At 40.8% G+C, this 72089-nt stretch overlaps 1 protein-coding gene and 1 long non-coding RNA gene across 2 annotated transcripts; one reads left to right on the top strand and one right to left on the bottom strand.

Moving 5' to 3' along the window:
• Positions 1-42404: 42404 nt before the first annotated feature.
• On the bottom strand, positions 42405-48683 carry slitrk4 (SLIT and NTRK-like family, member 4). Its single transcript, XM_070962528.1, has 2 exons — positions 47307-48683; positions 42405-46414 (listed from the first exon to the last, which is right to left on the bottom strand). Exon 2 carries the CDS (start codon positions 46370-46372, stop codon positions 43781-43783), a length of 2592 nt encoding a protein of 863 aa, XP_070818629.1. The 5' UTR covers positions 46373-46414; positions 47307-48683; the 3' UTR covers positions 42405-43780.
• A 142-nt stretch (positions 48684-48825) lies between these two features.
• On the top strand, positions 48826-56404 carry LOC139331754 (uncharacterized). Its single transcript, XR_011602194.1, has 3 exons — positions 48826-49487; positions 49778-51197; positions 55577-56404. It is a non-coding gene; the product is annotated as an uncharacterized lncRNA (long non-coding RNA).
• The last annotated feature ends 15685 nt before the right edge of the window (positions 56405-72089 follow it).

The raw sequence follows: 72089 nt of genomic DNA, 5'->3' as shown, positions 1-72089 counted from the left end.
CCTCAGTGTTTGCAAGCTAATTAACCATAACTGCAACAATTACAGTGAGCCCCGAGCAGCAGGGTTATTGAGCTGCTGGTACGGTAACAGGCCTGTGTGAATGTAATCCAATATTTGTTGTCTGAATGTTTAACCACATACAGATCACAGTGGGCCTGGGTGGTGTTGTAAAGAACCCAAATCCAAATTTATGCATGCGTATATTCAATAAACCCTCATACATACACAGATATATAGGTTAAAACCTTCATTTTCACACACATGCAAACAGACAATTTGGGATCAGCTGCACAAGAAAGCAATTCATGGCTTCCTCTCTCTCTGCTTTGGTCTAGCTCTCTCTTTCTCTCTGTCTCATGCAAACACACGCAAACACACACAAACACACACACACACACACACACACACACACACACACACACACACACACACACACACAGCTTAGCTCAGCTAGGATATGAGGTAATAACATAACCAGTCCACATGGCTCTGCTTTCTAAGCAAAGAGAAATATTTCTGACTTAAATGGTGCATGTGTGTGTGTGTGTGTGTGTGTGTGTGTGTGTGTGTGTGTGTGTGTGTGTGTGTGTGTGTGTGTGTGTGTGTGTGTGTGTGTGGTGAACAAGAGGGGGCTCATCCTCATGAGTAACTGTTAATGTGTTGTCTGCCTGTCCGTTCGCCTCAGACTATGTGTGTTTGCCTGTGTATAATATGATATTCTACATTCTCCATGCAAATCCCAGAGAAAAGGCCATGGGTTGCCCGAGTGGCTTGCTGGTACTAAAATGCTGAATTCCATTTAGTGAGCTGTCAACATGTCACTCATAGCAGCAGGATTTCTTGGACTTAACTCAGTGACAGGTCACTTAATCAGTCACTCGCTTGCAAGCATGCATTTTGTTTTCAATAATGTTGCTTCTCAAATGCCACCATGGATTTTGCCAAATGTAAGCTTTTCAGCCACTGAAAACTAAGCTCTTGTCTCGCCAATTGATTTTGTTTCCCCTCCCCTTTAAAATTTTAAGTGGGTTTGTAATGAGTCTGAGGATTACAGAACTTACTCAGCACATTGAAGGCTATGTAAACTTTCCATTCAAGTGAGAAAATGGGGAAAAAATCAGAGTTACAAGCTTCCCATGCATCATCATTAATATATTCATACTCCTTGGCTCTGAGCCAACTGTTACTGCTTCTCCACAGTCAACTGCAAAAAGCAGCACCGCTTTGTTAATAATCTCAGCGCACTTGGCAATGCAATTTGAAACAGCATGGCTTTGCAATAATCTTTAAGAGGCACTTGAGTCCAACTTGTCAACAGAACATAACAGTGCAGTGCAGCATGGGACTTAATATTAAAAACTGGTGAAGTGTCATGCTAAAAGCTGCTGTCTCTACCCCCACTAGTGAAGGCCAGCGTTGAATTCTAGACTAGCACCCAATAACAAGTAATGGGGAGTGGGTTTAGTCATTTCATGGAGCGTTTAACTCACTCGAGGTGTGGACAGAGTCACTGTAATATTAGATTGTCCTCATGCTGAAACAATAAAATTGGTCATGCATCAATCCCTTCCAACACTATGGCTGTCACAAAACTGACTCATCAGAGCATATTGTTTAGTGCATGGTTTAGTCATCTGAAACTATTTGGTTAAGGGTAAAGTTCAGCTTCATGGTTAAAAGAAATCAATTTTGTTTGCTGGTAGGAAACCGGAAAACATACAAAACGTGGTATGTTCAGACATAAAGTGACTGGTTCGAGGCGACTTTTCAACCAGTGTAATTTGCACAATTTGACGGTGAAGCATTAAACGCTTGTGTTCATTCACTCCAAACAGCCAACATGCGGCTGTAGCTCCTAAGAACTGATACATGGACGGTGAACAAGTTCTTTCTGTCATTTCCCTCTAGACTCCTTCCTTTTTCCTCCTGTTTCTGTGCATCAGTGAAGCATATTCACAAGGCCTGAGGGTAGCTAAGCGTGAATATTTTTGCAGTTGAAACAGCAAACATTTTCAACTGGCATGGACACATCTTTGCCATTGTTTTGTCTCATCAGGCCATTGCTTCTAAAATTTGCCCACTGTTATGTCTGAAGGCACTTTAAGGGGTTTTCTGGCTGTGTACAACATCACTCTATAGATGGGATCTTTAGTTTGGCAGTTTCTCTCTCTGGATCATCTTATTTCCTTCAGGGAGACCAAACTTGTCGTATCTAAAATAGTCATTTCTTTCTTTTGTATGATAATATGCTTGATTTTGCACTGTTGAATGTCACTGATGTGGGCAGAATGGCAATGGAGGAGTTGTGTAGGCGTTTGTTTTTGGGGATGCATGCTTGTTTTAGCAGTCGATGCAATACTCTAGATCCTCTATTTATGGCCTATTGTAGTGACAAAATGTTCAGCTGTGCCTTGTTTATTTCTTTCAACACTAACAGTCAGCTTAGGTATCTTGGTTTGTTTGAAGGTTTGCCTCAATAATCATGCTATTCAGCTCAGTGCTTCCCTCTCAATGTGACGTCCTGGAATTAAAAGCCCTAATTAGGATGTGCATAATGAGTAGTTGAGAAATAAATCAGTAAAAAAAAAATGAAAGCTTCCTAGCTACCACAAGGATCTTTTTTTTAAAGACCACAGAAATTGTACAAAAAATGTTCAATTTATTGCTATAAATTGGTGAGCTCTGATGCTACTTTGAGGGCATTGTGTAAATGCAAAGGAACTGTGATTTGCAGCTGTAGACCACCAAACAGATGCAATCAAATCCTGTTGTGCCTCTCACAATCATGCAAAATAAATTCCATCCACCAAGTAATTTGCAGTGTAAATGACATACAGTGTAAAAAAATGTGTTCACACCACACCAGTTGTTGATTTTCTGTGGCCTAACATCTGAATGTATAAGGGATGGATGCGCTGATGCTAATTTTCAGCTATTTTAGGTTCATTTTTCAGGATTTTGGAGCAGTTTTCTTTTTCTTGGGTGAGAAAATGTAGCCTGACCTGGCAGCCTTGCATCCACCTCGATTTGATACAACCGTCGGGACCATTACTGCGTGCCAACACAACATGTCTGTGGCAAAGAATGAGTTTAGACAGCTAATCACACAAGATGCTGCAGGTGTTGTTATCACTTACTTAAGACTGGAGATGTCAAGTACCACATGGTATTTCGGGGAAACACGTCACATCATTTTTAGTCAAAGCTAATTTCAAAACTGTTTTACCAACAAACACTGATAAATTATATTCCTTATAGCAGTGTTTCCCAACCACTGTGCCGCGGCACATAAGTGTGCCGTGAGATATCATTGTGGAAGATTATCCAATTTCACCTGATTGGTGCTCTAAGGCCGGTCCGTGGGCCATTTGGTGCCGAAGAGCCTACAACTGCCAAGAGAAAGAAAGCTGCATTTAAGAGAAAATATCAGCAGTCCTACTTAAAATACGGGTTTATCGCTTCAGGTGATCCTCACACACCATGCCTCGCAAATGAGGCAGTGAAGAGACACAAAAGCAGAGATCCCACTAATTACAACTACATTCAGGGTAATATTGAGTTGTATTTTTGATAATTTGTTTTTATCCGCTTCTATGCCGGTCCGGCAAATTATTGCTTTACATGAAAGCAGTCCGTGGCGCAAAAAAGGTTGGAGCACCAATCAGGTGAAATCCTCCTGTGTGTCTTTCTTCAATTCCTGCAAGAATATCAGCTTTGTGTTCGACTAAACAGGCCCAGGTTTCACACTAAGTAAGTAAGTTAAGTAAATTGAGACTAGATTTTCATTATATTTCAATTTTTGTGACATTGTTGTTTGGTGGTGTGCCTTATTATTTTTCTAATGTAAAATTTGTGCCTTGGCTCAAAAAGGTTGGGAAACACTGTTCTATAGTTACTGCAGAATAAATTCTCATTCCCAACAAAACAAAATGCACATTTGCATGAATACGACCAATCCCAACCTTTCAGCAAACTCGACATATATCTATGTTTATCTTAAAGCATACTAAATACCTGAATTTCTAAACAAGTTGGCTGTTAAAGTTGTTAAGTTGGCTGATAAAACAGAAAATAAAATCTTGTTTCCTATGCAATGAAGGAAGTGTACACTCTATGAAAACATATGGTAGAGGAGACCTCAACATGGATTTTATTCAGCAGCACCTCTTTAATGTTGTCCCTATTAATCTCCATCCCGAGAGGCCTGCTCCAAAACCAGATAAGACTGGGAGGGAGGAAACAACCTCAGCTTACATTGTATCAAGACAGTGGGGAGCAACTAATCACTGTTTTCACACAAAAGCCACACATACACAAAAATATAGACTAAAACAATATTTTTTTCTTTTCATACTCCATAAAATATGCTATAATGGTAATAAACAACTTACATCTGTGTCATACATGTCAGCAGTCATCTTTGCACTGCCACCAAGGCAGACATAGACACATATTAATAGTATTTACACAGTTTCTGAGTTAAGCCAGAAAAGAAACCACAATACAGTGTAAGTTACATGAATGATCATTAATTAGCAATTAACAGATGCATTGGTGGTTCAGTGGTAGAATTCTCGCCTGCCACGCAGGAGGCCCGGGTGGCAGGCCAACGCAACACACCTTTCTCCAATTTCCCTGAGGGGTCCTCCCAAAGGGATCAATAAAGTTCAATCTAATCTAATGAATGTGTCGTGCATGCATCCTGAATAAGAATTAAACAAATTCTAATTAGAACTGTGTATTCAAAAGGGAGCATGTTTGTTTATACAAATGGAACAGAATGTGATCATTTGCTAATTCTTTTTTCTTTTTTTCACAAGCAAGGATGGAATGAGGTTCAGCACTTTGTGAACACATGATTGGATACAGGATGTCGTTACATGGGCTCAGCAACATTTTGTCAAACTGTTGTCTGTAGAAACAGATCACCACACAACATGCACAATGCCATGCTTTCGGGTGAAATTATTCCTCCGCATTTGACCCATCCTGGTCAGTCCTTCCTCCGCTGCAGACCAGGAGCGGTGGGCTGCCAGCTGACAGCGGCGCCCGGGGACCCAGTTCCTCTTTGTCACCATTGGTCAGGTGGTGATCTTCTTGCATGTTTTTAGGGGGTTTTTTATATGGAGGATGCCCCAGGTGAACACTGCGCAGATGGCATGGTGGAGGACACACACCCCAGCGCCCACAGTGCCCCAGGCAGGAATCGAACCTGGGATCTTCTAGCTGTGAGGCGACAGTGATACCAGTGTTCTTGGATTTATTTTTTATGGTGATGGTGCTTTGAAGCGGTACAAGATGATGCATAGTGATTCTGCCCCTTATCATGTGCTATGTGGCCAAAAGTATGTGGACACATGAACAGCGTACGCTGAGACCTTAACATTACAACTGTCTGTGATAATTGTTCCACAAGATTCTGGAATGTGTTTACAGAGATTTGCTGGCATGAAGGCCGGTCACACCAGCATTTAAAACAACAAAAATGTCAGGGGAATATCAGTTCATTTAAATGAAATCACCACAATCAGCAGATCTTTCAAGTTCAGCTGTGGTGAAGTTTGACATGTAGATTTCTGTTGTTGACCAACCGTCTTGACAATGCTGACCCTTGATGGAACAGGGAGGCAGAGGGTCCAAAAGAGAGGAAACTGTTAGTGCCCTTTAGTGGATTTTCTTGTATAAATCTGCTGGAGTATAAACTGCTACTCAAAAGAGATTCCTCTTTTGGTTTTCAGACTTTCTGGTTAGTGAACCAGGAACCCTACCTTGGTTACACACAGTTCATAAGAAAGCTGTCTGGAAGATTTGTTTGTGACTAGCTAGCATATCTGTGATTAGCTTGCCAGCGATAGCAGTTTATCAACTATCCTTGTGAATAGTCATGTTACCAAGCTGTTGCACCACCCACTTCATCAGGATGTATGGATGAACTTTGCTCTGCAACTTTTTGATGTGACCAAGCCTTCAGTGAGGCTGGGCATTGATGTAGGGCAATGCAGGTAGTGTTCAGGTCAGAACTCTGTGTAGGTTACTCAAATTCTCCCACACCAAACTTTGTGCACAGGGATATTGTCATGTTTAATTGATAGTTGGAAGTGCATGACTGTATGAAATATTGTATGCTGTGGCATTACTGTGGCATTAAGATTCATTAACAAGTGTGTCCATCTACTTTGGGCCAAACAGTGTGTGTTGACAGCTTAACTACTCGAGGATACAAGAGAACCTGTGCACATGCATTGAGGCTGAATTTATTCCAATAAGGACTGCTACATTTGTGATGAAAGATAGTTCAACATCTGACAAAACAAAAGCACAAAGCAGCACAACAGATGGGCATAAACTTTAGTTGGCTTGTGGTGTACGAACAGGGAGACGTTTGCAATATTGTTGTAGAAAAACTATATTTCTGTTGATTCTATGTGATATGAGAGGAAAAGGCTGTCATATAGTCTATCTAGGAATTAAGAGACAGTGAAGAAAAGGAGCTGACATAAAGTCTAACAAAGAGAGAGCGGGAGTGAGAGGAATGAGCTGCTCCAGTGAAGATGTTTAGACTACAATGATCTGTCAAAAGCGCTTGCTTGCTTACACTTCAAACTAATTTTCTCATAGTCTGCCTTCTACTCTCTTCCCCTCGTCTGTCTCTTCTGTCAGTACATATCTCTTGTTTATTGTATTTGTCTCTCTGCACCTCTGGCACTTCATATTCCAGCTCTCACCACGAATTCACAGCACAGACAAGTTAAGCAGCCAGCCACTGTGGAGGCAGCATTCATTTTAATCACGGCCCGAGAAAAGCTTTCAACAATGATAACTTTTCTCCGGCCCTTTTAAAAACGTACACTATCAATCCTAGATGGCTGACTCTGTGGCAAAGATTTAATCTGGACGATAGGAAATCCCCCCCAGAGTCACCCATCATACAGGTGAAAACTGACTACAGTTTGGATCAGGCTTACACCAGCTACAGGAGTTTGTCAAATTGCCCTATGAGTAGTCAGTGCTTGCTTGCATGGCTGCCTGTTCATACCAGCCTAATGATAAATGGCAGAATCAGGGGTGGGAATGAAAACTTTTGAAATGGGCTAGCAAATTTAAAGCCCTACAGTCTGTTTGTAATCTTTTCTGTAGTTACTTTGCATCACCTTGTGTCGCAGTATATTGAGTCGCTTACCTGCTGCCATTTTCCTTCATCTGTTCACCTGCTCAGTCAGTACCTTGCCACTCTCACTCCCTTGCCAGCCACGCCCACCTGCCCACTCGCCTGATCGCACACCTGAGATTCATTCCCAATCACTCTAGTATTTGGACTACTCTCCCACACTTGCTTGGTGCCAAGCTGTTCTTTGCTTCCATTCAAGGCTCTCCAGCAATTACTTTTTGGACTGAGCTCTCATTGCCGAACCTGCTTGCCTTTGAGTCTGTTCTCCTGTTCCCTGGTAAATACCTTCTACCTTTCTGACCATGAGTCTTGCCTTACACTTGCTGGATCTTTGCCTGCCTGTGACTATTTGATGTTTGGTTCACCAAGCATTTCAAGAGTATCTGTATTCCATTGAGAAACTATAGTTCAGAGCTCATCATTGAACTTCATTGTTGCTTATCTGTCTCTGCCAAGCCTGCAATTAAAGTTGCAACAAGCTATACCTGTGTTTTGGTGGTATTGCAATCGGGTCCTAAATCCCCTTGTTACACCTTGTATTTATTAGCATTTCTCTTTTTTATTGATTTTGCATCTCTTTTTAGTTATTAAGCATCTTTTTTTTAATCGGTTGCGTCTTTTTGTAGCCATCAAGATTCAAAACAGTTCAGCTTTTTGAATTGTTTTGAATCTCTTTGCGCTCCATTTCCATCTCTATATATAGTAATTTTGGATCTCTATATTGTTTGTGTTGTGTTTTTTTGCATCTCTGTGTGGTTGTTTCCAACAAGAAATGCTAGATGTCCCTGCATACAGAGGCTCTGGACCAGGGGCCTGTACCAAGTAGACCTGGTTAGTAGTCCATCCGTGACACCAACAAGCCAACTAGCTATGAATCTGGTAGTTGAGTTGCCATTGGCTTACCGATCAGATTCCAGGAGTGGGCCATACCACCTGTGGCGACTCCTCTTTCCCTGCCAGTGGTGGCCAGAATTGATCCAAAGTACACTGGTCTAATCCAAGTACTGACACTGGCCTAAAGCATCTCTGAGTACGCCAAACTAGATTTGACTCTCAGCTCAATATTGCCTATTTACACTGCAATAAACTATGCAAGTGCTCATCATATACAGGCCAGAAGTGGCTCACACTTGGTGCTCTGGTGTCAGAATATTCTGCAGTCACATATGTCGACACTCAACCACACTCAGCTGTTATCGTAGATACTTCTCATGGACAGAAGAGGTGGAGGAGAGCAGTCGGGTCATACACTGGAACAGCTTTTTCTATTAATGTTATTGCAATTCTTACCCCAATAGAGGTCAAACAAGTCATAGATTAATTAATACTCCTTTTAGTTCTGCCTATCACTGCGGCGTCCTTGGTGCCACGGCCAGTATGCAGCAGCTCTAATCAGACAGACAGCAGCTCAGCGATGCTGCAGCTGGAGGTCAGAACACGGTTAATCTCTGTCTTACTCGCTTTCTGTCCCTCGATTCCTTCCTGTCTCTGTTCTTCCTCCCCTTCATATCTTTATTTCCCTTCTTCTCTCCTAGTTCTGCTTCTCTTTGTCTCTATCTCCCCCTATCCCTCATTCCTTATCCCTTTTTTCTCTCTGTATTTCCTCAGTTCCTTCTCTGCCTCACCTCGTACGCTCTCCTACCAAAGCCTCTTTCTTTAAACTACATCTCTGAAACTGTCCCAACCGTCAAAATATCGGTTCGCTGGTTCAAATGCTTAAGATGAACTATGTTTATATCGGCTTGACAAGTGACGTCTTCTGGTTGTGTGATTGCTGTTAAACTGCTGCAAATCTTTTAACATGGAGAGTGTCTGCCTTTGACACCAGACACTGCTGTTTGTATTCTATGTCAACAGTTTAGGTTGGTTTCTTTTAGCCATGAACACTATCTTTCCCTAACCTTTTCCAAGAAGTTGCTTAATCTTAAAGGAGTAGTTCAACCTTTTTCAACTTCAGATGAATAACTTTCATGTGAACTTTGTATGATCACATATTACAGCTGCCGTTATCAACCTTGATCGTTTCATGATCTTAACATAGAGATTTGATGGATATTTCAGCCAGCAGTTTAGATCTTTACAAAAAAAATGTTGCCTGACTCATCAAACTGTAAGAACGTGTCCCATTGTTCCTCTAATGATCAATCAGTCCAGCCCTCATGATGCTGATGCTGCAAATAGAAAACACATTTTAAGGATTTTATTTAAAATTACATTATATGTGTAATATATTTCTAAGAAATCTCATGTTCATGCCAATATATAGCCTGCAGAAGAGTTAAAGTTATAAAAGGAAAAATGACAACTCCTGCCTGGACAGAATTGTCTGAATCACTCCCACAGCAGTAACTTTCTCTGCTGCAAATTATTATTTTGTGATCCCGACATCAACTGATGAAATCAGCATAAAGATGAAGTCTGCATAAATCTAGTTTAATGACTATGGCTGTGTGATTGGTAATGTCAACATGTGAAATGAGGGAGCACAAATAAAGTTGGAAACAACAGGAGGTTGTCTTCTTAACACCAGGCAATATAAAGATGAATTATCTGGCAGGTGAGGCAAAAGGTGCACCATTAAATATCAAAAGACACTTTAATTACAGTTGGAAAATGGTTCAAAAGAGGACCACCTGTGTGCACCACACACTCTCATGATAAGCTCCGGTTTTGTCTGCAGTGGTTTTGGTTTCACACACAGGTCTATGTATAAACAAAGCTCTTCGTGGTGGTAATAGCTGGATGCCTGTGAATGATCACATGATGAAGTGTCCATTCGTATCGCTGGATTGCCGTATTATTTAAGTCATCATTGTATGAATCCAAACAGCCACAGTCAGCGTGTTTCATAGAAATCACACATTATTAAAAGAAAAACAGTGTGTGATGCTGAAATTGAGTCTTAGCATCATATGCCCCTCATATTTCACCTCAATATGACAGTTCACATGTTGCTGCAGGCCTGCTTTCTGTTAAAATGCAAAACAAAAATGAAGGTGGGAGCTTCTGTAGCTTCTGAAAAATGATGTTCTCAGTGGGGAGATAACGTTCAGCCATTAATAACTCTTTATAAAGACCCACACATATTCTGCTTCTCAAAAGTAACAAACCTTTATGAACTCTGGCGTACACAAAATTCATCCTTTCAGTTACAATTTTGTTACATTGAACCTCACAAAGATGAAATAAAATGTAAGGATGGAAAAAAGACCCCTGTTGGCTGTTCTCCCAAAACAGTCAACTCTGGAGAATGCTACAGAGACTCTAATGAATGTCAGCCCATTAAACCTCTGTTCTGCCCCTCCTGCTCCCTGTGATCACCATCACTGTGTTTTAATGCAGCCAAACTCACAATATAGTGGTACTCATTTGCATGTTTTTCCATTTCTGGTGTTGGACAACAGAACGAGAAAGGAATTTTATTTCATGACATTGTCTGACAAAGGGAATATAAATATAGGTTAATGACAGCAGATCTTTAATACATGGGCATTTAAAATGAGCGATGCAACCAAGCATTGGAAAAGTCGGACACTTTTAGGGGCTAACTGGATTGTCAAATCACATCATCATATATTCTCGTTTTTCTCCCTTTTTGTAATTACCTTAAATCATTCATATCTGAATAAAATTATAAACAAATTGAGCTAAAAATAAAAAATGTCCTATTTCCCTTCTCATCCATCTCCCACCTCCAGTTTCCTCCGTCGCCTTCCTCATCCATCCATCACACTGAACATCATGCACTCCTCCTGCACTTCCACTAACTCCATCTATACATCTCCTTTTAAAGTGGATGTCATATTGTTACACACGTGTCACTCTGAGGCATTCCTCGGTCTCTCCCCCTTCATTCCTCACCCTCCGTCCTCCCTCACCATCCCTCCTGTCACTCTCCGTCCATGCTCTCTCCCTTCCTGCTGCAGACGTCAATTGAACATCACTGTCAGGCTGTGTTGTGATGCATCCACCCATTCGGAAGAACACACACTCCGCTTTTGGTGTTCCTCCGTACTGAAATTACGCCTCCTCTTCCCTCAGTCTTATTAGTCAGATATCGAGGGTTTGGAGTCTCCTCTCAGGGGGGACGAGTGGCCAATTAAATATTTATGGATCAACATCCATTCAAATGTTTGGCAATGGAGAAAGCCTGTGACCGGAAAACTGACATGACTTGTTTGTGCACAACATGCAGCAGGGGAGGTGCAGAGCTTGTCCTCAGCATGTGTCAGTGTGTGTGTTTGTTGTGTGTGTATGTGTGTGTGTTCGTGTGTGTTTTGTAGTGGCTGTGTTGGCAGATGATGTTATTGTGGTAGGCATATTTTCAGGCTGTGGGCTTTTCTAATAGAATCATGTTCATATTATCTTATTGACCAGCCGAGAGAAATTCTGGTTGCAGCCACAGTTCAAACAAATATAGATCAAAATTCAAGCAAAGCAAAGCAAATTAGGGGTAAAATAAGTTCAAAACAGAGGGGACTTGCAATATAGTATGCAGCACTGGCATCAGCATGTATGAAGTCCAAGTCAATGGAAGCTGAGACAAAAGTCCTGGATCCCCTAAAACTTCCAGTGATATCACTGGAACAAGGTTCAGAAACGTTCCATTAGCTGAGTCTGACCCATGCAGATAACCCAGCTTGAGCAGCCTCAAGAGTTGCTGCAATTTATTTGCATGAATTTGCATTTTGATTCTGCATGACCCTGTGTGACATCCTGACCACCTAGCACAGTGGAAGAAGTGGCAGAATGATTGTTTAATCCAGAGTACAGCGCATGTAAGACAAATAAAAGTGACCCCAGAACTAACCCCCAAAATGCAACACATTCTTCAGACCATGTGGACTACATGATAATCTTAACAGCCATCATGACAAGATAGTTCTTGTGTACTAAGTTAAGACTGTCAGTCCACATTGCATTAAAACATCTGATGGTTTTTGAATACGGATACTTCTCTTAGAGTTCATCTTGGGAAGTGGTTTGACAGAGGACACAGAGTCAGGCAGCCAGCTATTCCCAGATGAGACACTAGCTCCAACAGCAAAATGCAATCCTATTTGTCAGTGATGTAGATGTGAAAAAGAATGACCCTTTTCAAGGTTGCAACTGGACAAAGACTTAAGAAATGTTTTTAGGTTGGTAGGATTGGAATTCTGCCTGTGTGTATTGTATTTTAATGCAGCTACCACAAATAAAGGGCTCCTGCCATCATCTTCATAAATGAATGTGTGATAAGAGGAATTCAGTCTCTGGCCCGAAATTATGCTGAACCTTTCGGCATTTGTCTGTGTTAGGTTATAATAACTTGATTGTATTTCTTTGTTTTTCTGTAGATTTTTTTATTTCTCTGTATTTATAGGAATGTTGAAACTGTCGTTCCAAGCACAAAATATTGACAGCCTCAGTTGTTTTAGCAAGCCTTTTAGATTTAGCCTCCTTATTTATAAAGAGCAAAGGAGGAAAAGGTTGTTAGAGGCAGTTCAAGGTGAGTCAATAAAACTTTGACACGGGACATCGCTGTTCACTTCCTGTTTCCTTCCAACAGTCAATGTTGGTGTCATTTAACCATGACCACAATAATTCCCTTGCCTTAACCACACAATGATTATTGTAACTATGATGACTAAGGTCCACCGAAGCAACTTACTCATTCTAATCCAAACCATGATCTTTCCGCTACACTACTCTGCAAATTTACAACAGTGCACCAAAACTAGACAAATCAACTTCTTTTACTCATCAGTCAGCCAATTATTGCAGAAAAAAAAAAAAATAAATAAATGTAACGATATTTTCTGCTTCTAAGGTACGACAGGCAACTGTTCGTAGAGCCTTGATATTTTATTTCAGTTCTTACCTCGTGGGATTTGTTGCACAATCCTTTGCTGGAACCTTTTTGGGGGGGCTAATACCTTTATTATGCGTAGAGTAGAAAGAAAACAAGAAATGAGAGGGAAGAATGACATCAACAAAGGTCCCCAACAAAGGACTGGATTCCAACTTGGTGTTGAAGGTCATGGTTGACACTATAACCCTGAGGACACTGGGGAACCCTGGGAGTATCGGTGACGTGCAGTGAGGTTCATGACTGGTGAGGCACTGACTCCTCTGTCAGATGTAAAAATATATGGACCCAAAATAGAAGTTTATTTCAATTTTGGCCTTAATTGAACCATTTTTAAAGCTTTTAATTAAGCTTTAATCAATTCCACACTGTTCAACAATACGATAGCAAGAAAAACAAAAGAATATTTAATATAAGGTCAAATTAGATTTTTTTTTTATTTACATTTTTTTTGGCTGATCTCTTTTTTTATTATTCAAATTGAACACTCACTATCGCCCTCTGCATAGGAGAGCACACAGTGACATGCATTGCACCAATGGAGCTCAGCACTGCCACCTATCAGTGCGGCACCGTACTTTCTGCCTCACCCAGAGCATTTTCACTGCACATTCATGGCCGATACAAAGACAGACAGCAATGGGCGTGCGCCAACTGCCTGCGTCAATCAGTGTGTGTGGCACAGCACCATCAGAAGTGAGGCACAGTTCATCGCTGCCTCACCCTGCCCTTCTCCCACGTATTTGAACAGGAAATGCGTAAATTTAGCGATTTTGACGATAGAATGTTGAAATCATCCAGAAAACAAATTTATAGAACAGTCATGAGCTTAAGTCTGAATTTCTAATCTTAATGAATTTATAAACCACAGCAAGTTTTTTTAATTTTTTTATTATATTTTAACAGGTGAGGCACTGCCTCCCCTGGCCGCACTGAGTGGTAGCACAGTTTCTTCACAGTCAGGCACACAGCTGCACACACTATGAGTAACCTAAACCTTAGCAGTCAAAACGACCCAGTGAGACAGGATAATAGTCCAGACTTTAACCTTGTGCTGTGGTGCCTCTTCCCAACTCAGTGTGCTCTCATAAACAGGTTGGAGGCATACTGTGTTGTGATCAGAGGGTCTCTGTGGGGACCCCACAACAGATGCAGGCCCCCGTGATGCACTGCAGCAGAGCTAAAGCATTTTGTTTTGCAGTTTGCAACAGGTGGCCGAGTGATGCTCATTTCACGACTGCGCTTAAAAATACTGCTATGACAGGTTCTGCTTCTCCTTTAAATTGCACACATGATGAAAGGTTACATTATCATGGCAGGTAGAGTCAGTGTTAATGGCACAAAATGTACGCTGTTTTAGTAGAAAAGACTCATAGCTACTGCTATACCAGCGGAACGTTCTAGTTAAGACCTTCGCCCTCTCGATGTTACTTATCAGTCAACTCATTATCTTCATCCAGTCAGACTGGAGATCCAGAGCCACTGAATGCAGACAAAATCCACATTCATGTAGAGGCAGGTGTGACTGAATGGCACCAAACAGGAAGCGCTAAACTCATACAGATGGCTGACATTTATTTGCAACTGTCCAATACTCCTTTGGGACTACATCAGCCAGAACAATCAAACGTAGGGGAATGGTAGGGGAATGCAATTACTCTGCTGTTGTTTTCTCCCACACCAACTCATGCTGCATCTCGCTTTTACTCAAAAGCATCCCAGCACACGAATGTCAGCCTTCTGAATACTGCACATCAATGCTTTTCAAATACGTCCCATGGAGGCCTGAGAGTCTGCTGGTTTTCATTCCAGCCAAGCACTACAACAGCTGGTTCCACTGATTAACATAACCACAACAAAAGCAGAGGAGCTAAAGAGTGAAATGAGCTGCAACAGTGTTTGAGTGGAGTCAAAATCCGCAGATTCTTCATCCTTGATGGCTCATGACAGAAAACTGCTGCTGTAAATGGAACCAACTGACAATGGCTGCTTCGGGAGAAGGAAATAGTCAAGACTGTAACCATGCAACAGAATGAGTCTTCTTGTGTGTTAAAGAAAGAATGATGATTTTAGTTACATAGAATATTGCAGCAATAATTAATGAAATAATGCTGACATTGGGCAGTATCAGTAATGGTGTTCTGTGTACCACTACATACACACTGTACCTCTATTCATAAATACTTTGCATTACACTCACACCCACCCACAGGAATGTGACTCTTTCCTGGACCCCTTCTAAGGCTGGTAAAGTGTTCCATGGTCTTTGAGGTCCTATTCTTGGTCATTTGGTCTCATGTTTTGGTGTCCCTCTGGAACATAGTTGCAGGGTGGAGGGTGAGGGTTGATTCTGTGGGCCTTTCATAGTGGATTAGAGGAATTACTGAGGGAACTATTCAACAACATGACCAAAGAGGTGATTTTAGATTCTTCTGCAGTCCTCCAGTTCTTTAAATAGTTGATTACTTGATGAAAATCTCAAATTTCAACACTTATACCTGGCTCAGACTACACGATTCTAGCCAGATTTTGGGACAATGTTGTCATGGCCGACGAATTACCAGTATCACGGCCGATCGTGAATGACAATCGGGGCATCTGTACTCATGTGTGGTCATGAAATAAGACATGCTGCAATTGTCACATTCATGTGTGTAGTCTTGCCAGCCACCCGACCAAGACACGAGTTTATGGCACTGTGATCGTTACATCTGACATGGAGACCATTGTTTAAGACAAAATATTGTGCAGTCTGAACCAGGCCTTAGCAACCAAAATGCTTCTTGAGCAAGCTGGCCATAGGACAGCATTGATTGGTTGATCAGATTCTTGTATTTCCTAAGTATGGGGATTCAGTCTTGACATTGGGTCCACATATCTGTGGTAAAATATTCTGAATTAAGGTCCACTTCTTAGCTTTTTAAGGACCCTCTGACTGTCCACTGACTTAAAATCAGAGAATCAGAACCCTAGAAAGGGGACAGACACCATCCACATGTGGTGCAGACTGCCATCCTTCACTAGGGAACCACCTCTTATCATGTGAATACAGGCATGTGCTGTGGCTGACATCTCCTTGGCCGTCTAGTTAAATTGTCTTCTTACCCTAACCCTTTAAAAAATACCCCCCACTAAAAACATGCAAGAAGATCACCACCTGACCAATGGTGATGGAAAGGAAGTGGGTCCCCGGGCACCGCTGTCAGATGGCAGCCCACCGCTCCTGGTCTGCGGAGGAACGACATTCCAGGATGGGTCAAATGCAGAGAAATAATTTCACAAAAGCATGGCATGTGCATGTAGTATGTGCATGTCTGTGTGTCGTGATAATAAAAGTATGTCTCTTCTCTCTTCTTCTTCTTATTTAGTCAAACAGAGATGTTTTGTGGAAAACATTTTTAGATATGGTTTTCACTTAGGTATTAAATTGGCACGATTTTTGAACAATTCCAAATAATACCCAGTCTTACACTATAAGTGAGGTTATTGGGCTGTTGTTGGGCTCTTTTAAAGGGATGCAGGAATGTTTTATTCTAATTATAATGTACTTGCCTTTATGTTTACTACAAATGTTTTCCAACCTTGTCGCAGTAAAGTGCTTTATCACTTTTAGTCAGTGAGGTGGCAGCACAGGAGAGGTCTTTAACACACAAAAAGACAAGCAAAGAACCCGGTATGCTAATATTGACACTGAGATTATACTACACACACTGTTTTGCTGCACCAGAGTATTTACATGACTTGAAACAGATCTTAAGCATATCCTTTAGAGTTGAGAAGAGGTGCTCATAAGTAGACAAAATGTTCTTCACTTTTTTCAACTTTTACAATATATATATTGTTTTGTTCGTTTTTTGTAACTGACATTTAGCTCTGAATCACTGAAACATCATAAACATAAATATAAACAAGTACATATTCACACCATTGAAGATATAACATTTCTGAGGTCATCAGATTTCTACAGGATGCTATCCTAACATTTAGTATGAATGCCTGAAGTATGATAGATAGATAGATAGATAGATAGATAGATAGATAGATAGATAGATAGATAGATAGATAGATAGATAGATAGATAGACACAGCTGAAAGGGTTAATTTATTGGAAGCTGCTTTCAACACGTGCTGCAGTGCTGTGATTACCCTCCTCTGCTGCTTCCTGCAGAATATTCAAAGAGGCAGCAGAAACAAAACAGCATGATTTATTGATGATAAGAATTATTGAAAATTTGCTAAAGCAAACGGACCTTTTTGATGCTGCTCAGCAAAATGGATTGTTGATGTGTGACTGGGTGCCAGAGTGTGTCAGTGTGTGTATTTATGCATGTATGTGTGTGTGTGTGTAAGTGTGTGTGTACTGTGCCTGTGAGATGTCGGCAAAAAAGGCTAAATAGGGCAACCCACATGACCCAAAAATACTCACTTCCTCTCTCCAGTTCTGTCTGTTTCCCTTCATCCCTCCCTCCCTGTCTCTCTCTATCTCAAATGGGAACATTGTATGTGGCCTATCTACAGCCCAACAACCTCCTCTGGGCATTATGGCACACAAGCACACACACATACACACATGAACACACACGTGTCACCCAATGCTTTAGGCATACAGCAGACCGGCAGCAACTTTCAAACTGGCTTAGCGTGGCTTACTACGGCTTAGAAAGGCAGATTGGTTACAGAGAGTGTCCCTGAACCAGAGAGGCACTCATCCAGTCCCCAATATGGTCAACATTTCTATCAACAGCTGATAAGCAGCTATGCAAATGACATTAAACACATGCATACACACTGTCCTGTCCACTATGGGCTCACACACTCCAAGTTTAAAGGATGCTGCATTTTCATCCCTGCACCAAATCAGAGTAAATTCAGGCAGCTTCTCAGACCCAAACTCATCAAAACACACCCCTGCTCACTTCTCGTGGGGATCCACCAGCGCTTGCTCCATGACCTATTTAGCCTGGCCTCACTGTGGCCTGGCTGATTTACAGACGTTATCTCCAGTGTTTGTCTCAAGCTGGCTGAGCTGATGATGGTCCAGTCACATTTTCTACAAAGCCAGATTTGGCTAAAGCTATTAACAGGCTCCCATATGAAGCTGGGATTCTGTAACATCTTTAACCCACAATCCAAAAACCATTATGCTTGGAGTTTGGGCAGGTGTAAACACAAAGAAACGCATCATTCACCCATTTTGGATTTGAAATATTGTTAAAGTCGTGATGCACAAAGTTTTCACAATTAAATAACTAAATAAACAGGTTATATTCTGCATTTTAGTAAAAATATAGTGTAACTGTTTGGCCTTAATCCTCATTTTTGCCAAAAATCGGCTTTTTGGCTTCGGGGCATTAACCATTTGCAGTTGGCATGTTGGTAATGGTAGGTGTGGCTAGTGTTTAATAATTTGTGGTTATCAGGAGGCTAGCAGACACATGGCAGGGAGGTTGTACAGTAGTGCCAACAATGTACAAAAACAGTAAGACAATATAGCAGACACATCCAGGTCAAAAATATTATGCACATCAATGTTGATGTTTGTCACAGCAGGCTGACCGTCTGTTCCTTCAAAGCACACAGAGGCCTTACAGATGGGGGTTACCTCTACTGTGGGCGACACAGTTTCAGTTTTGACAGCTCATCAAAATGAGTGACAAGCAGCACTGAGAGCAGCTGACCCTCACGATTCATCCCAATGACCAAAGTGAAAAGTAACATTTCATAGCCTAACACATAACAGGAATCAAGACTTCAGTCTCCTTCAGCCAATCAGTGTCATTATGAAGATGTTTGGTAGTGTACAGAATAACGCGGACACACGTACAATCTCTTGTAATTAATTCCAATGCGTTGCAATCAATGCTGTTTTCAGCAGCATCAGAGATATTGTGAATCATCACCCCACATATCCCCAACCACTTGCCTTTAGTTATTTGGCTCAGAATGGTACCAGGATATCCTACACATATTGCAATGTTTAAGTTTCAAGGATAAATTGGTCCAGTTTTAACAAACATCTTTTACACCTGCAAATTAGCCAAACCACATTTACTTGGCAGCGTTATTATCAATGTGTCAATAGTGAACTTGGGAGAAAAACACTCCTGGCCATGAAGTCATTTCTAACAGCATATTTATGCTTTATATTACTGCATATTTATGTGTACTGGCAGCAACAAAGGGAATTCCATTAGACGTTTTATTTAAAAATCATGGATTGCAAGTTTGCTGATTTAGAGTTGTAAGCAAATCTGAAACATAGTAGGGTCTAATTGGTTATATGGAAATCGGACTTAACACATTCACACAGGTTACCTTCATCAATTGAAGGGGGTGATTGTCCATCAGTGCATACATCTGTGCTTACACAGCCAGTCAAAGTGCATTGAATATAAGAAAGCCACTGCAGTGTTCTTGGAGAGGACAACATATAAACAAGCCAGAAGATGAGCCTTTATATTCAAACAGCAGCTGATTTATGTGTTGTGTGAATGAAACAGTACACATTTTCACTACAGTGGAAAAGCACAGGTGTTTGGGTTACTAATGGTCAGTTACATTCTAACCTTTATTTGAATGCAATTTGAGGATCCTATTTTCAACATATGGTTCAGGCACGTTCAGCAGAATCTTCTGGACCATTTTCTTGACAAAAATTTAGGAAAAATAAATTCTCTTTCAGATACACAGGCGTAGATGTGAGGTGACACTGCAGTGATGGAAGCTTGTTCATTTCTACCCACAACTCAGATTAATCTTTAGGAACGTGCCTGCCTGCAAATACATAAATAAATAAATAAATCTAAATTAAAGATGACAATTTTCATGTTTTTTGCTTCTGTCTATATGAATCCACTACAAACGTGCTGGAGATAAAACAGCAAAAGTTCTGCATGGTGGTGCGGAAAGGTTGCACACAGCGAATCAGGAATCACTCACACTCCTCTGTGCTCATTCACATCTTTTCTCACTCGTTCTAATACCCTCAACACCTACTCTCACTGCTCTTTCTCAGTGTTTTTGACACATTATCACACTAATTTCTTTCTCTTTTCACCCTCTACTTCTTGGGTTTCATCTCTTTTCTCTCAATCTGTCCTCTCTTTTGCATATTCTGACCCATATTGATTTTTTTCCCCTCATGTCCTCTTTGCTCTTTGCTTCTTTTACTTACTCGCATTCCTTCTCTCTCTGTCTCTCTCTCTCTCTCTCCCTCTCATTTGATTTTTTCCGTCCTGTCCTCTTTTCCGTTACACAGATTGGATTTCTTGCTCGTCGCCCTCATTGCTTAGGATTTCCTCTCATTTCCCAGATTGCTCTGTACTTTCCCTCCAACATTTCTCTCTGTCTCATCCCCTCACTTCTTCATCAAACAAACAGCTACATTATTCAGCATGGGAATGAGAGAGTTAGAGAGAGCACAAGGCCCTGTGGGTCAATCCATCTCCTTTATCTACCAATCACAGCGCTGCCCTGTCCTTATCTCTGTGCCCTGGTTGGGCGGAGGAGCTGTCCCTCAAACTATATTGGGGTCCAGATGATTGTGCATGCAGACAAGCAACCCCGCAACACCCTCTCCATCTCAATTACACAGGCTTGGCAAGTGAACAGACACACACAAACACACACAAACACACACACATATATGCACACACATGTACACACAAACAAGCAGCATACACATAACACTCACTCTTCCTTTTCTGACTAATATACACACTCACACACACTCTGAAAGGAACTTGGGAAGCTAACAAGCATGTGACATTGAAAAGGGTGAACTAGGCAACACACATACAAACACACACACACTCTCTCTCTCTGTCACACACACACACACACACACACACACACACACACTACATCTGTATGCATAAATCAATAGATGTTCTATGGCTGCATTTACTAAGGTCAAATGGGACTTGGGCTGACGGGAAATAAGAGGACAGTTGTGTGTGTGTGTGTGTGTGTGTGTGTGTGTGTGTGTGTGTGTGTGTGTGTGTGTGTGTGTGTGTGTGTGTGTGTGTGTGTGTGTGTGGATATGTGTGGGTGGTGCAACGGACAGACTCAGAGAGAATAATGAAAGCATCTCTGAAAGGAAAGGTTGGGAGGCTGAGGAAGAGGAGGTGAGAAGAGCGTAAAAAGGAAGATGAAAAGGAGAGATGAGATGAGCGAGGAGGAGAGATAAAGGGATGAGGAGAAGGAGACAGGGTAGATAGATAAAGGCAGAGAAGAAGAGGCAGTCATGGAAGAGGGGGACAGTTAAATGGAGGCTGCGGCAAGTGGAGGTCAATAGGGGAGATGATGAAGAGATGAGTAGGAGGAGGGAAGGAAGGACGAGAGAGGGCAAGGAAGAGGCCGTGAACCCATTTGCTGAGCTCAGGTGTTTTGGTGGCACTGTCATGTCTCTAAAACAACAGACTATTTGATTTCTCAACTGCTTTGAGAGGCTGGCCCGGGTCAGAGACCGTGACTGGCATTTATTTTTCCGCTGCCGCACCGTTTTCCTGTCACTGACGAGGGAGAGGAGGATACTGTTGCGCCACCCATCTTAGTCTCGGGTCATGCTGGAGGGCTGTTTGAGGAAAATTCAAGTCTCTTACAACCTAGGTCATGCTTTTTTTATGCGTGGTCATCACATATTGTATTATGTTAAGATTTTCACTCAAATTTGTTATTGCTGAGATCTGAGAACACCAGTAGACACAGCTACAACATGAGTGGTCAGACAGTCAGAAAGGTTGTAAACAAATCTGCATTTTCACTGCATATTTGGCAACATCGTGCCTATATATATATGTGTGTGTGTGTGTGTGTGTGTGTGTGTGTGTGTATAGGCACACACTCACGCACATAATGATTATAGTGTTAGTTTAGGCAGAGTACAAACGCTGAGCTTAAATCAGGTAATTGCCATCCAGTGTTGCTAATTTAGCAACTTTCTCACCAGATTGGGTGACTTTTAAGGCCCCTTTAGGAACTTTTGTTTAGCGACACTGACTGTGCAGTGGATGAGAGCAGCAGAACATTCAAATGTCCAATCAGCAGCCAGAGAGATGTGGGCACGAGCTATGAATGTGCATACATAACAACCAATCATCGCTTGTCTGGAAAAGTCTTTCTTCTTTGTTTTTGTTCTAAAGGATTAGTGTTGTATGTGTTTTAAGCCTTGAGTATATGTACATACTTACATAATAACATCAACAATTAGCATATGCTTTAACTTTGTGGCTTTGAAAAGAGTTCCCAACACTGTTGCCATTGTCTCAATCATGTTTCATCATTACTGGCTCATTCATCAGCTGGTTGGCTACAAGCTGACCAGTCATATTCATGCAGCTGCACCCTTTTAACCTGACATTTCTCACTACCCTGTTTGCAGCACCACCCCGATCTCGGCCTTGAATGTATCTGCGCAGTGTTAAGAAGAAGAAGAAGAAGAAGAAGAAGAAGAAGAAGAAGAAGAAGAAGAAGAAGAAGAAATGTACTTTTATTTATCACACACATAGTTAGTTGCACACTACATGCACACACGCCATGCTTCCGTGAAATTATTTTCCTTTAACCCATCCTTAGTCCGTCCTTCCTCTATCTAATTTGTTTTCCTTACAGTACCCGCCATCATAGAGTACAATTAAACATATTTATAGTCAGTAACAGTTGTTGTTTTTATTTCTGAAATGTGCCAAATTAAAATGAGAAAAAATGCTGCAAAGTCAGTGAAATGTTCCCTGGCGTCCTGTGTATTCACTAAGGTGAAGAGGCATCAGCACAGGTTGAAAACGTTTCATTTCAATTTCGTTTCTTTATGACTCAAATTTCTAAAGGTATAGAAACAAAAATGGAGTGAAATTACAGACTTTCTTGTGAATTATGAGATTAGGCAGAGACAGACACAAAACACACACATCAGTTACATCTGTTGCTAACAGCAGTGTGCACATTTGGTACAGTGACCGTCTGGGACAAGCATGGACTGAAAAAGCAGGTTGCAATTAGCAAAACTTTGCTTTTTCAGTCACACACCTTAAAAAGTTCACATTTGCTTGACTCGAAACAATACTGCCAGTGAATGTATTCCATGCAACAACAAGGTGCATTTGTATAATATATAAACATGTTTTGTATTTGAACTCTGAAAGTGTAACTGGAACATTTCTGGCTAACACACAGTAAACTGGGTTTTTAATGGTGCATCAGAATGTTAAGTCAAACACATTCTGTTCAGTGTGAATTTGTGAAACATTTTGTCTTGGCATCAGTCGTTAATTATAAGAAAAGTCTGCTGTAAGTCAGACTGATGGTTGGCGTGTCTCCAGCCTGACAGTATGTCTGAACATCTTAGAAAAAACACGTTCTTCATTTCTTTTTGTGTTTACTATTCAAATATGACACTGCCATGTCACTCAGGGAATGAGCTGTTTGCACCAGCAATACCCACAAGGCAGCAGGATAGAGAGCAAACAGTGTCTTTTATTTATTCATTCCATATCCTTATTTATTTTCTATTTTTTTGTTTTTCAAACATGTTTTTGAGAACAGTATGTGGGAAAATATGCATTATTGGAGAGAGATGGAATGCTGGGTGTTTATACCACCAAAAAGTCACAGTGGTGGGCACCTGCAGCAGCAACTGGAGCGCAAAAGCATTTTATCCTTTTGTCATCTCTTCTGGGAGCTGAAAGGGAACTAATTTAACTGCAACATTCTGAGCACACTGAGTTCCAATTTTCCGAAGCTTATGATTGTGGCTGTTCTTATTCATAAACTATAACAAGGACAGACTAAAGGTTACATCAAAAATTAAAAGCTTGAATTCAGTTTGTCCTGCAGAAATTGTAAGAATGCAAAATGAAGTGGTCGACCTCTGCAGAGACACCGATGTATTATGTACCATACAATCAGTAGTAAATATGGCCTCTGAGGTTGTCAGACTTGTGAGGCGGATGAATACCAGAGAGAACAGGCTCAGGAAAGCCAATAATTTAATTTTGAATATGTCCTTGTCAGATAAAAATGTTTTATGGCCACATCGTCCCAGATGATGTCTTCACAAGTCTGTACAGCCATTACAGAAGTCAGAAAGAGACTAGTTCATTTCTTACCTGGATTCAAACAGAATGCCTAGTTTTAGCCCTGATCCGAAGAAGCTATCAACAGTTTCCCAGCCAACAGTCCCACTGGGAAGACTGGATTCTTCTTAGGTCCTTGTAGGTGAGGGTGGCTGTCTCCACCAGAAAGGGAGAATTCATGTTCATATGCTAGAATAACACAGCTCTTTGTTGAAGTTAGTGGGGCAAATTCCTCCAGAACACTAAAACCAATTTACGTGCAATAAACTCGTGAAGTTTGGGGTCCTTCGATAGTCGTCCACTTTGCACACTTAGTAATCCAGCCTCGATGGAGTAATACTCAGCCAGCGAAAACAGTTGTATAGTCTGATGTGACACACTGAAGAAACTTTTGCAAGTTTGAGAAAATGAGCTCAAATGGTGCCATCAGGGTTGTCTCAGCCAGTAGACAAATTATCAACAAAAAGCCTGTGTTAGAAAACGAAGGTGAGGACTTTCAAAGACGTGGACTTTTACCAAGCAAAGAGGGTCTCATAGAAGGTCATGCAATCGATTTGAATCATGGGAAGTGGAGGATCAAATATTTTCAAAGGGTGACTCATAAGAATGGGAAATAAGCATATCACAGCCTCCACTGCATCAGTTTTTTTTCTTAAATCAGTCCCTCCCATGTCATCCAACTTTAGGGAAGCACAGTGCAGCACAGTATGAAATAGCTGGAGTGCTCATTTGATAGTAGTGGGGTGCACCATTTGCAGTGGATGATTTTCCCTGGAATCACCCTGATTTCAAAAATAATGTTCATAATTACACATATTAAATGTGTTGCAAGGAGCTTAGTTGACAGCAGTTCTAACACCATGTACTTGTCGTCCTTTAACTCCAGAGTAGATCCCAATACCAGCATCTGTTGGAACTCTATGATACTTCCTACTGTCTTTATTTAATTAACCCTTGTGTTATGTTCCAAAGGGTCCAAAAAGTGAACATAACACAAGGGTTAATTAACAGTATCACCAATCACGTTACTACGCAGGCCACAGTGCAGTTTATATTTACTCATGAGTTGATGTGTTCTGCACTTCACAATGTCAAATCTAGAGTGGAGTAGACTGTTGCCTAGAAAATCAAGTTTCTAAGGCAACAACAGACTTCCATTTTTTCCTTTCAGTGCCTGGTGACTGACAGGAAGCAGAGTGAAAATTGAATGCAGCATTGATATGGAAACTTTTGAGCTCTGGCACAGTGAAACAAGAGGTTTTTTTTTTTTTTTGGTTGTGATGTATTAGCTTGCACTGAAGACAAAAAGAACAGTACTGAAAAAGAAACATACTGTATGCAGATCAGATCTGGTGTGATTAGAAATGAAGCAATCTCACAATATGTGGAGCATAACACAAGGACCTCTCTAGCTCAGCATCAGGGCACCTACACATCAGTGCAGTGAAATCTAAATCTCTTTGGCCCACTTTGAGAGTTATAATTTTAGATGCAGCACTGCAGCGAGGTGCTAAAGCCAAAGGCCTCTTCAAGTGCCAGTGAGAGGCAGATAAAAGAGCTGCATCGAGCAGAAAATAAAGATTAGCTTGGAAGAGTTACTTCCAGTTTAATGTAATAACACGAGTAGGGCTGTGTTTAGTAATTCAATTATGTTTGAAATATTGTACAATTCAAATGATATGTTGAATCCTGTGTAGTTCTCCGCAATATGGATGCATATATCTATTATCTTAGTATGTATTTGACTTTTGTATGTGCTGAGAATCATCAATTTGACAAATCCGTTTGTACTCATGTTTGACAAAGTTTCACGGTATCAGAAAGAAACCGGCTCGTGATTTTAAATATTATTGGTGTGATCTTGAACAGTCCAGTTTAGATTTGATGACACTAAATAAAACTCTTTCAAGGGCCACTTCAACTACGCATACATCAACACAGTTTTAGCTTAGTTATAATCTGAAAATTTGAGCCGGTTTCTGTCGCTCCAGGAATTGTCTTTTTTGACACCATCACAATAAGTGGTGCCTGAACACTGACTGCACCTGTAGAGACTTATTTGGCACGTGGGGGCAATTTATAATTCACAGCTTGAAGCCCTGACTTCATATATAACTCATTTGGATGAATTATCTCAAACTAAAATAGTGGGAGCCGACAGGAATCTGTGACTAATTCACTCTCATGGACACCCCAAAGACTGTCTCCTCATGATATCATCAGTTTATGTCTTGTTACTGGATTCGTGGCTTTTGGTTTCCCCTCCTGGTCATGCAGAGAGAGCTGCTTTATCCCTCTCAGGGCATAAACCATTATTTGACATATTGTAGACCCCCTAATGTTTATTCTGTTGAGTATGATTGTAAATAGAGATTTTCTCCCATAGAAAGACATCATTTTATGGATTTGAGACCAAGCAATGGACTTAGTGAACTGCAACAGCCTTCTCATCAAGTACATTCACACTTAAGAGCTGCCGATGGCAAAATCATTGTCCTCTCGGTAGTTATACAGTTTGTGGAGTTGATGCCAAGTTAGCAGTGAAAAGCTGATTATTGAGGTTGTTTTGAGAAATTTGAATGATTCCAGTTCATGTTGCCATGATCTTGCACAGGGAAGCCTCCTGTTCCTTAACATAATCACATCTTTCCTGCCGTCAGTAGGAAAAGTGAAAAGTACGCAGGCCTCATCGTCGTCCCTGTTCTTGGCACTGTTGCTGGTCTCTAAGAGTTCTGTTTAAAAACCAGCACAAAGCAAATACATTTTTAGCCTTTTCAAAGAGAATGTGCTACAAGAGTTACTGAATAAAATATTTGTATTTTTTTATTATTTTTTAATAATACTACAATAATGATATCATGAAAGTAGCTGCTGGGTTAGAAAATAATAGAACTGAGTACAGTTCTGACAAGAATAAAGAGAAAGATGAAGACAGAGACAGAGACAGATTGAGACAAAGGCAAAATCATTTTAGAGTGTGAGAGAACACATGAACAACACTGAGACAGCCATGCTAGCTGCTCTGTGGGGCTATACCCAGGCACAGCTCATTAGCTTTGTGCTAAATGCTAATATTAGCTTGCTAACATGCTCACAATAACAATGCTAAGATTCAGTGTTTTGTAAACTTCCTGCTAAATATCTTTTAGTTTCAACACACTGAGACCTGAGCTTACTATTGGATGCACATTTTTACATCTCCAGTTATCTCTTCATCATCTTTATAGAAACTCAATCTTACAAGAGTGTTTAATTACCCCATGGTGGTATTCATTTTCTTCATCTTGTCTTTAACATTGACAAAGTGACATGAAAATATCAAGTGGCACACTTGATATTTTCATGTCACTTTGAATTATCTGTCCATTTACTTGGCTGAAATGAATTATGGACAAGATTGTCTGCTAAATTGCCAAATTCATAAATTGGCATGCGTAGAAAGCTAACATTTATGGTGGCTTGCAGTCAGCATCAGTTACATTGCTTTGTTAGCCTGCTAGCTAGTTAGCTTGCTAACAAAGCCAAAATCCAAGTGTTTGTTGCTCTCAAGCTACGGCCACTTTGGGCACAAGTAACAGTTTCATACAGTTCAACAATCATCACAATGAATCACAATGGCTTGCCTTTCAGAAAAAGTGTAAAACAATAATTTCTATGGAAATTTGATATTGTGATTGCTCTCCATACAGTACCATGCTCCTGAATGCTAAAACTTATTTTCTGATGTATATCAGTACTGTAACCAATGTTACCATTTTGATAGAAGTTTTAATCACATAAGCCAGATGGATCACATCATTTAGGCCTTTTCTGTATTCGTTGTTTTGTTGTTTATGGCATCATACAGTACACACATGCACTTGCACACACACACACACACACACACACACACACTAAATTGGTGGTGGCTCATGTGGATGACTCAGAGTTATGATTCTACAAATGTCCATTCAGCCAGTTACTTATGAAAAGAGTTACACAAATGCATACACTCATATTCAGAACACACAAACACACACCACTCAGGGGATAGGAACACTGTCCTTGTATGGAAAAACACAAACATGTGAACACTAGCATGTGTGCTGCTGCACATAGACTTATACACACACAGTCACAAGCAAGGACACATCCACAGGATAAGCTAATGTCTTACGCTCATTGAATTGCCACATCATCTGCATATTCCTGGATGAAAAAAACACACACTATGTTGTAAAATTTATCATGCATGAAACTGCTTTCCTGGGGCTGTAAAGGCAATAGGGCAGCAGTGGGATAGATAAAAAGGAGGATTAAACATATGCTTTGTTTTACTGTATATGATCTTTTCTGTCTACAATGTATGAGCTTATGCATATCAAGACTAATGTACACGTATACGTCAGATCCTCGTGACAAACTCTGTTGCTATATGTGTGAAAGAACCTGCTCCTTTGCATGATGTGTCTCTTAAAGCTGAACTGTATGAGAAGAAAAAGGAAAATTACAACTGATTTAGGTTTCAGTTAAAGGCAGTGGTAAAAAGTAATTAAGTGTATTCATACAAATTGTGCAATGATATTTTACAGGGATATAATGTATATTTTATTTCACTACATTTATCTGACAGCTTTGTTATTATTTTTGATGATGGAGTTATAGTTATACATAGTTATACATTATATAAACTAACAAGATCAGTTAAAACTAGCTCCACAATAGTATATGTATATGTTATGTTGTGTATAAAGTTCTTAAATCTACACAAGTACTTAATTCAACATTAGATTTATCTTCTTAACAGTGTTAAGTATTGGTTGCTGACAACCAATAATTTCTTGGCATGATAGGGTTAAGTATCAGTTCTGGAGTTTTCAACATATAGATTGCAGTTCATAACACATCCATAGTAGAGTAGATAACACCAAAACATGTGACAAAAACCAATCCAATGAAATGGCTTAACACGTAATCCCTTTAAAAAGAGCCTCACACTGGTGACAGTAGCTATCTGACAAGATCTCAGAGGAAGTGGGATCAGATCATTTGTGGCAGATCCAGGGTTTGTTTTGGTCTCTACCAACTCGAAAGGAAGAGAGGGAATGTATTTAGCCACGAAATATGCCAATATGTTTACCGGCTAGTCAGCTAACTGTGTCTGTCTGCTGCCTCCTAGTAGAGTGCCTGCTACTCTGGATGAATACAACACTATGTTAGCAGTGAGAACGAACCAAAACGGTAAGGTTGAAAGCCTTACAAACCAAAACAGTGTGCTAAAAGACACTAAAACACTGTGATACCAATGCTGGGAACCATGATAATTCCCTGTGGGACTGTCACCATCTGTTACACCTTTCTTTTACACATTGTCATTGGATATTTTGTTAGTATAAAAATTTAAGTTAAACTTTGAATGGCAGATATTTACTTGTCATGGATTATTTTCACGCTGTGTTCTTTTACTTACCCTAATTCTTCCACCACTATAAGGTTAGACAATAAACTCACAAATACAGCAAAACACACTTGTATATGAAAACAGATTGATATCAAATAACAGAGGCAGATAGTAGGGTGATAACAGCTTGCGGCATATGTTGTAATTCCCTGAGTTTGTATTGCAGCATGCTGTAAAAAGACAATAGATTAAAGACCATCATTACACAGCACATCAGAGCAACAACTAAAAGGGAACAAGAGAAAGAGAATTCAGAGTGGATGACAATAAAAGATGGAGGGAAAGAGTGAAAGAGAAACAATACGGGAAGCATTGGAGGACACAAGTGAAACAGTAATGTGAACTGCTATCATGAAACACAGAGAAAAAGAGTCTCATGCGCATGAGAGACCCTGTTCACATGCGCACAAATTTCATGGGTGGGAATGAGCATATAAACACACAAAGATACTAAACCCATCCAAACACATGCACGCACACACAGAGCATTTGGAAGCTTGTATAATTCTCTCTGTGGGTGTCAATTAAATCTCTCAGCTCAGTCAACAGCACACACACACACACACACACACACACACACACACACACGCACACACACACACAAACACTCGTTCTCTTTCAACAGCTAGTGCATCGTCAACACCGGCTGGCTTGGCAAGCGAGAGAGAGGGAGAGAGAGAGAGAAGAGGTGTTGGAGAGCGAGCGAGAGAGAGAGAGAGGGAGGAGAGAGAGAGAGAGAGAGAGAGAGAGAGAGAGAGAGAGAGAGAGAGAGAGAGAACTGGTAATATGAGTGCATGAAAGCACTGCAGGTAAGGAAACACTGCAGTTGTCACACACACACACACACACACACACACACACACATACACATTGGTATAATTACATGTTTTCCCTGAGTTTGAATGCTGCACAGGCCAGTACTGATACTGGCAAATCAGCTATAGATGCTCATACACACATACACACATACACACACATACAACAAAAAAATGTTGAATCACCAGATGCAAACCAATCGATTAAACCGTTAACATAAACATTATCCATCCTAGTAAGTATAGACTTATTGGCTGCATGAATAGGCAAACTATGCACACTGTTTAACTAAACTGTGGAACTAGTTCAACTGGTGACTTCTGAGGCACATTACACATGTGACTGAAAAGGCAAAGTGTGTGTTATGAAAGCTGTGTGAGACAGCCCTGCAGCCTGATCTGTAGCACGATGTTCGCAGGTTGGCTCCCTGCTGAGGTGTAATGATAAAAACTTTACAGGAAATGTAAGACCTTCAATTCTTATAATCCCAGCACAAAACTGACTCACGAAGTCTCTCATTATGTTCAAATATGTGTGGTTTTTTCTTCATTTTCAGGATAAGCAAGACTATTTTAAAATGAAGAAATTCAGTGTATGATTGAGAAATTGTCTTTTATGGAAACAGTAATCCAGCTACCCAGTAAAATCAACAATTGTCCAGTCCATCTTACTGACCTGACTGACTGGCCAATAGTGAAAATCTTGAAGGTCAATAGTTCACAGTTCAGTGAAAAGCATATTTTCCCATCAAGGAGACAGGAACACGACCAAATTTGCAACAAAATGTAGCTCAGACTGCAATAACAACTTATTAAGAGTGGTTGCAACCAAAACAGCTCATTTTGCTTGGACGACAGCTGTTCATACATTTATGCTGATGTACTGATACAAATAATGAGATACACCAATCAGCTCATGAGCAAGCCTCATTTAAACAGTGTGCTGAACACCTGTGCCCTGGGACTGATGGGGTTAATCAAGAAAGACAACTTTTACAGGAGAAAAATATGTGATCAGCAGGCCATTACAATTACCACAAACTCTGCACAGTCACGCAAGTCAGCCACTTTTATGTCCCTGTAATCAGTGCCAGTATCCCCTTCCCCTGACTTAAAGGAATAGCTGACCATAGAGTCAGTGATGAAGAGCTCAATAACCACCAATTTAATCATCCAAGTGTTCTAAGCAGATCATTAGCACTGTTTATCATTGCTACAATATAGACAATAGACAACGACGATAACAGGCTCCATGCTGACTTTGGACTACTGAGTTACTCTTTAAAATATCAAAACCTTGTATGTCCATAGCTGTCAGAAACAGAGAAAACTCACTCAAGCCATCCCATAGTTCAGTAAGATGCTAGATGATGTTTTAATATGAGTATCTCGATAGATGGATTACCAATCTGGCAACACAGGCAACCTCCCGGGGGTCCCTGACCCTCAGGGCCTCAAACATCTTAAAATGAGCACATCTGTTCAGTTTCTTTGAATAAGTTGGGAATCTTGCTTTCTACAATATACCACAGATGTTTATGGTCAAATTTTGAAATTCCCTCAGCATGATCTGTTATCACAGTTACAAATGAACATACTTCCACTTATTTTGAAGGGGAAAAAATAAATTTGACTTTAACGGAGAAGCATGTTGACATTGATCTTCATCTTGATTTGCCTCCATCTACTCAATAGCAAATGGCACAGCTCCATATTTCAGTAAATGGTTTGAAAAATGTGCCATCAATACTCAGTGGCCTGTATAGGTGTTGATAAATGTTTTCTACCATAAAAGGTTCACATCATAGGATGCAGGGGGGGAAGTCAGCAGGTGTTTACCATCTGTTGTTTGACACAAAACAAAGAAAAACCTTGGAATGACACAATGAGGCAAATGTGTCATTTCATCTGCATTTGACCAAAGAATGTGTTCAAACACAGCGTTCCAAAATGTGTTGGAGTTCCCACATAAACACAGTAAAAGCTCAGTTAAAATGGCTGAAATGCATGAACTCCTCATAGTATTTTTAGACCCACACACTTGTTTTTGCATGACCAACCATCACAGCAGGTGCTGATTAAGTTTATGCTCTGGAAATGAGATAAACACATAGAAGCAGATGATGAATTCATAAAATATTTTGATGTATCACTGCAGTACAGGATAAAATAGGCATTTCAGGAAAGCAAAATCCAACACTGAAATAATATTAAAGTGACTCATTTCTTTTGCATCTTAAATAATGTTCAACCAGCCTTGGTTTGTCACATCACTGTCCCTGCACTGCACCAAATGCTGAACATAGAATGTGATCGTAAGGCTGGTTGGTTTGTTCATTTCAATGATGCATATCAACTTGAAACTGGCATGAGTTCATTTGGATAGTATGGGCCATATATGGGCCTCTGAATAAAAAAAACAACAGAATTAGGGTTGGGATTTGACAGCATTTTCCTGTTGATCTAAATAAATTTGTCTTTCATTTGTAAATTACTTCAGTTAAAATTAGCTACAGTATGAACCAAAAGATCTATAATAATGTTGTTTTGGAATTAACATTAAAAAGTGACAGTTGATATAATCTGCTGACAGTGATGTTTTTCATTTTCCCATTAAAAATGGGAAATCTAAAAAGCTGAATGTTTTCTCCATTTTTCTTAGCTAATAACATTTCTGAGGCTAATTTAAGAACACAGGATACGCCAGCTAACCACTGTACACATATAAACACGTTACTAAAACTAAGTATATTCATGCTCTAAAGAGTCACTTTACTGACATTTGATGCTGCATTAATAGTTTTTTGGCCAGCAAAAGCTATAAAGACATAATGTAACAATAATAACAAGGCTAACCTATGAGCAAACAATTATCTATGCATCCAGCAGACATGAAGCAAAACTAGCATTCATCTGGATTTATGTTTCTAGTCACCTGATGAATGTAAGTGTAATATTTACTCTCCTTTTAGCTCTGTATTTAGTCTCCACCAATTCATGAGGAAAATATCTGGCTCTTCAGCTGCTAATTGCTCCATTATGTTCACCAGCTAGTGGCTAACTGTGTCTGTCTGCTGTTTTGTACTGAACTGAAGTTGTATATGATGTGTTTCTCATCGCTTTTTTACTGGCGACACTACAAATGTTCTGATGCTCTGTTTCATAGAGCACTGAAACAAAACAGGAAGTTGTGGGCCATAAGAACAAAACAGAGACTTGAAAATCACCAAAAAGCTCTGGAAAGCAGAGGGGAACTGCAGAGTGGGGGGTGTATTTCACATTGCATGCAAGTGTAATCTATTGTTGGTATAAAATCATTGATTAGTGCAGCTAAAGATATACAAACACAGTTCATCAATCATTTTGCCATTTTGGAAGGGAAACAAAATACATTTCTTTAAATTAACAAGCACTTTACAGTCTAAGAGACTGCTCTGCCGTCGCCTGTGAATTAATACATTATTTCATCACAAAAAAGGAAAGACCATCATTTCCCTGTGGCATGTCACTATGAGACAATATGTGGAAAGCTATTAGAAATTCAATTGGTAGCTATTTAAAAATGAAACTCCAAGCCAAATCCAAATAAACACTGTAAGCGCTAAATCTGTGGTGTCAGGAGTGTTTGAGCTGCCTTCAGCAGAGTCCACATTAATACCAAAGCTGGCCCGCTACATGTCCTTGAGGGGCCAATTCATTAGTTAGCTAGAAAGCCCAATCAATCACAATGTATCAGGGAAGACTACAGATCATAATTCAGCTCAGGTACAGCAAAGAAAAAAGACAGGGAAATGAAACGATGGATGGATGAAAAGAAAGGCAAACAAGACAGATTGACAGGTGGGGAGAAAGGAGAAAGGATGATTGCGGCTGTAAGTGCAGACAGTTTAAGGTGGTATGCCGTTAGTTGTTTGGTGTTGCAGTCGTTATAAATCATGTGTCAATCATAAAGCCTGCATCACAGTATATTGCATTTTCCTTTTTAGACTTTATCTAGAAATGACAGACAATGATTTTCTCCAAAAAAAAAAAAAAAAAAAAAAGCCACTGAATCTGTGACAACAAACGGAACACTTCCATGGCCTGGTTAGAGGGTCGAAACCGATTGTGTTACAGCAAGAAGCAAGGAGATAACTGCAGTACATGGACATTTTTTGACTTAAAATGAAACATTTCTTAGCTGTTTGTTGAATGAGGCTCAGGTTTCATGGTAAAATTTAACCTATTGATTAATGAAACAAAGAGCAAAGGCAAAGCCTCTGATGTGCTCCTCTGGGAGGACTTCAGAGGAAAACATGCTCACACACATCCACTCAAACAAGCATGTAACCTCCAGGGGCAGTCCCAAAGGTCTAGGTATGTCTCCTCTACCTGTCTGAAATTGTTCCCTTGCCTTCATTGATCTCTCATAGATCAATGTAATAAAATAGAAACAGGTGTAGGTTTGCACCCACAGGAAACAGCAGCACATTAATCACAGCCGCTGCTCGGATACGTCTGACATGCATCTGCACCCAAGCTAACATGAATTGGTTTAACAATGATTTTCAAGGCTAATCTGTCAAATTACAAGGGTTTTAATGACTTTCAAGGCTTTTGGCTGCTTAAATGTGATGTTTCCAAATGACAGTGATTTATAGCTTCAGCGATGTAAAGTACTTTTAAGTCAAGTCAAGGACTTTACCAAAGTATAATTTTGTGCTAATGGTACTTGAGTATTTCCATTTAGTGAGACAGAGCACTTTTCCTCTACAACATTTTCCTGAAGGCAGCATTTACTACTTAATAAGCAGAAAAGTATTCAATATGTAGACTGCTAACAAGGCTAGGCTAAAAGTATTTAGCCTTGTTTTATCAGCTAGGCTAAACTATTAGTTACACTTAGGCTATATGCAGATTGACCATGTGTAACAATAAAATACATGATTGTGTACTTTGTTTTTCATATAAAGGCAAAAAAAACCCAGAATGGTGAAAACCAAAAGATGTAGGAGAAGAGAGGGAAGTGGGTATTAGGGGAAAAATCAGTAGAAATTAATGTGTTGCCAGTTTGTACCAACAGGGAGATATACAATATGTATTTGTGTTTCATTTGCAAACTGCACACATTCTAAGCAGGTTTTGAGCAACGTGATGAAGCCAACCATACTTAATTAATAAAGTCAGAATGCCTTTCAAGTGTTTTCCATTTCTGACTGTACTGTTGATTTGCACTGCTGTCCCATAATGCAATACACTGAGGAAATGTAGGAATTACTCACAGGATGGTGGTGAAAGCGCTCCAGAAACACCTCAGAAAACACACGTTTAATTGGTCATGACTTGCCAAAGTCACAGTTTTGATCTTTTCATAATTTCCCAAAGCACATTTATTTCTTCAATGTATATAACTGGAAAAAGAACAGTGCAGTGAAAAAATGAGTGTGTTGTATACACAGTATACATTTAGCATGTAGCATGGAAACAACCTTTTTCACAACAGACATTTTATCATAGCAGGCCAAGCAACAGCGCAATGAATAGCATCAATAACGACTGCATTCCATTTAGGTGAGTTAGTTTCAGAATCCTGGTATTGTGCATGACTGGGGTTCTTGATGGAGTCATCATCAATGAAATGTGGTACACTATGAGGAGTCAAAATGTCTGCTGTAAAAAGGGTCTGTATCAAGAAGCTCTGCACACCAATAAGAACATCAACAGGATATGTTGTCCTACCCTAATGGGATGCAGCCACAGTATCAGGAGGGGGAGGGTAGCTGTCAATCAAGTGTAAGTTGTACACACCCCCACAGTCTACAGCAGTCTAATCAGGCAACATAAGTCATAAGTCACGTGTAGGTGTACTGTGGGTGTGTAGTGACTTTCAGGTTAATGTTGACGTGCAACAGACAGTCAGATTAGAATGTTTGCAGACATTTTGACACAGTTTAAGTGCTGGGAATGGGCGTTTTTCTTGCCCTTTTTGCATCATTTGATAGTGAAACTTAACAGAAAGGAAAGGGGGGAGAGAGCGGGGATGACATGCAGCAAAGGGCTCCGGGTTGGAATCAAGCCTGGGCCGCTACAGTAAGGACACAGCGTTGGTGAGTGGGGCAAACGCTATACCTGGTGAGCTACCTGGACCCCACAGTTCATGCTTTTGTCAAGATGTAAATGATTAAATTTCAAAAACCTCAAATTTAACCTTGAAATCAACATTTTGAGGATAAATTCCCAACAATGATCACTGCCAGACTTTTGTAACATGGCTTTTGTTTCAAAAAAAATTTCCTTTATGATTGATTTCACAATCCTTACACAATGGAAATCCAAGCTCACTAACTTGGTCATGACAGAAAACTTCACCAGCACCATCACACAACATGACCCACTGGATTAAAAGTGAACACACCAACCATGGTCAGTCATTCAACAAAGGTAATTAAACTTCATGCTTTAGGAGAAAAGGAATGCAGGCTGCATGAAACTGTGCTTTAATAACAGAAATCCCATGATTGCTTCCTGATGTTTACTCAAAGCAAAAGACAAAATATAACTGTTTGTATTATCCTCATAGACAGGTAATAATAATATCATTGAACAGTGACTTTTACTTGAGTTCTCTCAATTATTTTATGAGAGCAGGTATCACTTTTTTGGAAGGAGGACATCTCATTTTGTTCAGGAACTCATTATCCTTTTCAGACCAAGTTGGTACAAAAAAAGAACAAAATTTGGCTGAGAAATTAAATTAATTTAATGGTGTCGCCCTGGAGGGGTTGAGATTCTACTGGAGTGCTGTCCTTTAATATATCAATGCATTAAATTAAAGCCAGGGGAAAGGAGAAATGTAAGTTTTAACAACACTGTCTTGTGAAAAGATGGCATGCCTCTGCTGAAAGTTTGCACAATGTTATGCAAGTTTCCTAACTTTAGGGGTGAAAGAAACATATGCAAACCCCTCTTCAAATCATCTGGAAGACAACTTGTCCAATTTACATTTGTTGAACCCTTCAGGTTGACCCCTGAGGCTATGATGGTGTCAACAGACAGGTGACAGGAGATTTCATCTGATGGGCTTTTATGAATGTCACTAAATGATGTGAAAATGGCAGCCAAGTAGTTACAACAGAGCGGCACTGGTGGATTTGTCCACGTTTAATGAGGCAGCTGGTGGGGAGGTGAGGCATTGTTTTCCTCTCATTGGGGATGCACTGAGTAATTTGCAGTAACCAGGGAGCTGCCATCCCCTTTCATCCCTCCTCAAATGGCTGCCTGACCACAGCGGATGCCAGAAAAGCTCCATTCCATTCCTGAGCACATTGTTGGTATTCAGCAAACATGGGCCACCACTGTTACAAATGTGCCCCTACAGCTTAATAAGGTGTCAAATAGAAAATGACCATGTAATTAAAGCACATAACACAGAAATACAACTGAGATTATAGAGGAAAACCTATGAGTCAAGCACTGAAAGCCAAAGCACTGGAACCAAAGGAGGAACCAATAGTGAGAGATGTACGATGGTTACCACAGCGAACAGAAACACTGTATGAAAGTGACAAAATACTGGTTCCAAATAATCGTTGGAACAAAATCTGGGCTGTCATTACAAACATTACGTTGTGCAGGAAAGCATACCATACCAGTGGTTTAATATGTTTTGGACCATTCATTATAAATGATTTACTTCATGTCACGTCACAACTCACCATTTTTCAAAGCATGCCACTGCGTTTCAGAAATGTATGCATATTGTTTGTTATTCAAGACAATCACTGGTTTCCATTTGTTCTCAAACAATAGGAAAAATCTGTTAGACTCGCTAAATTTGCTTGAGTTGTGAATCCATCTCACTGGACATCAGGTATGCACTATTGTTTTGTCAGTGACAAATACAGGTTATAAGACTTTTACAACCAGTCTGCAGACTAAGTGTTGTACTTTCATTATGTTAGGGAACGCACAAAAGACAGCTTTTAAAAAGAATCATGGACATTGAAGCAGCAGTAGTAGATTGACTGATATGTTCTTCCAAAATCACAGAAGACATAATACTGTTAGACTTTTGCAGGTTGAATAGTACAGTACTTGTCCTGATGAGTAAACACATCCTCATGTAAAACTGCACATCCTGCAGTACGTTACAATGATATATAACCCTGAACTTCACTGTCATAAGTTAGACAACACATTCAAGTTTCAAGACTGCTAATTGATTTTTATACATACAGAAATGAAAAGAAACCAGTGGCTGACTGGAATTGGAGAAAACATACTGTAAAAGTGCACACCATGCATTTGAAAATGGTACAAAATAGTATATGTGTCTGATTTCTAGTTAAAACATTCTGGTATGATCCTTCAATTTTACCTCAACATTCAACATACTGTACCCATAAAAACAGTACAAGAAACATGGTGTCCTCAAATTCTTTCACTCAAAGGATAGTAGAATAAAAATCAGGGTTAAACAGGTGAAGAAATGTGGAATCCCTTTGTGACAGGATGACTTTTGAATGGCAACCATCACTTGGGAGGTCATGAAATTGTATCTACAGATGAAGTGTTTCATATCTACAGCTACTCTTAAGTGAAATAGATGAACCTTTAGATCAATCAAATCATAAAAAAGGTTCAAAACTCACATTCATGTACTAAAAAACCTTGAAACTCTTCCTCACCATCCATAACAGAGAACTGACTGCTAACCGTAGAAATAAATTCAGCCAGTGTCTGTTCAGTGGAAAAAGATAGATGGACAAGTCCGGGAATACAAGAAGAAAGAGTTGACATTTGTTTTACAATACACAAACAAACACTGAAGGAAAGGCATTTCTGTAATTGCTATTAGTGAAGGACAGATACCTCGTACATTGCTCCTTTTCAAATAATGATAAACTTGTGGCAAAGGGAGGAAATGAAATTAAAAATGAGAGGACAGTTGAGGGATTATTCAGGGTGAAGAAGAGGAAACTCTGCCAGTGCAAATGATAAACAGTCAGGAAAGATGTGTAGAATAGAGATGAGGACAGTGGTTAATGAAACAATAATCACAGGTAGCATTTGTATCCAATACATTTCCAGTAAACAACCAGTGTATATTTTTTCATTAAGCCTCTCTCAGACAACCCTCTCTCACTATTCTAAAACTAATTGTTGTAAAATGAAATTGTATACTGCCTCATACATACATATGAAAATTGTAACTAAACTGTGAACTCTTGGGGTAAATGTCCATTTTCAGAAACTGAATTAATCTTTAAGTTAACTTACTTTAATTGTCACGCTGTGTTCAAGTGCTGTTGGAAGACTTTGGTGTGAAAGACTTCCGAGGGCTATTCAAAAGCATGCTCATCTGCTCACCAATAACTAGGCCAGAGCATCATTGCTCAGATGTCTGTAGTTCACGACAGAATTAAATTTGAAAATGTGTTCATGGTACTATAAATAACGAGGTTAGAAATGTTGACTAAATGTTGTTGCTGTTTTTAATCAACCATCACCCGTTGCACTCTTTAGTTGACAGTTCCTCAATTTTCTAAAGTCCCAAACATTTATAGCACTGTAGAGATACGACTCCCCTGTTATTCACAAGGAATAAAAAAACAAGTATTTAACTAATGTTATGAGGTATTGAGTATTCTTCTTCTTTCAACTGTATGTGAATATTCGACCCTTTGACTTTAAATTCCCAGAAAAAGAAGCAAAGTTAAGACAAAGCTTCACAGAGAATGAATGACAAAATATTCATTTCCTTTCTTTCTTTTTTCTCCTCTAAAAGCCTTGAAACCACAGTCATCTTCCTGCAGTCCAGTCACACCATGTCACACTCTCTGCTGTGTTCTTAGCTCACAGCACCCCTTGTGGCCAATTGTAAACTTGATGCATGCCACCCTCCTATTCCAGCAGTGCTTTCCAATACACCCCATTGCAGATCCCAACTAACAGACATGCATTTCACCAAGCAATCCCATTAGAATGTACTATGAGGCACAACAGAGATGATTTTATACTTAGGAGTCAGCCCAGATTTGCATAACTGTCTCCACAGCAGGCAAGATGATAAATAGCAGAGAGGAGAGAAAAAAACATTTTGTACATTTTTCAGTGTAATAACGCAGCGTGAGTTCAATTGAATTGAAAATAAACAATTTCTCCCATTTCTGGTGATGCCATGATAGCCCCTCTAGGACCCCTGGAGTTTCCAGGAACAAAAACCTGCACAGGAGCCAAGTCACTGCAGTAAAATGTTGGTCTGAAAAGACAATTTTGCAGCCAATTTGAGTGTTCTTAAAGTATCCAAATGATATTACTGCTCTGACCGAAAATGTGACGGGGGAAGGAGGAAGGATGGCGAAGAGAGAGGGAGGGTCTGGAGGCGGTGGACATATCAGATTCATACCCCTCACATCCTTTTTTTTAGTTCATAACTGCCAAGGGTATTAATAATTAATGAGGACAATTCTCTGGCGTCTGGATGAGTCATACTTTCTGCTACTCGGTTTCCCAAAAGCCCCATAGGTTGGATTAACAGAGAAACAGGAAATCTGAATTTTTAACCCTAAAGTGGAACAGGCATGAATGTTTGATTGGTGTCTAAAAACAGACGGAGCGATGAAAAAGCTTTTAAAAAAGACAATTCAAGAGCAAATTTGGATTGTTTGGAGATGAAAGCAACAGAAAGAGAGAAACAATAGGTATGTGGATGAGGCTACATGAACACAGGAAACATTTGGTAAAACAGCATCTTTGAAATCTGCCTTTCTAACATTTTTAGAGCATCAAAAGGAGATCGAAACCAGACCAATGGCACAAAAAACTTGTTTAAATGATGTTCCTAAGTTTGAAATGTTTAGATGGAGTTAAACTTGTGCTTAAATGAAGCTTTTAGCTCAGAAACAAAATGAAAACACACCAATGGTTATTAACTCTGTGGAAAAGTACAAATTGTTTCATAGCCTTAAGTGGAACAAATAAGAATTTCCACAGCCAGATTCCTCAGACTAAACAGTCTAAGCAAACATATATTATGCTTGAAGGCTAGCTTGTGTTTGTACATGCACAAAACGAGTAAAACAGTATGTCACTTTAGCCGGAGTCTGTCCAGCCCTGAGCTGTCAGACAATCCAACTTGTTCTGTGAAAAACTCTAAGTGGGGAATAAAGGAGTTGGCAGTTTCAATGGAACAATCTTTCCTTCTTTTTTTTAAAAGTAAAGCAGCTTCAAAGAGCTGAGACCATGTCGACTAAAAGAAATAGGGGGACACAGTGCAAATAGGTGCTGATTTTAATACCTTGATTTCAACATGATTATACAAGAGAAAATTAACCAATATACAGGAGATTTATGACCGATAGAAAATTGTATTTATTATACTTTCCAAGATACATTCTATTCATTTGTAATGTCAATAAACACTCATATTTTTAACGTAACAATACTTTTTAAATAAGGACCAGATAGAGTTAGGTTGATAAAAGAATTTTGAAGTAGAACCTGTCTTGACAATATAACCTCAAACTAAATAAATTAAACAAAATTATTTGAAGCCATCATGACTGAGCGTTTTACTAATATTGCACATGGTGTTTTTATGATATGATTCTGCCCAGGTCTGACAATTTAGAGCTTCAATTTGCAGCCGTCCTCGTCCCGCGAATGTCTCCATTCCCATCCCAACAATTCTGGAACCATATCAAGTTTAATGCACATTTATTTTGGTTGCATAATGTTAATAAGAAACCTTTTACAAGATACTGTGGGAGATATAAGAATAAGGAAACTGCTTGAAACTTCACAGACTCTATCAGGCCTCTCAGCTTGTCGTGTGACACAATTCAAAGGAAACATCACAGATCACATTTCACAACCCTCGTCCAGCAGGTCGAGTTCTTCAGTAAACTGAGAGAAACAAAAACCCTTGAATTGACTCAACAGTCACTTCTGGTGGCCTGAATTAGCTCTGATGCATCATTCGTCAAGTCCTTCCCACTCTTTGTGTATTATTCTTTTTAAATAATACCAATAATTCTTTAAATAATCCTGCATAGAAAAATAAATTAACTATATTGTTAAATTCTTTTTTTTTTTAAACTACGAATTGAGAGCTGACAAGGGGAGGTGGGTCATCGATTGAATCATATTAGCGGTTTGTTTGACAATTCTGGCTTGTAGTCTCTTGATGATGATGCTCCGTCGTACAGTATGTGTGTATGTGTGTGTGTGTGTGTGTGTGTGTGTATGTGTGTGTGTGTGTGTGTGTGTGTGTGTGTGTTTGTCCTTCTTTGTAATTTACAAACCAGTCCCACAGATACAAATAATGTAAGACTTACAAAATAAATTCCAGGTTACGCTTACATGGCAAGCAGCTTTGTAATTTTTTATCCTCGGGTTTTTCATTTTTCAGAAACAATGTCCTCTGACAGTGTATGTGCCGTTAGATTTCACCCAAAACATACAGTTACTGTAAGTAGCAATTTTGAAGAGAAACACAACTCCATTCAGAAGACACTATATTTAACATGGCTCTTTACACAAAGAGAACAAGTCACAAAATCATTCCCCAAAAGAGTTCTGCAGTGCCTTCAACTCCCATGAATGGAAAACAGGAGCCGTTCAGCCTCCTGGCAAAGAGCAGGTGTACTGCTACTAGTGTGTAATCCAGACAAGATGGCAGAGAGTCTGCAGCCGACTCCAGAGAGCATCCCCAAGAACAGATATCCCCGCAAATAAAACAAAAGCAAAGTAGCATCCATTGAGTCCCCCAATTCTGTTAATTTCATCCCAGAAGTCGAGATTTTGGATACTTTCCGTAGCAAAAGAACAACAACTATCATGCCCTCCTGTTTCTTTTTTTCCTTTTTTTTTTTTTTTAAACAAGGGTTGAAGACGGCGAGGTATATTCTCAAGCACTGTTTTCAAGACCCTTTGATTTGGTTGGAAAAACAAAAAGAAGAGAAAAAGAACAACAAGAACAACAAAAATAAGAAAGAGAAGTACCCATTTCAATAGCAGCAAAAAATACTATGACTGTCTGGTTGCTTTGTAGGGTGTCCTGTGGTATGTATGTGGGATTCGTACATGTCGTGGCATGGATAATCCAAAAGGTCGTTTACTGTGAAACAGATCCACGCTGATTCTAGTAATAGCTTTTGTAGTGTGGAGCCATTTTGTCCATCTCTGCATTGGTCATTAAGGATTTCCAGAAGGCACTTTTTTGCTGTGTGTGGGAGTGTGTGTGCATGTGTGGCTGCAGAGAGGGAGATGAAGACAGAAAGCAAGAGATCTGGGGGGTTGAATGGTGTGTGTGTGTGTGTGTGTGTGTCTCTTTGTGTGTGTGGCCAGAAGGAACCAGAGAAAGGCAGATGTGTTTGGCTGTCTGTCTGCCTGTATGTGTGTCTGACTTCCTTGTGTATGTGTGTAATCAATGCACTAAATCAAACACAACAATCCCTACATTTTACTCAGAGCAGTCTGCTCCTCGAGCACCTGCAGGTAATCAGGCGTTCCTTGGAGCTTGGCTTTCAGCTCATAATACTCACTTTTTCTCTGCTCCACCACGATCTTACTGTGGTTCCCACCTATCAGCGATGACTTCTTCATCTTTTTATCCAGAGTTTTCTCTGGGTAGCGGATTTCGTACCCGCCCATCCCTATACTGTTGAAATCTCTTTTGCTGTCCAGGAAGTTCTGGATGAACATGCTGGGCTCTCGGTGGGGAAGGAACTCCTCAAGTTCGTCGATGGTGCTGAGGCGTTTGTTGCGCTCCAGGGTGGAAAGCGAGTCTTTATCCTTGTCGGCGGTGTTCCGGAGGATGATCTTCTGCCTCTGCGAGTCTGCAAACTTGAACCCGGCATCCATGTCTGAAGAGCGTCCGATCCCACAGGTGTGGCTCTTGCCAATGTGCTCGATGGTCTGGGGGATGAACGTCTCAGCTCCCAAGTCATCTCCCGGGATGGAGCCTTTTTTGCCGGATTTGTGGCTGTGTCTGCGGAGCTGCAAGGACATGGAGCCACACTCCTGATTCCCAAGGCCCTCCTGCCTGCCCACTGGTTTTTTATTCCGCCTCAGGACAAAGACAAGAAGGCAGAAGGCCACGAACACAGTAAGGATAAGCACTACAAGAATGCTTAGGATCATGATGGAGAGAGGCACAGGCCCTCCTGGTGGTGCTTTGCCAACTCCGGCAGGTGACACTGAGGTCAAAATAGGGGTGGCGCTGGTGAGAATAAACGGCGGTCTCACAACAAGCTTAGGACACAGGATCTCATTTTTCAAGAGGCGCAGCTCTATGTTGGAGAACTGCACTGGGGAGGCACATTTCACCTCTTTGGCAGCCACTCCATCACTTAGCTTCTCTAGCCAGAGTTTGAGGGCGACAAGATCGCAGGAACACTCCCACGGGTTCCCCTCCAGGTCTATCTGGGTCAGTGACTGCAGCTGGTCCAAGACACCACTCACTGGCAGGGTCATGAAGTGGTTGTTTTTCAGATTCAGTCTGGCTAAAGAGACACCCGCAAACACGTAGGCAGGGAGACTCCGCAGAACGTTGTTGTTGAGATACAGGAGTTGTAGGTTCGGCATGGAATCAAATGTGCCTGCTAAGATTTCTTTTATGGCATTGTATTCCAAATATAGGTACTGCAGATTTGAGAGGCCCAAAAACATCTCTGGGTGTAACTGTTCAAGCTGGTTTCCATTCAAATACAGTCTCCTCAGGTTAGTGAGGTTAGCAAACACACCTTTCTGCACTGTGACAATTTGATTGCTGCCAAGGTGTAGCAAATCTAAACCCTCAAACCCTTGGAAATCAGTTGGGCTAATGTCACGTATGTAATTTCCACTCAGATGAAGTTTCTTGGCATTTGGGGGTTTGGGAATGAGATCAGCTAAATTTTTAATATTCCTCTCCTGACAGCTGACGCTGATGCCAAAGTCAGAGGGGTGGGCTTTACAGCTGCAGGGCTGTGGACACAACAATGGAGGAGTCCGTGTCTGAAAGGAAACAATCTGGCTATTTCTTCCAAAAGGGGGTAAACCAGCCACAATACCATTACCGTAAATCTTAGATGAGTCAGTGGTTTTTGGTGCTTTTGTAGCTATGGGAACCACGGTGGTTGGGGACATTTTGGAGGGTGACTGCCCATTATCAGGCAGTACGGGTGGCATCCTAACATCAAAGTCACTTCCTGTTCCCATGGGACAAAGCTCCTGTTTGTTGGTTTCTTTCAGGAGCCTCCCATACAAGTCACTTGGTGTTTCACATATGGCCTCGCCGATAAAAATATTATAGGGCATATTTTCAAGCCATGCCTTGAGAGGTGCTAAATCACAGGTACAATTCCATGGGTTGTCATCCAGCTGCAGCTCTACAATGCGCCCAATATGCTCCAGAACTCCCAAATAAGGAAGCTTCTGGATCCTGTTCCCCCTTATATCCAGATGTGTGAGTGAGGCGAAGCGAAATATGTTGTCAGGAAGTGCCTGTATGAGATTATCATTCAGGATGAGCACTTTTAGCTTGTGCAGTTTGTTAAATGCTCCCTTTTCAATGTATTTTATCAAGTTGTAGTCAGCCTGAAGGTATTCCAAGTTTTCTATCCCTTGGAAAGTGTCTGCTCGCAGCACCTTTAACTCATTATTATTCAGATGCAGCTGTTTCAATGCACTCATCCCCATGAATGCTCCACCTTCGATGTTCTGCAGTTTATTGTTGCCCAGCTGCAGTGACACAGCGTGGGTGAAGTTGAGGAATGAGTTTGGGTAGAGTATAATTAAGAAGTTGTTCTGAAAGTTCAGGTGGTACAAGGACGAGGCCGGCGGGATGAGCTGCGTGGGTCGATAGACAGTGATCTTCTCACAGTTGACATACAACACGTTTTCCACCGACATGCAGGAGCAAGCGCTGCAGGTCTCGGCCATCAAGTCCGAGGCGGACGGGTCTGCCATCTGGGGTCCGTCCGACATGGAGGGGGAGGAGAGGGAGGAGGAGAGGGAGCCGGAGATGGAAGAAGAAAAGGCTGCCAGCAGGAGTACGAGCAGCATCTCGCCGGTTAGAAATCCTCCCCCAGAAAACCATTTAGTAACCTTTGGAGAAAAAAAGACAGGTGCATGCACAAGCATTCACACACACAGGCGCACATTACACAAACAAGTCCAGAGATGCATGTGTGCGCGCGCACACACACACACACACACACACACACACACACACACACACACACATGCACACAGAAAGCAAACCATCAAAATGCATATTTGATATTGATGATACTGATATTACAATATTTCATCACTTCTTCTGTTTCCTAAAGTCTAAAAGCTGCAAAAAAAAACAAAAGTGTATAGTGTATATATATATACACTATCATAATTTGTCAATGGTCATGCTAATGAGCACATTTCTAATGATTGCGCTTTTTTTATTAGAATCATTGCAGTGATTAGTTTTGGCTTTGGCACAATGATTCGCCCTAATCACTGGACAACACAAATGCTTAAAGCAGACTATTCAATACTGCTGGAAAAGTACCTGCTCCAGAAATGACTCAAACCCATGAAGCGCTGCAGATGCATCTTATTCTGACATCCAAAGCAAGAAGCAGCGTCTTGAAAAATGTCTGAGAGAGCCCTCTCAGCACATTCAACATAATCAAAGTCAAACGGCTGCAGTTCTCTTTTTCATGGGGGTCTCATTTGAAGCCAGCACCAGCACCACTAAGCAGCACATTCAGGTTATTTAGGAAGACAACTGTGAGAGCAAGGCGAGGAGGAAGAATTGGGACTGTGCCCACTGCTGACATATTGCGAGTGTTTGAGCGGCACGCATTTTTATCACATAGACAACCGTTTCTTTTCCACATTTGACACCAAGTAGAAAACGAAAGAAGACTGATCCGGACGTACCGAAATTTAAAAAAAAAAAAAAACGGGTCATTTGAAAAGGAACTTAGATGAAATCTACATAAACTGGACTTACTCAAAGCTGAAGTGGTAATGAATGCGGCTCCCTCTGGAGACACGGGGCAGCGTTGGTGAGACATGGATGGAGACGTGCGCAAAACAGTCCTCCAAGCAGAAGTAGAACGCAGACAGTTGTAGGGGCGCAACAAGGTTTCTCCAGCCCCTATATCCCCATGCAGGCTACTGTATATCAACCCTAGCCAGGCACACTGGAGGGGGGTGCGGTGGAGATGGAGAGAAAGAAGGGGGGGGCGGGGGGGTGGCTCCGATTTCACCCGATGCGTCTCTTGCTGACAGGCTCCTCTTGCTTGGAAAAATCACCCCTCTGGTCGTTCGGTCCCCAAGGCGGTTGTACTACCTCCATGGGAGAGCATTCATTTGGTTGCAGTAGAGATAAAGAGAGACGGGGAGGAAGGGAAGAAAGAGAGAGAGAGAGAGAGAGAGAGAGAGAGAGAGAGAGAGAGAGAGAGAGAGAGAGAGAGAGAGAGAGAGGCAGACAGCTTTTAGAGATCTTGACAGCGCGTCCGGCGACTCCAAGGCGTTAAAAAAGGCGCAAGGTGGTCGGTGATGCGGTGAAATAAGTCCGTCATTCTTAGAGAGGTTTTTTTTGGAGGGGAGGCAAACTGTAGGATGAAGTGAGCAGAGAGAGGAGAAAGGGGGAGAGAGGATGTCCAACACTGCGCGTCTGGCTTCAGCTCGGCTCAGCAACCCCGAACGATCCAATGAATAAATACTGGTTTGTTTCGAGCGAAGTTGCGCACCGGGATAATGCTTCAGAGGGCAAAAGCAGCCAAAACGCTCCCATCAGGTTAACTGTATCAGTATATTATTTTCCATCGAAGCAGCATAAATCCAGTCCTTTACTCTCACGCTGTGGAAAGCAGTTATTTTCTCTTTAGCGATCAGTTTATTTACACGCAACGGCAAAAGAGATGCTTATTTCAGTCTCCATCCAAGGGGAGGGGAATTTTAAAAAGGACAAATGTAAAAAGAATGGCTATGAGGGTATCGAAGCTCCTCACCCGGACGAGAAAAAGCGAAAAAGCACAGAGAGAAACAAGAGAGACAAGTCAAGACAACAGAAACCGGTGCGTAAAAATGAATAATGCAGTTATTCAGCCTTTAGTCCGCTGCGGTGCGAGTGAGGAGCTGGAAACTCCGCGCTTTCTCCCGCTTCCATCGGTCCACACAAAATGTCATGAAAATAAACTTGGAGAGGAATTGCGGGGATTGTTAAAGCCAAAAATATCCAGTCGGAGGAAGTGAAGCGAGTTAGAAGAGAGGAAAGCAAGCTTGTGTTTCTCCCTCCTGTAAGACAGAACAGTATCCGTGTCAGGCGCAGAAGTATGCTGGCTCCTTCTGCAGCCGCATTCACTGAGCTTCCCACACGAATAAAAGAGGAGAATGCAGAGATGTAGAGGGAGAGGAGGAGGAGGAGGAGGAAGAAGAGGGAGGGAGGTGAGAGAGAGAGAGAGAGAGAGAGAGAGAGAGGAGGGGGTGGGTCTACAACATAGAGCAAAAACAAAAAAAAAAAACTAACTTCAGACCTTGAAACAGATCTGTTATTTTGAGCGCACACTTTAATGGCTGTATTTCTGACAGTTTATTATGATCTTCTAATTATCCTATATTTTTGAAAATTTTATACAAGGCGGCTCTCATCTGCTGTATTTTTTTTTCTCTCCGTGTAACCTCTAAGGGGATCAAGATCAAAGCTGATGAAAAGCGAGCATGTGTGTTTGGGAGGGGGACACACACACAAAAACGGGTTTACCTGCCAAATCGTCGCATTGGACTTGACTTGCGCGACACGACCTGAGCGCGTCCCCGAGGTCCGATTGGCGAGAGGCAGGGTGGGAGCGAGACAGTGTGTGTGCTTAAAACCCGGCACGGGAGCGCGCCTGTGAGCGGCATTTTAAATAGAATGGAGAGAGAGAGAGAGAGAGAGAGAGGGAGAGAGAGAGAGGAGGAGGAGGAGAGGGGGTTATTATTCAAGAGTGCTGCAGTCAGACGGACTGCAAGAGGAAAAAGGGAGAAGGAGGTGGGAAATCAGTCAGTCACAGGCTTATGCGGTTCCCATTTTTCTCTCCTTTGTGTGTTTTGCAGGAGAGAGGGGATCGGAGCAGACAGAAGAGGAGAGAGAGGAGATGGTGTGAGCGGTGGAGAGGAAGACAGTGTTGGAGAAGAGCGCCTTCAGGTACGGCTACACCCCTGCTTTTAACATTAACTCCAAAATTGTACAAGCTCCTTAGAATGACTTACGAGGTTTCTCTTGTCTATATAACACATCTATATATGTGCCAGTGCATCCACCCGTTTATTTATTCATGTAAGATGCGTCCCGGGTTGAGTTCGGTGGCAGCGTGGCGCAGCGCCCGCGCTCCTGTCCACACAGCTGACACCCATGGGAGGAAAGGGAGTCGCACCTGAAACCCGACAGTGTTCGGCCTCACCGGAAGCCTCACCTCTGGTTTCCTCTTGCAACAGGTGACAGAGGCGAGTGACGCACAAATAAAACCAGGCTGGAGAAAGGGAAGATGGGAAGTATGGATTTCACCAGCCCAGCCGCACAGCATGGGTGTGTTCGTTCAACGTTAGTGGTTGCGGTGACGCTGCGCTGGGGACGGATGATCTTGTATCAAATGTGTGTATCCGGAGCTTTCAGTCGGAATAAAGCTAGTCAGTAGACACTGTGTTGGGATTCTTTTGTCTAACTGCTATTTCTGATGTCACAAATGAACTTTCCTGTTTGGCAAACTTCAAAAATGCCTCAATGCATAATCACAACACTGACGTTCACATAAGAAATAGCCTAGTTTATTATTTGCAGCATGTTGTATTGAAAAATACCACAGAAAGCTATTCATGCATGCTTTTAAAGACTGTTTTCCATGTTAGACCATGAACAATGTTATGCAGTAAAACTCTTTTGTATTAAAAAAAAAGGTAAATTATCGTGTGACCCTTACATTAAAATTTCATATTTGTGTTCTGGAAAGTGCAGTTGAATGTAATGTATCATCTTTAACTGTATTCATTTGATGTTTGACAGACATTATATGACAGAATAATGTGATGCACAAAAGCGTGGACACATGAAGGGACACTTCCCTTAATGTCTGAGTAGTGAATCGTGAACGCATTTGAGATGCTTTAACGGTCTGCCACTGAAACAATCCCCTCCACTCCACAAAGCCTGCGGCTAATTAAGGATCCTTCAGACAGTAAGTTATCATGCTTCGATAGAATATTCAGTCTCAATTATTCCTCATTCATCTGAATCCAGCAGCCTTCTCATGCAATCCATTGTTCAGCCTCTGTGAGAGGAAAAAGCCCACTCTCTTGAGTGATTGATTCACAGTAATGTATGCAAACCTGGGTGTGGCTGAGTTCTTAAAAGCAGCTTCACAAGTGGCCCTGACACCTGCATGAAAAGAGCAAATCAAGCATTCCTCCTCAAGTCCCTTTAGTGTGTGTAGATTAATACATGGGACAGTGTGTGTGTGTATGACTGCGCTGATATTTGACAGTCTTGGACATGTTCCTACACTGGCTGTGAGCAGCCTGAGGGAAGCAGGCCTACTAGAGAATGAGCCAGACAGTTGGCAAGGCCTCTGCTTCCGTCTCAGCTGTCGTTGGTAGTCTGGCCATGTGGCTGAGACACTGCGTCCTGTGTCCAAACAGTGGAAAAACCTTGAATCTCATGCGCTGTAATCCCATTAGTTGGATTAAAATAAAGCATTTTAATATGTGTTTAAACAGACTCACGTCACACCCCTCATTTGCTCTTGTTTTGTCCCTTGCAGACACTGCAAATGCTGCGTATGTCTCCTGTGCTGAGAATTTAGTGTTTGATGTGTTGCCCCCATCTGGACAGAAAAGTAACTGCAGCGCATTCAGAAGACAGGTAGGTCATGCAGCTCAGGTGAGGCCTTTTCATTCTGTTTCATGGATTTTTCCAGCCGTGTGGCACATTGCCACAGTCACTAATCAATGGCTTTGGCCTGTTTGGATCACAGACACCTGTTGTCCTGCTGCAACGGTTTGCCAGCAGCAGCACTGAGGCAAACTAATATTAATGAAAATCTGATAGGAGAAAGAAAGAAAATGTATTTCTCTTTTGCACAAATGATAATTCAGTTATCTCTTTTCTGTCATTAGAATTCAATTTAGTGGGAGAATTGGGGCATTTACTTTAAAGGTTCTTAATAATAATAATAATAATAATAATAATAATAATAATAATAATAATAATTCAATCAGTATTTAAAAATATGATCTACTCCAAAGGAAGAGAGTCCACAGGTGTAGTTTCCAGCAGGGATGGGATCACTTTTCTTGTTTCAGGTTGATTTACACAAATTTTCTTCAGCCTCTCTTCACAACATCGTTCAGTCCAGCTGTCAAAATCCACATAAGAGAAAAGAGAAGGTGGTTAAATGTTTGCACATCCGTTTGAGCCACCTTTGATTGTTACATCGTGGTCACGGCAATAAGCTTAAGAAGCAGCAGTGACTAATTGATGGACTTTGTTTTGGGTTTTACCTCTCAGACAGGTTTTTACACATCCCTCTGAGAGGCAGAGAGAGGCTGCACACTAGTCAATGCTGAAAAAATACTCCAAAACTCCTCTGCATTTAATAGCTGAAGAAAACCCACTCAATATATATTTTTCACATGCAAAGTTACAAGGTCACTGCATAGGTAATGCGATAATGGGCAGAGCAGTTTTTAGCAAAGATGCACATAAAATATTGACCATTAAGTATGGACAAAAAAAGCTAAGCTGTTACTAATAATGATGATGATAATACAGAAGCTTGCACATCATTTCTGCTTTTTATTAGACTTGATGATTCATAATTTCCAGATTGAAATACATATGCAAAATGTTAGAAATAGCCTGCAGTATTCACCTCTTCTGACTTCCATCATCATAAGGTATACCTCTGAAACTGAAGTTGTGCCCTTGGTTGGACCAAAGGTAAAATCCTGCAAGGTAATGAAGTCTGGTACAGTAATACGTGACGGAAGAATGAGGCACGCACAGGGTGGAAGGCATCCTCGACAGTATTTTAGCCTGCGGTAAGTCTTGTCTCAATACAAGACACATCGCATGATGATCTACAGAAACGAGGCCTGCAGTCGTTCATTCTGAGGCCTGGTCTGCAGTTTCTAAAAGTCTAATGTAAGCAGTACAAATGTGCTGAACTTGATGTACTATTAAGATCATCAAGATTTTACTGCTTGAAGCTATCAATGTAACAGCGTGTGTGTGATGCACACAGCATTCTATAAGGAGACGTGAGAATATGATTATAAGATCACTGGTTTGAATCCGCACACACCAGTGCTGCCTTTACTCAAAACACTGAAACATCATTGCTCATATATAATATATAATTGTTGTTTTTATTGAACCGAAATCCAATAATGCTTTTGTCTGTCTGTCACTTATTTCTGACTCACCCCAAGCCTATTTGTCTCTACTGAAGATGGAAATCTTTAAAAACAGCTCAGTAAGATTTTAACAGCTGGGCACTGCAGTTTTCAGCAGAAATGACTCAAACAGGAATTAATAAAGGAAAAAATTAGTGCTCTAGTGTGGTGATTCCCTACCCAACCCCACGTTGTTACTATTGTTGAGCTACCAGGGTGTTGTACACTGCAGGGACATACTGTGTAGTGTATCCACATATTTGTCTGTTGGAGAAAAAAATGAGCACAGATCAGCTGACAAATGAGTCTGATCTTCAAATCTACTAAAATGAAATCAAACAAAAGACCAAATCAAACCTAAACACAATAATTCCAGCATCAACATGGCTTATACTTCACATGACTGTAACAATATTCACTTTAATATAATTAATAATGTTATTCATATGTGTATTCCTGTTGATTGAAAAGAAACTACAGCGTGTGTTCGGAACATGTCACCCAGTGCAGCGCCGTGTCTCAATGATATGTGTTTAACAGTTTTGAACAACAGTGGAGCTACATGACACAGAGGAGAAAAGGCATTCGTTGTCAACAAGAAATATTTTAAATATTGCCAGCCTTATTTTAAAGAAGCTCAGAATTCCTCCGTGAATCATCAGCCTTCACACGAGGGTCATGAACAATCCGCAGTGAGCAACAGAGCCTTACAGCCTGAACAGTGCAGAGCTGTGGTCCACGGTCAACACGAGCACAGAAGAGACACGTTTCCGGCTTATTTGGATAGATTTATATTAACATTACTATGTTGACTGACATTACGTTTTATAACCACTTAGTGCTGTGGGTTTTCTAGCCAAGCAGCAAATTGCACTCACCGGGCTCCCTGGGAAAAATCAGCCCCTATTTGGAGAAAGACAACCAGCAGGGTTCTGAGTCATAAGTATGGAGGAGCACTGCTATAAGATATTCAGTATCTAGGTCAGTAACGCTCATGCTGAAGCCTCACTGCTCACTTCTGATTGTCACTCACAGTGTGATCTCTGCCCTGCATCTGATACCCGTGTGGGAGGGTCACAAATCTGAACTGACCTATGGGTGAGCAAGAACACTACACTGTAACACTGATGTCGAAACCAGTGTTGTTTCACAAAAAAAAGATGATACAGGACATTTAAATAAATGTTCAAATCAACTGTAAGCAAACATTGTAAGATGTTGAGGTAAATAAAATGTGGCCGTCCACTGTGAACAGTGTTGTTTTGAAGTTATTGTGAAAAAGCGATAAGAGGAAAAAGAGCCAGGATCAGTCTAATCCTTCTGAGGCCTGAAGGCAGATTTATTCGTCTCTCTCAAGGTGTTTCAATGGTCCTAGTGGAGAGGCCTTTGGTCAAAGAACTGATTCATCCACAGCCAGATTTCACTTGTTGATTCTAGCTGCACTCCACTGCAACAATAGATTGATGTGTGTTTCATCATATGCTGTACGTTTGTGGGAGCATCTTGGAAAGGAGATCAGCTTGCTCTACGGTGTCCTCACTATCAACAAAGCAGCACCAGTACGAGTAGAGATCACTGTTCTTAGGTCCATGTAGTGGCGGTTATGTTCAGGTCTAGAATCCCTCCATGTGGTTATGTCAGTTAAATGTGAATAAACATGTTTGCCTGTGAAACTAAAACTTGGGGCTCATTTATAAAACAGACTTCTAATCGATTTTGATCTTAAGTATGACAGAGAACCAAGTCGTTATTTATAAAATCAAATTTATAGGGTCACTGGAGAATTGAATTATTGCCTCATGCACACCTAGCAGACAGGTGTGTAGAATAAAATGAGGAGAAGGGAGGTAAACCCTGCACCCTGGGGTCACATGCTTTATACCGCTGGTCTCAAGCTTATGCGTGCGTGGATCATGATGTGAAGTCAAAGTGATGTAAGATGCATGAATACTGATGACTGCTGAGACGGACTGTCAGATTTAAGGCCACAGACAGTTGAAAATGTCAGAGTCAGTGTGATTTTTTTCTGCTTTTCACACTCTCATTAAAAAGCAGATCAGTATCAAAAACAACAAGAAGATTTGTGTCGCTTTCACTGACCATCACTGCAGTATAGGGTTAAGGACAGGCATGGAAACACTGAGGCGATATTATGGTAACACTTCATTTGGCTTGTCTTTTGTTTGTCAGATAACAAGTGGCTAAAATTAGATATTTAACTTGGCTGTGTAACCCAAACCCTAAAAATAAGATGAGTATTTACAAGGACTTAAAGTGTGTGAAAGACCCTCCACATCATTCTGACACGTTATAATCACTTTAAATAAGTTGAGCATCTGGTTTCTTTTTTTTTTTGGGGGGGGGGGGGGGGTGTTTGTGAGCCAGATAAAGGGGGACTCTTATTTTGGGTGTAATTATCCAGGCAGAAATATTGCATGTTATCAGCACTGCAGGACAGCTTTAACCCTGATAGTGACACCGTGTTCTGAGCCGAGTGTGCAGCCCATTTCTCTCTCAACCAGCGATGAAAGGAAAATAAATGCTTACAATGTCGGCTAGTTTTATATAAATCGGCCGTGTTTGATAGCCCATTATTTATTCAGCAGCATGCACTGCGGTGTGAGGTGCTCCTCTGTTTATTACGAGCAGCTGAGGTGTACAGAGCATGTGGAAATATGCAAACACAGAGTCACGGGGAAGCACAGGGGGACTGTTAAGTGTCTTACAGAGGAAAGGAGACAGGACATGAGCTGCTGGGACTGTACCAACCTTAAATACACACAACCTGTGCTATAAAAAAAATCCCCCTTTCTGGGATATAGCCAGTCATCTGTGGTGTCTTTTCAGGGTGCTGTACTCACCATGCAAGCCTGTCATTGTTCAGTCCAGGGCTCATCTACAGTACGGCGTCCTCCGAGACACACAAAGATACAGACAGAGGTTAATTGCGCTCAGATGCACCTCACTGTCCCGACGGGCTCGGCCTGCCGCTCAGCCAAGACTCAGCCAAGCCCCAGTTTCCACATGAACACACAGAGGCTTTGTTCACATGTGCACTGTGCTCTGACAGTGGGTCACAGTCTGGTTAAGGCCTGTCTCTGGATAGTCTGTTCATATTTATACCAAACACACAGCTCTGATTGACTAGACTGCAAAAATGCATTTTGATGTGTGATGTTTGCACCTGGCACCTGCGTGTGGGTCATTACTTAAAAAGAAAGTCGATTTTTTTTTTTTTTAATTAGCTGACAGGTGTTGCCTCAAAGCACTGTTAAAATCAGTGCTCAAGGTACATCATGTTACATTATGCCTTACTCATTAAAGGTGGAGTTTAACATTTTTTGACATGCTCTTATTCTCTTAAATAATAAGAGTGACAGCACCCTCCTGTCTGTACAGTGATTATGAAGCCAGCAGCTGGTTAGCATAGCTTAGCATAAAGACTGGAAACAGGGGGAACTGCTAGCCTTACAAAGGTAACAAAATGTGCCTACAGTACCAGCATGTTTAAAGCTCACTAATTATTGGTGCCATGGCACTACACCTGTAACTCTTGAGTTTGACGAAACAAACCAGATGTGTAAGTTAAAGGAGGTGAACTGACCGCTGGCTGTAGCTTTATATTTGCCATCCAGTTATGAGAGTGGTCTCAGTTTTGTAATCTGACAAACAAAAGCGACTGAGCAATGCGCACTGTTCCTTTAACGCTCTCAGGTACTGTACACTATTGGGATAAAATGGAGGATGATGTGAACACACTTTCTCTTTTCACGTCATACAGAAAGTGGAACAAGACAGGACTAGGTGTCCATTGTATTTGGGCACCAGGACACCTGGTCCTGTACTGCCCTACTTCATGTGTGCTGTCTTAATGGCCTTTTTTATCCATTGTGTCTAAAAAGTGATCAAGACTTTTGCCCTCCTCATAATTCACCTTGTCAAAGAAAAAGCAAACTCATTCCATGCCTCATAACCTGCTCTCCAACATGCTGCATCCATGTGTTGACCAGTGGACAGAACTCCTTTATGCGTTCTCCTGCAAATGATTTGGCTACAGAAATGTGGGGTAAACTAACATTGTGAGGATTCAGAGTGCTAAATTCCCTGTTTGCTGTTCTTAATCACTGCAACACACGTGTTAAATGAGGATTAACGAAAAAGCACATCAAAATGTACATTTTATCAAGTGAAATATTACATCATACATGTGAATTATCCAACAACCACATGCGTGTGTCATGTCACTACAAAGAGAACGCAAAATGTTTCAATGTTCATGTTTAGCAGCTCCCATCAACACATAGTGGTTGGTATGGCAGTTGCTATATGTTGACCTGAGTATATCTGAATACATCTTTTTTTGAATGCGATTGCATAACGCAGGTATTATTGGTGATATTAGGACAGTTGGAGCAACAGTCTTAAGTCACGGTCCCTTTTCTTGTTCCGGAGTCTTTGGATGTGTGACACAGTCTTCATCAGGATACTGAGTTTGCTCAATCGTCTTGGTTGTAGCTGTTCAAACTTCCCGTGGTTTTTTGTGTACTGAAATGTTTAGCTTGGCAGTTCATTCTTGCCCTTGAAAACATTTTCAACTGTATCACACAGTCTTCATCAAGTTTGCTCAGTTGACACTGAAGGTAGTTGACCTTGAGTTGAGTCAAGAATGAATTGCCAAACACTTCATTCATGATTTAGGGCAAAGTTATTAGACATGTTACCATCCCTATAACTATAGTCCAATGTAAGACATGTTAAACTGATGTGATGCAGTCAAACATACAGAATATGCCCAGATTACAGGAAATACCATTGATATCTAATTGAACTTTTAAGCAGTGAGTCAGTCAGCCACAGCTCCGCAGCCCCCCATTATATCAACACAGAGTGTATGAGTGACAGTGCCACAGACACCTGAGTTCATAAACTCTCTCGCGGTCTCCTCTTCTTCCTCTCTGTCTCTCCAACATCTTTAGTCTCTTCTCCCTCTCTCTCTGTTTTTGCCCCCCCACCTTTGTGTCTTTTGATATGCTAAGCAGCACCCTATTTATAAATCATTGTGCGAGAAAACATAGTAGGTTAGGGGACAAATAACAAATGCCCCATGTCTGCTGAGGAAGGAGGAGAGAGGGATAAAAGAAAGAGGAGAGAGAGTTTGAGTGAGGAGAGGAGGGGATTGTCTGCTCGGTGGCTCCCTGTGAGGCATGTCACCCAGGTTGAATAGATGTACATATCATTATCTTTCCCCAGTACAAGGCGATAATGATATAGGACAGGGTAAGTGAAAAGAAGGGAGCCCTTGTGCAGTGAGGCTGTGAGCCAATAAGCGTGGCCTGTAGGCTTAGTGCCAGTTCTCTGATTCTCTAACGCTGCAGTGTACACAGGCAAGCCAGTTTGCTGGTGCGGAAGCATATGGGCAAAATACTCAAATCGCTCAATTACAGTAGTAATGTTTAAAATATTTTTGTTACAAAAAATGTTTTCCCATAAATTATCAGTTAAAAGATCAAACACCGTCTGTCATGGCCAGTTGTTGGAGCCAGTGCATTAAGATGCAGTTCATTAAATGGCCACTAGATGCTGGTTGCATGAAGAATGTAAAAATGTCCAAACTCATCTCTAAAACACTGTTGAACCACAAAAAAATGAATAAATAATAATAATAATAATAATAATAATAATAATAATAATAATAAAAGAATGAATATCAGGGTTTCTCTATCTGATGTGTGTCTTGGCAGTGATACTGATATTGATGTATTTGATTAGCAGGCTATCAGGGCAGGAAGAGGGGTCCATGTCATTGATTGAATTAGGATTTTCAGGCTGTAAACAAGGTTGTGTGAAATGCTTAACCCAAATCTAGGTTTATTTAACTTTTTGTGACAACTGTTTATGTTGTCATGTTGAACGTGAACATTAGCTGTTTTTACAATAAATTCAGTATGGCATGAATGTAGCATGAATGTCCATGGTCTGTCAAAGTGCAATTTTTAATATCAATGAAGAATCTACCCATTTGAAAAAAGGGTGAAACAAAAAATCATATACTGTTGTGCAACAGCTTTGGCAATAGGAAATCAAATAAATAAAAAGAAGGTACAATAATTATTCATTGTCTCACATCATCAGTGAACAAAACCATGTCCACAATCTTTGCCTTCCATTTACCAATTTAATGGTTGCCTGAACGTTAGGTTGAAGAGACAGCGACATAATCCTGACAATTGGGATAATCAGAAAATGCTCATGTGGACTGTCTTGGTTGGCAGTCAAATTGTAGTTGTTTGTTAGGTATGAAGACATTGCCATTTGCATGTAGTGTATACCAGGGTTTCTCAGAATTCTTACCCAAAGGTTAGCATCTGATTATTTGTGATAATAAAATAAAATTTAATCAAATAATTAACATCATATCTCAATTACCTGTGAATGAGTCATTTTCTTGACAAAAACTCCTCTTCGGGATCCCAGCAGGCAAACAAAAATGCTCAGTTTGAGACTCAATAAAGCAGCTGGCCAACAAAAGCAGATAATGCAAAGACCACAACCTCAAATTCAAGAACAGAAATTCATTTTAAGGAATTTAAGCCCGTGTGTTCGACAAGGTGTACATTTGCACATATAGTCTAGTAAAAGTAGAGTTTCATTCAGAGTAAAGTCCTAACAAAACAATTCCACTTCAATAAAAGGAGTCAAATATTGTGGTCATAGGCTCAGTTGCCCTCAAGGATACAGCAAAGCGGCGTGAAATGGCTGTAGTGGGAAAAAAAAGGCCAGGCTCAGTAATCACAGAAGAAAGCAAAGGCCAGTTTCTTTTCTATTACATTGATTTCAGAAGTCAAGTAATCCAAAAAAGAGGTCAGATGAGGCCACATGAAAGACTTGTGTGTGCGATTGGGATTTTCTGCTACATACTGAGACTAATCATTTGACTGCTTTTCAGCCTGAAGGACGAGGTAAGCTCCTTGGGGTTAACATGCCACAGCAGTCTGACAGGCCACAGTCCTTGAAAATATATCATAAACACAAATTTTAATCCTTATTTTCATTCACCATGCAGTTAAACAGATTTCAGATCACGTTTCATTTCGGGAAGATATTTTTGTTTTTCTAAGCAGACACAGCGACAGGCTAATGTCAAGGCTGTTTGACTGACCCATTTTGGGAGGCTACTAACCTACTAGCCAACAGTGTTTTTTGCAGTTTATCTTCCATTACAGGGACATCAAATGTTTTGGCAGCATCACACAGCCTGTGGCTTCAAACTAAATTTGACTTTTTCGAGTTAAAACCCATCAACTGTTTGTGCAAAATGATTTAGGGATTCAGTTTAATCTTCCTACAGCCCACTCATTGGGTCGCAGCCCAGCTAGTGTCTGATAAGCACTGCTTTTGATCGGCGCTTTCCAGACATTCTCATGGTTAAAAACGCTGAAAAGATGTTCTTTTTGATGGGGACCTTGGCAGTCACATTATCTTATGTATATAACTATACTCTTTAATGGTTTCTTTGATTACAGTGAAGCGGAACTACGTAATTTGACCATGCCTTTATTCTGACGGTGGCTTGATTTTGCATTGCATTACTCGTTAGATTGTTACATTTCTTCTTTGTAAATCTGCTGTTTTAGGTTTCTGACTTTTTTTTTTATTATTATTTAGAAAAAGACAACAGTAAGTGGCAGCATATTTCTCTACATCTTAAATACATGTACATATTTCATCAGAAGGAGTTCTTCCAACCTTTTCTTTAAGTGGACCATCTCTGACCCACAGGCCATCTCATCTATTTTTCTGCTGCTGGGGACAGACCATAAGATTATCAGGCTATTGTACATCCTGACATTTGGAAGGGAAATCCTGATCTCAGGCATGGCTGGGTTGACGGTCTGAAAAAAATATCTGCTGCCAATGTGTGTTGGGGTTACAGATTTGTTCTGAACTGACTGATCGGAGCCAAAGTTAAAAGGAACAACAGTGAATCAGTGGCCAGTTTAGTGAATCTTCTGCTTTGGTCCTTCATTATAGATCAAAGATTGATGACATGTGAGACTGAAGGCCCCTACATGAAGGATTTCAACATTCCTGAGCATATTGAGTCCTTGCGATTGCACTAGATTGAAGAGCTGGAAGTGACTTAAGTTTTTACATAATGTAATTTTTCTGCAAACCAAAATTTCTGCTTTAAGATAATCCCCCCAAAAAACTGAACATAGGGCCTTTGAGGAGTCTGAACATCAGCTCTGTTGTGACGTGAAGTTTGCAGTTCCCTGGCTTTGTCTTGCATGAGTGCTGTCAGAACACACATGCTGTCTGGGGAACATTTTTAAAGATGCTAACATGACATTTTCCTTTGCCAAATATCTGGATTAAAAATGTCACGTTTGGTTAGCCTAATAATCAGACTGAAATACCATTTAGTTTAACTTCATTCATTCAACCTGACCTTGTGTTCATGCTAGCCAATTTATTGTTACTGTGGGGTTTTGTTTTCATATAAAGTCCTAACCAATCAGTAACAGGAGTATGTATCTGCCATCCTGATGTCAGTATCACATTGGCACAGAAGCTGTGGTAGCAGTTCATAGCAGTGAATGTTTTCCATGTGTCTATTTAAGAGTTGCAATGTCTGTTTGTGAATTTACACAACTACATCCTACAGCTCCACTGATATCATCCATGTGCAGTCACCATTATTGTGTCTCTCATTTGGATATAAAATTACTAACTATTTCCAATGTGAATGAACGTAGCTAGGTAGTTTGCTAGCTATGCCGGAAGATGATGAACCCATTCTTCTTCCTGCCCTCTAAAATCTGATTGGTTGGCTATTTGTCCAACCCATGGAAACATCTGTCAATAGACACAATACATGGCTGAACAAATCACAGATGTGGGTGGCAATTCAGAGGTCTGGATCCAAGCTAATGTGATGTTGATGTGTGTTATTCATGGTCAAAGAACACTGGATTACTTGAATGTAAGTGTGAAGATTACAGTCAATAAACCACTATCACTTATGCTGGTATGAAATTGTGATCTCAGCGAGGCTAACTCAAGTTTTGCCCCTTCAGGTGACCACTTAATCAAGGCTTAATCGAATAGGCTGAAGTACTTTTCCCTTGTGCTGCAAACATTCTTAATTCTGACACCGAAATGTGTCACACAGCTCTCTGTACTTCCCTTTTATTGCATCTAACTGTATCTTATTGCATCTAATTTTCTATAAATGCTTCTGTATTTCATTCACGTCTTCAGTTTGGCTAAAAATGACTTTGCTGCTTGGTAAATTCCCCACTGGGGGAAAATCTTGAAGTATCAGCTCGATTTGAAAGCTGTTATATCCCTCTCAGTCTGTCTTGGAATTCGTGATGAAATATGTTTAATTATAGCAGTGAAAGTAAAATTGACCTAAATGTTTCAGTTAAGCACATTGGACTCCCTCACCTCTCTGTCTGTGGCTCTCCCTCTCTCATCCCCATCCAACAATGTCCTGAATTCCTCAATAAAGTGCTTATAACCTATATTTCTGAGTCAAGTATATCTGTCACCCCGTTAATTACCCTATCAGTCTCTCCCTCCCTCTCCCTCTACCTTCTGACAGTCTCTTAATCAGCCCTGTTGTATTAAAATCAAATTGTACATTATCACTAAAATTCCTGGTGCTATAACTGTCTAATTTAAGTGCACTGACACCCTTCTTAATAATACTGCGCTCCGCTCTCTCAATCCTCTCCTTTTAACACTTCATATTATGCATGAATCAATTTTTTATCACCCCCAAATGTCTTATTTAACTCCATCTGCCACCTTCGTAATCAGCCCCTTACAATTTTCTCTTAATGTTAACAACCTCAGAGTTTCCACATCAGCAGAAACAATGATGGTGTCTGTATTTTTTGTAAGACGTAGTGCATCACATCAAATATTAACAACATGCCCGCCGGAGAGGAGCGCGTGCCGCTTTGTAGCTGTGACTTGACAACGTGAGTGAGGAAATTGAGTTGGAAGGGCCGATGTTTCCTGTTTGAAGGGGGGCTTGTAATAAGTGTCTGGGTTCATTAGGGTGAGATGAGCTGGTGATGAATGACCAATCATGAAGAGCTGTAGGGTGGGGTCGAGCCATTGAGCATTTCAATGGCATCATCACATATGGACTCAATTCCTACATCTAAGGCACCTCCAGTTGAATGAATTATGAGTTCAGAGACAAGTGTGAAAGTACGACGGCCAGTTGAAGGTAAAATGTATTAGGCCACATGAAGTTCATGTTCTGGTTTATTTGTGTGGCACATCAATATCAATACAGGAGAAATAGTCAGCCACAGTTTTAGTCTTCACTTACATGTGGACTAAGCAAGGAATTTGAGATTTAGAGGGTTTCTATCAAAAAAATGTAGCCAAATTTTGAGACAATTTGAAAAAGAAAGAAAAAAAAAATGCTTGTTACCATCCACCTCCGTTATGCGTCCATTCAGAGTTAGTTCATGGAGATAGGTGGTGCCAGTTCTTCAGCTGGAAAACCATTATACCACCGAAGAAGAAGAGGGTGCAACAAGATGCCCTAATTAAAAGAGCATAAGTGAAACTCAACCAAATCTAGAAAACATGATGGACCAACAGCTTCTGTTTCTCCTTCTTCTCTGATGTTCGCTATGTCAGAATTTATTTAAAAAGGTGTTTCTGTCTCCCATGAAGTGCATTTGTCTGATTCCATTTCCATTTTATTGCGTTGAGAAATGCTGAGAAATGGTTGATGAAAATGATGGAGATGCACACAGGTATGATTAAATTTGGCTTTGGGATAACTGTGTGGCAAGGTGGGCGTGCATACTTTACACGCCTTACATTCAGGAGTAGATTACAGGTGTTTGACTGGCATGCTTACTAGGGTTGTGTCTGTCTGCGGCCAAAGAAAAACACCCACCATGCTTTGAGGAAACACAACAACTGACGGGGACATACAGTACAGAAGGATACTTGGCATACTCAGTTACACTGTAACAGGAGTATGTGTCTGAGCCAAGGCTTTGAGAAACTAGGGAGAACAAAACTGTAGCACCATAAATGTCCAGCTGCTCTGAAATCAAAGTAATGACCACAGGAAGGAGGTTTATGCTTTCAGTGGCAACTTTATTAGCCTTCAGAACATTCCGAATTCCAGGTGGCATGGATTCAACAAAGTGCTGGAAACATTTCTGAGGGACTCTAGCTCATGCTAGAACAACTCAATAGCTTAATGAGTTTTGGCCATATGTTTATTTTTCATATTTGTCCCCACGTTATTCCAATGGTGCTTTATTAGAGTGGTTCCTAACCTGTGAGTGAAGAGCCCTGCAATGGGTTAAGTAAAAAAGTTAAGGATTAATGAGATGATTAACAGAAGCTAAACGCACATTCATAATATTCAAAGTCCTTGCTTTTTTCCAGACTCCTCTTTTATCTTAGTTATTTTTCTTGTTAATTGTAAATTCCTGAATATTTCTTTATTTTTCAGATCTCTCAAATTATCCTTATGAAACAAGGAATACACAAGGACACTATCATATTCCTGTAAACATATCACGTGTGTGCAGAGCCATTGCAGGGGTGCACATGACCAGAGGATATTTATTTGTTATTATTTATATCAGTTAATCCTAAATTGAACACACCTTTCGCCGCACACATTTTATGTTACTGTCATAATCCCAGAACCCAAAAGCAGAGGACAGGCAGGCAGGCAGGCAGGCAGGCAGGCAGGCAGGCAGGCAGGCAGGCAGGCAGGCAGGCAGGCAGGCAGGCAGGCAGGCAGGCAGGCAGGCAGGCAGGCAGGCAGGCAGGCAGATGTCAGTACAAAAGAAGACAGTTTATTGTATTACATACATTCAATATGAAATGTGCAATCCAGACGAGTTGAGCGGGGTTGGCCGGGAGGAATGGCAGACAGTGGTAGACCGGTGAAGCGAGGAGACGGAAAGAGTTGGCTGACTTGGCAGGAGATCCAGGTGGTGTATGGCTCAGGGTTTTCTAAGACAGAGAGACAAAAGGAAGCAGTCAAAACAGTGGTTGAGAGCATGGAGCAAAAATCACAACTTGTTTCAAAAAGGGAGCCGAGACAAAATACCACAGAGAACAACTGACAGTCTAGCTAAGACTGGTGTGTGTTTGTGTGGGTTGGCTCAGGAGGGGCAGGTGACCACGCACAGACAAAGACACACACAGGGAATAACTAACAATATTATTAATTGCTGTATTGCGTCCCTAGAACTGCTGGAACTGTCAATGGTATTAGTTCCACTTGTGCTTTATGTGATAGTTCATCATGATGTCTGCTTGGACTAAATGTCTTAATCTGATTCATATGGGGATGATAAAAGAACAAAACATGAATAAAAAGCTGGTGGGTAAGAAAAAGTCACATGAAAGACATTTTAAGAAGAGAAATCTATAGAAGCTATGTTGTTAGGAATGACCAGTGGTGGGACAATGGCGGCACACAAAACGGAAATCATTCAATCTTTCATTGCTTTGATATTATTTGTTTCACAGAGGCTGCTAATATAACAATACATTGAGGTACTATAATGAAAACCATATATATGGAAATTGCTCTAACAGTTCCTCCTCAAGTATCATGTGAAGTCTATGAAATTCTCAGACAACAATTCTCGACATGGTGGCCCTAAGAAAGATGGAAAAGTAAATCAAATGCACATAACGTGTGCATAAGCAGACATCCAACCACCCACTCACACACAAAGAAAACCAACCATGTCTGCTGTAATCATAGCATCTCAAATGCTCTTCAAATCATGCATGTACAAATACAGGCTTAAATGCATAAAATCTACACATGTACAACCTTGTCTTAAAACATTTACATAAAAACAAAACACAGAAATACAAGTGAACACACACACACGTCACACTCTTTTACCCGATTCTCTTACAAACCCATTCCAGCTGACAGCTTGGTTTTAAAAAGCACAACAAGTGTGTATCTATGAGGTGTTGATTTGTTCATTATTTACACGTTTTCCCATCTCACCAACTCTAATCCAAGCATTCTGCTCTACCACATCTCAATTAAAATGGAAATACCTGGAGTCATGGCACACAGCAGATATTTGAAATGGACGGGAGGACAGAGAGATTCATCTGGAGAGACATTCTGAGAGAGACAGATGAAAAATGAAAAGCAAGGTTAATGACATGAATAGGTCACGGAAATAGAAAGAGACAAAGAGACAGCAAGAGCTGGTAAAGACGGTTGCACCTCACCACCTTTAAACTAAAGGCCTTGAGCCATTAAATATTACATTGCTTTTCATCTTGAAGGTACGAAAAGCCTTTGGAACCAAATTTTAAATGATTGAAGATCTGACCTGGAAGGTAAAAGAGTAATCATGAATCAAATATTTTGTTTAAGTCACAAGATAGAAATAATCATTTCGAAGCAACAGTTGCTGTCATGAGAGATCTGAGTTTGATTAAATGTCATGAATGTAGAAAAAATAAGGAGATTGTGAGGACTGTGAAGATATAAGCTGGAAATGAGATTTTTTTTTTTTTTTTCCAATTTTTTTTTCTTTATTTGGACAGAAGTAGGGTAGCTCTTTCCCCCGATACCAGGCTTTATGCTAAGCTAGGCTAACACTGTCAAATTCCAGTTTTGTACTTAACTCAGACTCATGTCTTCATTTGCTCTCAGATAGATAGAAAATTTGAGTATTTACCAAAATAACTAGAAAAAACACTGCAAGGTAAAATCCAATACAGTGGGGAATGATCTTAAATCACCCACTGAAGTTATCAAAAATGATTACAGCTACAACAAGGAATTTGAGAATAGCATCAGGTATTCCCTTCAAAGGTGTTTTCCACTCAGTGAATAATGAATGATGCATTTATTATGCACCAGATGTCTAGGATATGGCATCTGGCAGTCAAATGGAAATTACCTTGTATTGGAAGTCACAGTGCTGAGAATGCAGAACATTCACTGATGAAATGGTCATTTGTGTAGAACTCACAGCTTTGGGGAGGTGAAGGATGGATATTCCATAACTCTCAGCTTTCAGAAATAAAGTCAGACACAAACCATGAGATCTGCGTGGCTCCACTGGGAATCAAGTGGGATTTGTTGGTGAGTATTTTGCAGGTTAAAGGGCCCTGTGGGATTCAGTGTTGTATTTATTGGAATCAGTGTCAATGGAAGTAAAAACACACTTTAGGAATCATGTCAGATTTGTTGGGTTATCCAAGAAATCCGACCTGGTATGCAGATGCACATCTGGACCTCTAGGAGTCAAATAAAGCTTCAGCGTGGATTCTGACATGAGATTCCTGAGTTGCTGTCCTTCGGTTTCCATCATTATCATGCAAAATGCTAAAGGTAGGCTTACAGTTAATTTAACATGCCCTACCAACCAAGATGGTTTTCTTTGAAATGAAGACAATCTTCGGTCCTCGGCGTGACAGGCGGAAAAACCAGAACAGGAGGTAACAACCCACAGGAGACAGAAACCACGAGGAGAACGTAGGCGAAGTGACTGGGAATACTCTGGCGACGAGGTGGAGGAAGGACCAGAGTCTTATGAAGAGCTGATTAGTGAGGATGAGACACAGGTGTGCCTCATCTGGAGACCAGCAAAGGCAGAGATTGGCCAGCCCCGTCACCTGTTGCACCTGCAGTGAGAAAACCACAAGAGGGAGGGGAAGGTGGAGAGAAGAGCATCAGCACAAATACCAAAACTCCAAAAACAACCACAAAAAACACAGGCCCTGACACGATATTTCACTCCAAATAGAGTGTTTTTGAAGTGGCTTATTAGAAACTAAATTAGAAAAAAGAAAATTAGTTTATTTTGCAAGGTGAGCAGTGCTATTCAAATTAAAGTGACATCAAATATCCACACAAAATGATTTACATCCAGCATTTAATGCAGAAACATTGACACTGAATGTTTAAAAACCTTGTTATTTAATGTAGTCCTGGACTTTGCAGAATTATCCTGTATGTAACATATCCTGTATTGTATACAATAACATTTTGGCCCATAGGGTGGGTCCCTATGCCTAACATTCCCTCAATGTGGCAAAGTGAGCATGTGTAAAATGTTTCTATGTCGAAATGTAAACCTAAAAGTACAAAAAATATTTTGTGTGATTCTCTCATATAAGCCTACTGGACAGCCTTGTCAGTAATGCTGAGATGCCTGCTCCAAGAAGAGGTGCAATGCAGCTGCAGTAGTGACTTGCAATGCAGCTGTGCCTCCACATGCACCTACTGTAGCTTCACCTCCTCCCCTGGTGTCCTCCTCCAGCAGCTGCAGCTAAGTAGCAAGAACTGTTGGCCTTCATGCCACCCACCTGTCAAGCCACCTCACAAAGAAAGTCGTCATTAATGGCAATGACAGATTGCGGGGAACTGCTGACAGACTATTAAGGACTGACAACATGACAGTGGTGGCGTGCATCAATTGTCACTGGGGCGTGTGCTCAGTCCAGCTGCTGGAAATAGCCAGGAGCTTAGTCTTTGGTCACATTTGCTCTCCATCCAGAGCAGTGTACATCTCAGGGGTACAGATATGCGCTGCAGACTTGATATTTGGCAAAGGTCCCTCCTAAGATGAGCGGAAACTGAATGCCACACTCGTTCAGATGTTATGAGGCAGGCTTAGGAAGGTAGAAGTGGATCTGTTTGCTTCACAAGAGAATGAACAATGTACGCTGTGGTTCTCCATGAATGCATGAGACACCTTCGGCTGGGAAGTGAATGCTTTTTCTCATCGGCCATGGCCCAGAACTCTCCTTTATGCATTTCCCCCAGTTCCCCTGATTCCCCGCATCCTTGTGGCACCAGAATGCACAAGCATTTCTTGGTTTAGCGCTATGGTGCAGATGGCAGCTCCCATGGTGCAGACGCACCGTCACAGCTAGACAGCTCAACCCTCCACCTCTTTGTGATGGGCCAATAGCTATGTGCCTGGAGGCTGAACAGGAGCACAGCAGGAGAAAGTTAGGATTGCCCCTTTCAGTGGTGCACACTATTCAGGGTGTGAGAGCACCTTCGCAGGGAGGTGCAGGTAGACGGTCTGCTTGTCAGCAGGGTTGTGTGGAGAGAGGCCTAGATTCCACATCATGTCTTCTGCCTTCTAGTGTTAACATGCATTCAGACGTTGACTGATAATGCTTTGTGTCCATCTATGATAAAAGCATATGCTGCAGCCATTTCATCCTACCATGAAGGCTACGGAGACAGATCGTTTTTGTTTTTTAAAGGGAGAAAAAATATAGTCTAGAATGGCAGAGGACAGCCAACAACAACTGACAGTTTCTATTTTTGTCCCACTGTTATCACATTACATTCAAAAGTTGATGTATTTTATTGAAATTGTACAGCTATCGTCAAGCGTGAAATGTTCCATTCTGGTTAACATATACAGCCAGTATGCATTAATCATATAACTGCACAGCCAGAACCAATATAAAAAATTTCATCAGTCAAAAAATTTCAGGAGAAAGCATTCAGTGTGATTGGAGCAAGGATAATGTTACACTTGCAAAGCAATGAAAATAATGGGTAGCTCTAGCATTACATATGCAACAAAGTAATGCAAACAAAACGGCAGTGAATTTGGATCCTTCCAATCATCAGATATTCATTACACATCTCTCAGATAAATGTTCATCTTTTGAGAAATGCTAAAAATATACATTTAGAATTTCTCTTTTTTCATAGGGGATGTGACACAGTAGTGGTGGTTTGCCATTAGCCGCGTTATTGTATTCTTCTGCTTTCTAAAACCAGAAACTGGCTAAGCCTGGCCTAGCATGCTGAAAAATAAATCACTCAAACAGTTTCATACTGCATGTTACTGTGAAAAACATTATGCAGCATGTAGTAGTACATACTCCATATGAGTAATGGTAATTGGTAGAATGTAGTAGGACATCGAATGCAGCCTCTCTGCACTTTTGTCACTTTTGTCTTTTTTGTACTTGACCACAAAAATTCCTTTTATCTACCCTCTGGTTATGCATGCACATAAAATATACAATTATGAATTATATATGACTTAGTAGTAGTACAAAGTATGAAGTAGTACAATTAGAAGTTTCTCATATGAGTGTACTGTAGATCAGACATACACACACTCGATGAATGAAAGGTTGGCTCTGTACTCTGATAGCTTTGACTTTCGGGCATTTTGTCTCCAGCCCCGGAAAAATAGAGGGATTAGAACACACACACACACACACACATACACACACAGAATGAACCTACACATGCTCTTATGCTTGCATATTCAAGCAGGCATACGCTTTCCAGACACACAGATACTGGACCCCAGAAGGATGCACCTACCAGGAGGCACATTACATTCTCTGTCATGTACCGGGAGTGCAGATCTGTACAGCGGCTAGCCTGCAGGCGATTATCTGCACCATTGTTCAGAAACTGCAGTTACAAGACAGCAAGCTTGTAAAAAAGTGTCTCTAATGTGCTGGCTGTTTCACAATTTAATTATTTGCTATATTAAAATATGATGCTTCAGAAAACTAGTGACAATGATGGAGAGGCAGAGAGAAAGCCAACTCCCTGATTCCCCCGCTCTCCCATCGCTCGTTCTCCTCCGATGTATCACAGTAACTGAAATGTCAAATCAAGCATCAGCGTTAAATACTGAAGTGCCTGTGAGCTGCTTCCTGTCATCTCCTGCTTCTCAAGTGTAACTTATCATGCTGCCATAAAGGGAGAGTGTTCCAGCTACTTGTTGGAAATGATGAGAAGCATGAGCAAGAGGCCCATCATGGCTAGTCCCTATCATTCTGATAATGCTCATTGATTTACCATAAGAGTTGGATGCAACTGATACTGAGATATGTTTTACATGAAACAGAGGACTACAGTATGTAACTGTTATCTGTTGTAGCAAAATGTTAATGAACACCTCCCATATCAAAATGAAATTACGTTGTCCTCCAATCAAACAGAAACTGTCTTCAGAGCGTAAGTGTTATAAAATGGTAAATTAGGGAGTGTGTAGGTAGAGATGTGACATCACGCATACAGGGGTGACTCATTATCATCCGATGAAGAGACGCACTTGGAAGACGCCAGGGGAGCAACAGTGAAGATAATGAGTCATCAGTTCTTTGATTTGTTATTTTGAACTGTAAAACGATTTTGGAGCTTGTTCTTTCTACAATAAAATACAAATTGAACAATGTACATCACGTGAACAGCAGACAAGTCAAAGCCAGAGTAGATCTACCAGTTCCAAAGCTTATATGGTTTGTAGGAGATTTTTTCAAATTCTGTGCAGTAACGTGATGTTTGCAGAATAAAAGCCCTGTCACACCAGCATTTATTAAAACCTGTTTATTCAAGTCCCAAACTTTGACTGAGTAGAGAGCCCTGAGAGTCAAAAATATAAGAAGCAATAGAATCACCTTCAGCAATGTACTGTCACATTCTGTGATTTAATCTCACCTGTCTGTATGGACTGCTCCACAAAGGAGAAACAGTTTGCACAGAGTCATAAGACAGGAGTCGGTGATGCAGTATGTCTTTTCAATTAATTGTGTAAATTTATTGTTCCGTTAGCAACTGAGCAACATGTTTGCTGACTGACAGATTTACTTTTAGGAAGTGTGATAGTCAGGAACATTTGATCCTCTTCATCACTCTTTATTGAATGAAATGATGCACAATCCTGAGAACAAAGGGCAAGGGCTAGTCAACGCTTTTAGAGTTTGTGTGATTGCTAGCACTAGCAAGTTCCCAGCTGGCTAGTGTGTTCAGGGTTAAATCATCAGTTGCAGTCTAGAGGACTGGAAAGAGGAGATAACGAGATTGTCTAACAAATGGCATTTTACAGTGTTTGAAAAGACTATGTTGATGTCGTTGAGACATTTTTCATCTGGGCCAGATATGGCAAATCTGTATTCACTGAATGGCTTTGTTGAGGTTTAGGCGATGCTGACATCTGGAAGCAGTGATGAAACGTGTGGTCCAACATAGGGCAAGAATAGAGCCAGCTATGGTCAAACAGTTGACTGAGATATGGCGACCAGATCTGGACCACCAGTGGACCGTAATTCATTGCTGTATTTGGGCCAAGTGTAAGTGGGCTGTGTGCCCCGTCACTGGGCCAGACCAATTTTGGTATGTGGATACAGTGATAACTTCCTTTTCATCAAAACAGACACTACTTTTTATTAAATTCCTTCAAAGTCATTACAACATATATTATATGGGTCTGCACAGACATGGATGTAAACTACAACTACACTGGCTGGCGAAGGCATACAACCATGAAGGGGTAATTGTAGTTAAGCATACATAACTTCTGATTAACCAATTCAT

Source organism: Chaetodon trifascialis, chromosome 5, assembly GCF_039877785.1.
Source record: "Chaetodon trifascialis isolate fChaTrf1 chromosome 5, fChaTrf1.hap1, whole genome shotgun sequence".
Classification (NCBI taxonomy): domain Eukaryota; kingdom Metazoa; phylum Chordata; class Actinopteri; order Chaetodontiformes; family Chaetodontidae; genus Chaetodon; species Chaetodon trifascialis.
Note: the sequence above shows the minus strand (reverse complement) of the source record. Positions and strands in the feature narration are given on the sequence as shown.

Excerpts from the sequence above, each read along its gene's own strand:
- slitrk4 (XM_070962528.1), bottom strand. The coding sequence starts at position 46,372 with ATGCTGCTCGTACTCCTGCTGGCAGCCTTTTCTTCTTCCATCTCCGGC.